Source organism: Schistocerca nitens, chromosome 2 (assembly GCF_023898315.1).
Source record: "Schistocerca nitens isolate TAMUIC-IGC-003100 chromosome 2, iqSchNite1.1, whole genome shotgun sequence".
Classification (NCBI taxonomy): Eukaryota; Metazoa; Arthropoda; class Insecta; order Orthoptera; family Acrididae; genus Schistocerca; species Schistocerca nitens.
The window spans coordinates 286,652,473-286,724,561 of NC_064615.1; positions in this window are offsets into that span (position 1 = coordinate 286,652,473).

The window sequence follows — 72,089 nt, forward strand, 5'->3', positions numbered from 1 at the left end:
CGCTATTAGTCTGCGCCCACATCAAATGTCAAATGTGTGTGAAATCTTATGGGACTTGACTGCTAAGGTCATCAGTCCCTAAGCTTACACACTACTTAACCTAAATTATCCTAAAGACAAACACACACAACCATGCCCGAGGGAGGACTCGAACCTCCGCCGGGACCAGCCGCACAGTCCATGACTGCAGCGCCTGAGACCGCTCAGCTAATCCCGCGCGGCTGCGCCACATCATGGCCAATGATGGCAATCATGTCGAACATGTCATAACCTAAATCTGAATATCTGTAGAGACGTTTACATGACGAATAAAATGTGTACACGCCGTAGTTCGTAACTAATTTAGATTTCTTTCCTGATGTAGTTCAATAATTGTCACACTTTACATGACAAGCACATTTCTACGTCTACGTATACACTCGTTTTCGCTTGTTTCGGGCAACAACGTTCGTCTTCAGAAGGTACCATAGTTTTTACTACATTATCAAATGACTTCAACAAGAGGTCCTGTGCTCCTGTAATGTGCTCCGGTGATCTACATTTCATTCCTCCTTTGAACGTATGAAATTTTGAGAGAAACGCAAAATACCTAAAGTCAACTATCGTACTCGCTGTCTCTATTCGAATATAATGAACCAACACCTAATAGTATTTCTCTCATCAGTTACAGTGTCAGACATGTACTTCACAAACAATATTTGCGTTGACTTATTTATTTCGTGTACAAGGTGGATACATAACTAGTGACAGAACTCTTCCATAGAGTCTTATAAATGCTCGAACGTGTTCCATTCTTCTTTAACGCCGGACAGGGATTTAGGTCTGCCGGCCGAAGTGGCCGTGCGGTTAAAGGCGCTGCAGTCTGGAACCGCAAGACCGCTACGGTCGCAGGTTCGAATCCTGCCTCGGGCATGGATGTTTGTGATGTCCTTAGGTTAGTTAGGTTTAACTAGTTCTAAGTTCTAGGGGACTAATGACCTCAGCAGTTGAGTCCCATAGTGCTCAGAGCCATTTGAACCATTTTTTTTTTTTTTTGGATTTAGGTCTCAGTAGAGCGAAAATATTTTGTCTTTGAACGTGACTTAAATGTACATCTTCTACGACGTGGTGCAGGACTATGACACATCTGACACCTGTTAATGGTTCCCTTCTACGAAACTGTTCTTTCAGACAACTGCTACTTACGGGGAAGCAGTTTAGGTCATGAAAACCAGCTAAAATGTTCTACTATTTGTTTTTATTCTTTTCCGTTTGTACTTCTTTGCTCTATCTTCTTTTTTTGCAAGTAAGGTATTCATTGAGCCACCAAGTCACAAACAAATTATTAAAAAGAAGAGGCGATAGAGCCATCATAACAAATAACAGAAAAGAAGTCAAGGTAACTCTAGAGACCACACGAAATCTCAGCCAAAAGAGGACTATAAATCTTGTACGAAAAAAACCAATACATAGACACAAAATCCACAGACAGACATCCACTGGCAACAAAGTGTGGTAAGATAACACGGTAGTTTCCAGTACCTGGGGGAGATTATACCGAAACCAGGAGTGAATGCAACGTCCAATGAAGAAAGGATCACGAAACTACAAAAAGCATATAAACTTACATGGAACCGTTACAATAAAAGAAGTATTTCCGTCAATGCCAAATTAAGACACTACAGTACAGCAGTCTTTTCAGAGGCCTTGTATGCCTCAGAAACAACGGTAATCAAGGGAAGAACGACAGCTAAGAAGAAGGAAAAACAAGAGAGAAATATGCTGAGAAAGATCTATGGACCAGTTCGGAAAGAAGGGGTCTCGATAAAGAGACCAGCGAGCAGACAGACACGATGACAAACAACATCAGGAAAGGAAGGGCAAAGTTCTACAGACACATACATAGGATGAAGAAAAATAGATTGACCAAGAAGATTTTCAACATAGTACCAACTAATACAGTGAAAACCAGCTGGGTAAAGAAAACTATGGAAGCCCTCAATAAACTGAACATCTCTACAGAAGACGTAATACAGGGAAAAATATAGAGGAGAAAATGAGAAACAGAAATTTCAGCAAACGTCCAAAGACAAGAAAACAGGAAAGAAGTGGACAGAAGAGAGGAAGAAGAAACACAGTAAATATATGAGAGGTTTTTGGGAAGAAAAAAGAGACAGAAAATGCCATGAAAACGGACTGTGTGTTAGCGCTCTCCTTAACGGGGAATTGACATTAATGATAATAATACAGAGATGACGAAAGACGTCTATAGAAGACCCTTACCATATAAAGTCGAGGAAGTTATCTTGGCCCTGCAAGGGCCGGTAGAGGGAAAATAGAAGAGGCACACCAAAACTAGAGCATACAAAACACATTATATAGGATGCAGAGGTTTAGCAGCAACACAGAGTGACTAGAGACTACTTGCTTCTGGAGATCCAAACAGTCGGGCCGTTCGATCTCCTCGCTTCTGCTGGGTTGTCCGACTCATCGCTACAAGTACTGATAGAGGGGAATATTGGACACTTTCTCTCCGCGGTTGCCACTCTCTTTAGCGACTCTGATGAGCAGTCAGGCAACTGTCGTCCTTAACGTGGCATTAGCAGTTAGCTCCGCTGCTGAGAGAAAGCCGTGCAACTTACTTCAGCACTGAGGCACAGTTGGAGCATCCACGTACGTACATGTTGTTTGCTTCCAGCGATGCCACGAGCCAGTCGAGCTCTATGAAACCGAAATCGCTGCGCGACAGTTGTCGGAATATTTCAGTGGCAGCAGTCGTGTATCTATGATCAATGCAGTAGGCGTCTCCTATTCGCGAGGTCAGTGGGGGCAAAACTGTAGCACTTGAAGCCAGTTTCGAAAAATGAGCAAGTATTTGCAACTGGTGTGATGGTTCATTTCATTTCCGAAAGCGAGAGCGCTGAGATTCCGGGAAAGGTTTAGGACACCAAACGAATTCTAGTGCTGCTGTCAAGTTACCTTCCATTAGGAATGTGGAATGCACTCAGTGACTGTGATACGACTTTCAAAATAATGGAGAACAGCAATCAGTCGTCCTTTCCATTCAGGCTTTATTAAAGCAAATCTGGATTTCGCCTAGTAACTAGCCATTATCAATGCACTATTTCACAGCTTCAGTACATGTTCTAGTACGTCAGTCTCCTGCTATTTAGGCTTCCGTCACAGTTCATTGAAGTGCTGCTGTGTAAAGAGTGTAGTATGTTCCACAAAACGAGATAGTCCAGAAAACGACCGCTATTTTTCTGTGCGGTCGACGATGGAACGTCTTTCATTTTTGTGTCTAATGATGGCATCTGCACTGAACAGGCATATTTATAAGTAATTGGATTGGATTGGATTCGACTGATTTGGGGGAAGAGACTAAACAGCGAGGTCATCGGTCTCACTGGATTAGGGAAGGATGGGGAAGGAATTCGGCCGTGCCCTGTCAAAGGAACCATCCCGGTATTTGCCTGAAGCGATTTAGGGAAATCACGGAAAACCTAAATCAGGATGACCGGACGCGGGATTGAACCGTCGTCCTCCCGAATGCGTATAAGTAATTCACCAGTGTTGTATATAGAACACTGAAAAATAAATGGTATAGTGATGCACAGATAAGGTTGAAATTTCAGTCGAGTAAAAAAATAGCCATTCATTGGATTTATTATGCTTTAGCAGTAGTCGTGGTTTCAGAACAAATTACATGGCATGTATGCAGATCGTTACGTTATTTTTCTGAGACAAAGATGTTTCGGCACATTTATCCCATCACCAATGGGTTCTCGTTTCATTTAAATCACAGGAATGATCTTGGATGTAAAAGATGATTAATACTGTAGCAGATTCATACTACTGGAATGCTAACACTTGCTAAAAGGAAACGTTGCAGGTTTTCCCCTGTGCCCAGTCACGCATCTTGTGCTCGAAGACTTTCCTCTGTGCATCCATAACCCCCACAAAGCACATATAGGTAATTACGTGCGCAATTATCTGTGTAGCTGTAACATCAATGCAGTATATGACTAAGTAGCTCAGATTTTTTGACATACGTTCCTTATTATGCTAGTTTAGTATGTTGATGTTGTCATCAGTCCGAAGACTGGTTTGATGCAGCTCTCGATGCTGGTCTATCCTGCACAAATCTGCCTACACACACCTGAAACTGCTTACGGTAGTCAAGCCGTCCTCTTCCTCTACAGTTTCTGGGATGTGTCATTGAGCGATGTCTTCTTTTAATCCTATTGTGCAATTAAAGCTCTTTCTCCCATCTAATCTTCAGCTCTCTTCTGTAGTACCACATTTCAAAAACCTTTACTGTCATCTTTTCCGTACTGTATATCGTGGACGTCTTAGTCTCTTATAAGAGTACAGTCCATACATATTTTCAGAAAGGACTTCGTAAAACTTGAATTTCCTGCTGTTGCCAGTCTGCATATTACATTTTTCTACTTATGCCTTCGTTAGCTTCTTTCCTGTCCAACTCGTCTACAAATTTTGGAGACTCATTTCCTACTCTACCTCCCTCAGCATCGTCTCACGTACCTGGACTAAATTCCATTAGATATGTTTTAGTTTTATTAACATTCGTTTTATAATCTCTCTTCAAGGCACTGGCTATTCCGCTCAATTCACTTTCCTAATCCGTTGCTGTCTCTGACAAAATTACAATGTTATCAGCATACTTTAGTTTTTTTTTTTTTCTCTGAACTTCTGAATTTAATCTTGATTCCCTCTAGAATTTTAACCCTTCCCACATTTCCCTCCATTATAAAATTGGCTATTCCATGATGCCTCGGCATTTCTCTTATCAAGCTAATCCATCTTTTCCTTGCTTAATGTTACAACGCAATTTTGGATAGAGAGCCTCATCCACATAATCTTCAGCAGTTTTGTGTGGCACTCCTTTTGTACAGCTTGGCCGGCCATTGTGGCCGAGCGGTTCTAGGCACTTCAGTTCGGAACCGCGCTGCTGTTACGGTCGCAGGTTCGAATCCTGCCTCGGGCATGGATGTGTGTGATGTCCTTAGGTTAGTTAGGTTTAAGTAGTTCTAAGTCTAGGGGATTGATGACCTCAGATGTTAAGTCCCAAGAGCCATTTGAACCATTTTTCAACGGCTTTTATTCTCTTCCCGCTTGAACTGTTTCTCTTCTATACAAGGCCACACGACAAGGCAAGACTTCCATAACTGACTTCCTACATTACAAGTCTATATTTTCTATGTTCTTTAATTCTGACGTCGTCAGTTGCTTTTCTGCCAAAATACCAAAAAGTACTAGAATATATTTAAAACATACATGCTTCACTACCTCGGGAGCTGAAAAACCTATGATCGTAGAGTGAACTATCGTAAAGTAAAAAAGTCGCCCCTCTCCATACCATTGTCTCTCGAAAATCTAGTTTCAATAGGCAGTGCAGTACCTAGTTAGAACAGAAATTTCAGTGAGAAAAAAAAATGGCTCTGAGCACTATGGGACTTAACTGCTGTGGTCATCATTCCCCTAGAACTTAGAACTACTTAAACCTAACTAACCTAACGACATCACACACACCCATGCCCGAGGCAGGATTCGAACCTGCAACCGTAGCAGCAGCGCGGCTCCGGACTGGAGCGCCTAGAACCGCACGGCCACCGCGGCCGGCTTTCAGTGAGAGTAGTTAAATATAACGCACTCCTGGAGTGGCAGTTTCGTTAACGAGAAAGGACGCAGTATCAGCATGTGAGTGAGTTGGAACGATGCTAGATATGATTAGCGGAAATGGGTGTGTGGCACTGAAACATTTCGACTCGAAAGGGGCGCGTTGTTGCGACAGTAACGCGTGTGGGGAACCGATGCAGGGAAGATAATCGTACAAAGCGGGCAGCAAGAAGCGGGTAAGACACCAGAGGGTGGTCACGACATCGCACACAGGGCCGTGAAGAGCCGCATAGCTACGTCAACAGCGACGGTTAGACGGGAGTCCCGTCGATGGTCTTACGCGAGCTGCTGCGGGTATGGAGTGGCGGCGTACGTTGCCACTGGGGCGTCTTCCATTGTCCAGAACCCACAAGTGCCTCTCTCTGCACCGGCACATTGGACGCTGTGGCTGGTGTGCTGAGGGTGGCGATCTAGCGTTCTTCAAGACTTGCAGCTTCAGGCTGTCTTACGAGACTGTTAAGGCGGACGCACAACTAACTGTAAGCTCACAAATACGTCTCATTAAGCATTTTCTGCGACCGTCCACCAATCGGCTTCGTCTCCACACGTTCTACGCATTTTAAGCGATATTGGCTGTTAATTGACCGTGACAGTTAAGCAGTTTTATCTGTCACTCCTTTTCAACAGCTTATATTCTCTTTCGGCTTGAACTTCCTATTATGCACGTTTCCCATCTATACAACGCCACACGCCAAGGCAAGACTTTCATAACTGACTTCCTACCACTTCTTCGTTTCTCCGCTCGTGGACTGGGTGTTGTGTTGTCCTCATCATAATTTCATCCTCATCACCCACACGAGAGTCGCCCAGTGTGGCGTCGACTGCAATAAGACTCGCACTCGGCGGCCTAACTTCCCCGGATGGGACCTCCCGGCCAGCAATGACGTACGATCATTTCATTTCATTCGCGCGCTTAAATTATTTAATGAAGCAACATGTTTCAGGTACAAATTTTCAGGCGACAGTGGTAATATAATAAACATTTAACAAATGTACGCATAAGTATTAGCCGGGCAGTGTGGCCGAGCGGTTCTAGGCGCTTCAGTCTGGAACCGCGCGACTGCTACGGTCGCAGGTTCGAATCCTGCCTCGGGCATGGATGTGTGTGATGTCCTTAGCTTAGTCAGGTTTAAGTAATTCTAAGTTCTATGGGACTGATGACCTCAGATGTTAAGTCCCATAGTGCTCAGAGCCATTTGAACCATAAGAAAGCTGTTCTTTTGTTTGGCATGTGCTGTGACCGACCTGCGCAGGAAGAGAAGGATAACCATTATGAAAGAGTATTCACCACCGATTTCGGCCAGATATACGGTACATGCGAGACTTGGCCAGAAATGAATGTGGCAAAAGTGGGAGCTCCAATGGCCAAGCGTTTGGAGGAAATGGCATTTTTGGCGCGGTTAGGGTCAGGCATGAGCCATTTGTGTTAGCGTTGGCGTAACGGGAAACGTACGGAATGGTAATCTGACGGTCGTGCGGTCGAGTCCTTATGGGGAAACTTGTTTTTACTACTTTATCTACACTGCAAATGTACCGAAGGAATACTCTAAATATTGTATTTATTAATATTTCAAAGTCTTAAATATGGTTACGATTCAGCAACTGTAAAAATTTGAAGCGGTTGAAAAAATTAGCCAACCAGTTTGTAATCTTACCCTTCCTCAGATCACCAGTTGATTTTCACTCTTCTAAATAGCTGACTCGTTTCATAAGCTTCGAGAGGAGTAAGACGTCTAAATAACTTTTTTACTTATCTTCATTATGTCTTATTATTCTTATATGTCGCATTATGTCTTCATTATGTCTTATGTCAATTACGAGAAGTACTTCGCTCCAGTTCCTCACGTCTAGGGGTTGCTTCTTGAGGCTGAAATTTTTTACTTTGTAGGCTCCAGATGACATGATAACTATTGAGTAGGCCTGCTGCGTAATTTCTGTTTTTGTACTTTTTTTATATTCTATCACATTTTTCTATATCACATTGTCTTTACAATTTCCACTTCCATGACACCAAAACGTACATTGTTATTGCCAAAATTAAAAACACGTTCGATTCCATCAGAGGCATGCCCACTAGTAACTCATTCTGTGGTATCATCAATATTCCAAAGAGTTTACAAAATAAAACGAGTTTATAAACTTTCCTGACAAAAGAAGAATCTTTACCAAGTTATATCGATATTTTATAAATGATTCCAGAAATAAATTTAATAATCAGTATTAGATGGTGCAAGTGATAATATGAATCTTAAGTATGCCGAATATTTCGTAATCTCAAATGTTTCTAAAAGAAAACTAATTTTAAGTCTACATACAGAGTTAATACATATCGACTGTAATAAAGCAATAAAATAATTTCTTTTTATAAATTTTAGCCTGAAATATAATACATCGTATACAGAATCATATGAAATTCCTTTAGGAAAACAGCTGAGATAATATTAACCTGCACAAGATTCGAAAATATTTTTGGTATCGATTACTTCTGTTGGTTAAAGGTAGTGTTAGAGGAGGGTGTCCCTTTACAAGTTGCAAACTAAACGTTTATTTAGCCCTTGACCTAGGTTTCGATATTTCTAAAAATATCTACTTCAGAAGGAGTGGGCCCTACACAACAAAATATTAATAACAGAAAAATATTTGTGAGGTACTCACTTGCTACATCACATGGTGGTACATTAGATCAAATGAAGCCGAGCGGCTCTTGCCATACATAAAATGGATATAAACACCAGAAACGTCCCATCCCATGGCTTAAGACACCAGCCAGATTACATTCAGCGTAAGTCAGAATAAATGCTCAAATGTATTCACCTAGTGGTAAAGGTTCATGTCTACATAAAATTATAACAGGAGTCCAAAGAATAAAATATCTGTATAACATTAGTACTCACTTTGACAGAGACAAAGGCCATCTGTTCAAAGGAACAGGTTCAAGCGATAAGAAAAAATTGGGATGCAGAGGACGCTACATACACGCGCTTGAGAACTACGCCACGCTTGTGTTAAGTAACAGCATTTTACGTTAAAGTGTGAATGAAAATTTCTTCTGCAAGGTTGCTAATGACGCAACAAATTTACAGGTATGCATTACGCATAAAATCTCTAATACATTTACCGACAGAGTAATACCGTTCGTAAATTCAACGTGCAGAAGCTAGAGTTCTATTTACGAAGGACCACTGTTACAAATGCAAAGTGGAAAAACAGCAAATATGAACTAAAACAACGTCACTAAAAAGGGAAACTTCCGTAGTGTTAAGCGGAAGTTTCGCTTTTTAGTGAACACTTATGTTATGCAGATATTTCATTCTTTGCGCTCCTGTTATAACGTTATGTAGTTATGATCCTTTATCAGTGGACGAATACATTTGTGCATTTCTTCTGGCGTACGCTGTATGTAAACTGGCTGCTGTCTTAAGTCATGGCATGTGATGTTCCTAGTCTTTATGTCAATTTTTTGGGTGACAAGAGCCACTCGGTTTCAGCTAATGTAATTTATCACCATGTGATGCAACAAGTGAGTACCCTTAACTCACAAATATTTTTCTGTTATTCATATTTTGTTGTGTATGTTAGAAATGTTTGTAACCGTTTATTTAAATGTTTAGGGTCCACTCCATCTGAAAAAGATATTTTTAAAAATATCGAAACCTAGGTAAAGTACTAAATAAACCTTTCGTTTGTAACTGGTTCCTCTTCAAATTTATTAATGTTTTTAACAGGCATAAAAAGGAAAGGCTGAGGAAAATTTGGGATTGTAAATAAATTTCCAGGAAGAAATTTAAGGCATACACGAGAACATGGTATATTAAATTAGATACGTTTATTATTCCACAGTTGATGATTTACATATTTTAGTGTGATATTGATTGTAAAAATAGAGAAATTAGTAATTTTCTCGGCATTTTACACGCGCTATTCACGCCACGTTTTTACAATATAATGGTGTTTTAAAGTTTTTATAGAAAAAGAGACTTGGTTTACGTTCATAAAAGGTTCTCTCTCATCACACAGTTTGGCAGAAAACCATCCGTAACGCATCATTTCGCCAAAAATTGGAGAGGATAGCTGTTGATGTACAGAGGAATGTATTTTGAAGCAGTCAGATCGGAATGTGATTTCTTTTTCTTTCTCGTTGAGATAAGAGCAGTTTTCAAGCTTTACATTAAATTCTATACCTGACGATAAACATAGACATCGCAAGCTTGGATTATCTGCCGAAGGCCGCTTGAAAATCAAAATGAAACTAACGGAATACGAAGTCCTGACCGCTTTAATAACAACCACTTCTTGGAAAGTTATTAGCAGAGTCCCTGTGGACGTTGTCAGCAAAATCCATTTTTGGAAATTTATTTGCAATCCCAAATTTTCTTTTGCCTTTCCATTACCACCATTTATGAAAGTATTAATAAACAAAATATCTTGACCATATTTTCTATTTACTTGTAATGTATGTAGCAAAAAAAAACTGAAAAGTAAAATGGTTTCTGCATAGGGACTCAACAGCACGACCCTCGGAGTACTGTTCTGTACTTTTTTCACGGCACAAACTGCAGCCTGGAACTACGCTAACATAAAAGGCTCACGACTGGAAAATGCTGCTTTCTTATTTATTTGGTTATTTATTTAACGACTGGGAATCTGGAGTTTCCACTTCTGTCAGTTTCATTTCAGGTCAAGTCCTGGATACACCACGAATTTGGGCGAAATCGATGATAACAAGTAGACGCAGTGCCATTGTTAGTATGTAAGTCTGCTGTTCACACAGTTATTTGTAAATAAGCACTCACTTTCACCATATGAAATGGCTCTCTTCTTGGGGTGTGTTGAGTTACGTCTACTGATATGGCTCCTTGGTTCTTGTTAATCACTGTCTATAAACTTGCAAAGGACACTTTAAACAAGTCGTCACATTGAACTCTACTGCGCAACAGAAACAAGATGGCGGTCAGGAAAAAGTTTGTGTCGATTTAACTGGTGTTACCTGTCACCTGCAGTGTATTTTTCACACTTTGTTGACAAATCTGTGATACTGGTCGAAGAACAATATTACAGAGACAATTTGATGTTAATAACGACAGTATAAAAATCATTAAAAAATACAAAGATATTGCTATCTGGAATTCCGTTTAGGACATATTTATTTTATTTTATTTGTATTGAGTACATCAGCGAAAATTACTATTTACAATACGTCACATTACACTCTAATAACCAGGACACGAAAATAGTCTATTGATCCCTCCGTTAACGCCAGGGACATTCTTGAACTACAAGGTGAACAGTCTGTTTTACAGTGCCACAGTCGAAACTTGGAGCAAGTATAGGGCTATTACAAATGATTGAAGCGATTTCATAAATTCACTGTAGCTCCATTCATTGACATATGGTCACGACACACTACAGATACGTAGAAAAACTCATAAAGTTTTGTTCGGCTGAAGCCGCACTTCAGGTTTCTGCCGCGAGAGCGCTCTAGAGCGCAGTGAGACAAAATGGCGACAGGAGCCGAGAAAGCGTATGTCGTGCTTGAAATGCACTCACATCAGTCAGTCATAACAGTGCAACGACACTTCAGGACGAAGTTCAACAAAGACACCAACTGCTAACTCCATTCGACGATGGTATGCGCAGTTTAAAGCTTCTGGAAGCCTCTGTAAGGGGAAATCAACGGGTCGGCCTGCAGTGAGCGAAGAAACGGTTGAACGCGTGCGGGCAAGTTTCACGCGTAGCCCGCGGAAGTCGACGAACAAAGCAAGCAGGGAGCTAAACGTACCACAGCCGACGGTTTGGAAAATCTTACGGAAAAGACTAAAGCAGAAGCCTTACCGTTTACAATTGCTACAAGCCCTGACACCCGATGACAAAGTCAAACGCTTTGAATTTTCGGCGCGGTTGTAACGGCTCATGGAAGAGGATGCGTTCAGTGCGAAACTTGTTTTCAGTGATGAAGCAACACTTTTTCTTAATGGTGAACTGAACAGACACAATGTGCGAATCTGGGCGGTAGAGAATCCTCACGCATTCGTGCAGAAAATTCAAAATTCACCAAAAGTTAACGTGTTTTGTGCAATAACACGGTTTAAAGTTTACGGCCCCTTTTTCTTCTGCGAAAAAAACGTTACAGGACACGTGTATATGGACATGCTAGAAAATTGGCTCATGCCACAACTGGAGACCGACAGCGCCGGCTTCATCTTTCAACAGGATGGTGCTCCACCGCACTTCCATCATGATGTTCGGCATTTCTTAAACAGGAGATTGGAAAACCGATGGATCGGTCGTGGTGGAGATCATGGTCAGCAATTCATGTCATGGCCTCCACGCTCTCCCGACTTAACCCCATGCGATTTCTTTTTGTGGGTTTATGTGAAAGATTCAGTGTTTAAACCTCCTCTACCAAGAAACGTGCCAGAACTGCGAGCTCGCATCTACGATGCTTTCGAACTCATTGATGGGGACATGCTGCGCTGAGTGTGGGAGGAACTTGATTATCGGTTTGATGTCTGCCGAATCACTAAAGGGGCACATATCGAACATTTGTGAATGCCTAAAAAAACTTTTTGAGTTTTTGTATGTGTGTGCAAAGCATTGTGAAAATATGTCAAATAATAAAGTTATTGTAGAGCTGTGAAATCGCTTCAATCATTTGTAATAACCCTGTATTTTCTTCCACTTGGGCAAAGAATCGGCACACTTGCCAGTGTTGGCTCTTATTCGGTTAAGAACAGACCAGACTTTGCTCGGCAATTCAAAGAAAGTGGCTTGGTCGATACGCACGGCATCTTAAGTTGCCCGTCGTAGCATTAATCTGCCATGTGTGTTTCTTGCAGTGATTAGTATTAAAAACGTTGCCAAGTTACATCTATGCAGTTTCGAGGGGTGGTTGACGACAGCGAAACCTTCTTTTACTGGTGATTGGAATGTCCAAACAAGGAGGCGAGGATTTTTCTGTGGCTTTTAGTTCTGCCATTTAAGAACAGTTTCCCACTGCAGAGACGAAGTTGGTACGCGGCGAATTATGAGTAGCCAGAAAGTTTGATGTTTGGTTAGTCAGGCGCTCAACTGCGCAGTCATCAAATGGTTCAAATGGCTCTGAGCACTATGGGACTCAACTGCTGTGGTCATCAGTCCCCTAGAACTTAGAACTACTTAAACCTAAGTAACCTAAGGACATCACACACACCCATGCCCGAGGCAGGATTCGAACCTGCGACCGTAGCAGTCGCACGGTTCCGAACTGCGCGCCTAGAACCGCGAGACCACCGCGGCCAGCTGCGCGGTCATCAGCGCCCAATTTTTACACAGTGCAATTTTCACAAAATCCAATCCAGCCACTGTCACGAACCACGATGATGATTAAATTATGAGAACAACATAAACATTCAGACCCCGGGCAGAGAAAATCCCCAACACGGCCGGGAATCGAATCTGGGAACCCGTGATTCAGAGGCAGCAACGCTAGCCACTAGACCACGAGCTGCGGACGAGGTAGCCAGAAAGTAGGTGTAGGGGTGATTGTACCAGTTATAAGGCGCATGGTACGACTGTGCTGTGTGTCGACAAGTGTTGTATGAGCAATTCGGTAAGCCGGTCCTCGAGATCGACTGGTAAATATTATGACACATATCAGACACATGCCAAAACTTTAAATAACAGCTTAGTACCTATGTGTACAGTTGTTCATATTTTTGTATTGCTATTGCAGCCTGAAAATGAGGTTTTGTACCATGAAACTAGTTGCTTCTTAAATAATTCAAGCAAGTCAACAGGAATTTGTGCCTGGTCGCGCTCACCATTACCTTTTCCAATTTTATAGGGGCTGGACAAAAATATGGGAACCCCGCGGGAAACCCATGTTTGAACGTAAGTGCAGATGCTAGCTAAGCCTGCAGGTTGCGCGTTTGTACACTCCTGGAAATTGAAATAAGAACACCGTGAATTCATTGTCCCAGGAAGGGGAAACTTTATTGACACATTCCTGGGGTCAGATACATCACATGATCACACTGACAGAACCACAGGCACATAGACACAGGCAACAGAGCATGCACAATGTCGGCACTAGTACAGTGTATATCCACCTTTCGCAGCAATGCAGGCTGCTATTCTCCCATGGAGACGATCGTAGAGATGCTGGATGTAGTCCTGTGGAACGGCTTGCCATGCCATTTCCACCTGGCGCCTCAGTTGGACCAGCGTTCGTGCTGGACGTGCTGAGACGACGCTTCATCCAGTCCCAAACATGCTCAATGGGGGACAGATCCGGAGATCTTGCTGGCCAGGGTAGTTGACTTACACCTTCTAGAGCACGTTGGGTGGCACGGGATACATGCGGACGTGCATTGTCCTGTTGGAACAGCAAGTTCCCTTGCCGGTCTAGGAATGGTAGAACGATGGGTTCGATGACGGTTTGGATGTACCGTGCACTATTCAGTGTCCCCTTGACGATCACCAGTGGTGTACGGCCAGTGTAGGAGATCGCTCCCCACACCATGATGCCGGGTGTTGGCCCTGTGTGCCTCGGTCGTATGCAGTCCTGATTATGGCGCTCACCTGCACGGCGCCAAACACGCATACGACCATCATTGGCACCAAGGCAGAAGCGACTCTCATCGCTGAAGACGACACGTCTCCATTCGTCCCTCCATTCACGCCTGTCGCGACACCACTGGAGGCGGGCTGCACGATGTTGGGGCGTGAGCGGAAGACGGCCTAACGGTGTGCGGGACCGTAGCCCAGCTTCATGGAGACGGTTGCGAATGGTCCTCGCCGATACCCCAGGAGCAACAGTGTCCCTAATTTGCTGGGAAGTGGCGGTGCGGTCCCCTACGGCACTGCGTAGGATCCTACGGTCTTGGCGTGCATCCGTGCGTCGCTGCGGTCCGGTCCCAGGTCGACGGGCACGTGCACCTTCCACCGACCACTGGCGACAACATCGATGTACTGTGGAGACCTCACGCCCCACGTGTTGAGCAATTCGGCGGTACGTCCACCCGGCCTCCCGCATGCCCACTATACGCCCTCGCTCAAAGTCCGTCAACTGCACATACGGTTCACGTCCACGCTGTCGCGGCATGCTACCAGTGTTAAAGACTGCGATGGAGCTCCGTATGCCACGGCAAACTGGCTGACACTGACGGCGGCGGTGCACAAATGCTGCGCAGCTAGCGCCATTCGACGGCCAACACCGCGGTTCCTGGTGTGTCCGCTGTGCCGTGCGTGTGATCATTGCTTGTACAGCCCTCTCGCAGTGTCCGGAGCAAGTATGGTGGGTCTGACACAACGGTGTCAATGTGTTCTTTTTTCCATTTCCAGGAGTGTATTTTACCATTAACGGCATCTGCACAGCGTCCTAAACACGTTGCGAGTATCAGTCGGAACACCGTTTGTTCAAAATGGTTCAAATGGGTCTGAGCACTATGGGACTTAAATTCTGAGGTCATCAGTCCCCTAGAACTTAGAACTACTTAAACCTAACTAACCTAAGGACATCACAAACATCCATGCCCGAGGCAGGATTCGAACCTGCGACCGTAGCTGTCGTGCGGTTCCAGACTGAAGCGCGTAGAACCGCTCGGCCACTCCAGTCGGCGGTGCTCGTAACCAAGATAGCGAAAGTGATGTTTCAAGAGGCATCGTCATGAAGCATACATTTCGTCAGAACGCGGACGAAAGTGTGTGTCGAGTAATCATGACGGACGGTCACTAAAGAGGACTGAGACGAAAATGTAAGAGGACGACAGGTGCAAAAGCCACTGCAGAACAGAATGTCGCGAACCCTGTAACCACCAAAACAACACGAAGTTGATGCTCGCAACCGTGGTGATGAATCCCTAAAATCTGGACTATGAAGCAAATGGAAGAAAGTCATTTGACTACAAGAATATTTTTTCACACTGTTTCCAGCTTCTGAACGAGTTTACTTCCGAAGAGTGAACATGAAGGGCAGTCGTATCGCGGCATTCAACGGGGGCCATCGTCACTCTGCAATGTCGCATTACTGCCACGGATTATGTGACCAGTTTGGCTGATAAGGTTTACTCCAGTGCTGATGCTGCGTACCAAGGGCACCTTTTGACACAGGACGCATCAGCCAGGACTGAGTTTGTGAGCATGAGGATCAGCTTTCACTTTTCACCTGGCGACCAAAGTCACCAGATTTCAGTATTGTTACTGGCCATTAAAATTGCTACACCAAGAAGAAATGCAGATGATAAACGGGTATTCATTGGACAAATATATTATACTAGAATTGACATGTGATTACATTTTCACGCAATTTGAGTGGATAGATCCTGAGAAATCAGTATCCTCTTGGCCCGCATCTCGTGGTCGTGCGGTAGCGTTCTCGCTTCCCACGCCCGGGTTCCCGGGTTCGATTCCCGGCTGGGTCAGGGATTTTCTCTGCCTCGTGATGGCTGGGTGTTGTGTGCTGTCCTTAGGTTAGTTAGATTTAAGTAGTTCTAAGTTCTAGGGGACTTATGACCACAGCAGTTGAGTCCCATAGTGCTCCGAGCCATTTTTGAAGTACCCTCTTGCCGTAATATCGGCTTCGATACGCCTGGGCATTGAGTCAAACAGAGCTTGGATGGCGTGTACAGGTACAGCTGCCCATGCAGCTTCAACACGATGCCACAGTTCATCAAGGGTAGTGACTGGCCTAGTGGAGAATGTGCTGGCCAGGGCAGCAGTCGAACATTTTCTGTATCCAGAAAGGTACGCACAGGACCTGCAACATGCGATCGTGCATTATCCTGCTGAAATGTAGCGTTTCGCAGGGATCGAATGAAGGGTAGAGCCACGGGTCGTAAGACATCTGAAATGTAACGTCCAATGTTCAAGGTGCCGTCAATGCGAACAAGATGTGAACGAGACGTGTAACCAATGGCACCCCATACCCTCACGCCGGGTGATACGCCAGTATGGCGATGACTAATACACGCTTCCAATGTGCGTTCACCGCAATGTCGCCAAACACGGATGCGACCATCATGATGCTGTAAACAGAAACTGGATTCATCCGAAGAAATGACGTTTTGCGATTCGTGCACCATCGCAGGCGCTCCTGTCTGTGATGCAGCGTCAAGGGTAACCGCAGCCATGGTCTCCGAGCTGACAGTCCATGCTGCCGCAAACGTAGTCGAACTGTTCGTGCAGATGGTTTTTGTCTTGCAAACGTCCTCATCTGCTGACTCAGGGATCGTGACGTGGCTGCACGATCCGTTACAGCCATGCGGATAAGATGCCTGTCATCTCGATTGCTAGTGATACGAGGCCGTTGGGTTCCTGCACGGCGTTCCGTATTATCCTCCTGAAACCACCGATTCCATATTCTGCTAACAGTCATTGGATCTCGACCAACGCGAACAGCAATGTCGCGATACGATAAACCGCAATCGCGATAAGCTACAATCCGACCTTTACCAAAGTCGGAAACGTGATGGTATTCATTTCTCCTCCTTACACGAGGCTTCACAACAACGTTTCACCGGGCAACGCCGGTCAACTGCTGTTTGTGTATGAGAAATCGGTTGGAAACTTTCCTCATGTCAGCACGTTGTAGGTGTCGCCACCGGCGCCAACCTTGTGTGAATGCTCTGAAAAGCTAATCATTTGCATATGACAGCATCTTCTTCCAGTCGGTTAAATTTCACATCTGTAGCACATCATCTTCGTGGTGTAGCAATTTTAATGGCCAGTAGTGTACTTTCAAGAAATGGATCGGTGATCGCTATCCACCTCCATCATATTTACCTGAACTTGCCACTACTTTGCAGGAAGAAGGGTATAAGATTCCATTGAAAATCGTGCAGGACCTGCTCCTATCAATTCCGAGTCGACTGGAAACTTTTAAGCTGTTTTGAATGGCAGGGGGTTTCCTGCACCTGATTAGGCATAATGTGTTGTAACTTATTTCAGGCTGAAAGTCATCGTAGAGGTAGACGACCATGACAAATATAATAAAGATGACTCTAAAAATCCTTGCTGGTTGCTGAAAAAATATCGTAGCTGTTTTTGGAGACTTTTTTTATTTCCACACTCACAATATGCTTCGGGGCCATCAAAAATGGTTCAAATGGTTCTGAGCACTATGGGACTTAACATCTACGGTCATCAGTCCCCTAGAACTTAGAACTACTTAAACCTAACTAACCTAAGGACATCACACAACACCCAGTCCTCACGAGGCAGAGAAAATCTCTGACCCCGCCGGGAATTCGGGACCATCCTCTGGTGATCTGTCAGAAATTCAGATTTGGGAATACAAACTTCTGCCATGACACAAATGTAAGCCAGCTCAATTGCAAGGAACACAAACGTACGCCGGCCACTGTGGCCGAGCTGTTCTAGGTGCTTCAGTCTGGAACCACGCTGCTGCTACGGTCGCAGGTTCGAATCCTGCCTCGTGCATGGATGTGTGTGATGTCCTTAGGTTAGTTAGGTTTAAGTAGTTCTAAGTCTAGGGGAGTGATGACCTCAGATGTTAAGTCCCATACTGCTTAGAGCCATTTGAACAATTTGATTTGAAGACAAACGTACAAAAATAGTAAAAAATCGAAGCTTTCAGAATAGGCGAAAATGTACACACCATATCCAGTTACAGAAGTTCAAGACGCAGTTGTAAATGCCGTACATCAAGATATGCAAATTGTGCAATAACTTTCCGCTCGGACAGACAGAAACCAAATGTACCGGAGCCAGAGGCAGCGGTTAACGCGCTCTCTGGCCGATAGAGGGCACCTTGGGCTAACGCAATGCCAGGTGGCGGAGCCGCCCGTATCACCAGGAAATTTAATATAAGCTGTATATCCAGATTACTAACAGTGACAAAACCAAAGCTGAAAGCATACGTCCATGTACGAAAATTTCTAGGTCTTCCAAGATATTCATATAAACACGTTTGTTCTCATAACCAAAAATCTGTAAATTGTTTTCGATGTCACGAAGCTGACGACTGCACTGACATAAACGAGCACCTGAGGCACTACCACAGCTACGAGGTGCATTCAAGTTCTAAGGCCTCCAATTTTTTTTCTCCGGACTGGAAAGAGATAGAAACATGCGCATTGTTTTAAAATGAGGCCGCGTTCATTGTCAATACGTCCCAGAGATGGCAGCACCGTACGGCAGATGGAATTTTACCGCCAGCGGCGAGAATGAGAACTGTTTCAAATACTTAAAATGGCGACGTTTTCCTTACTTGAACAGCGAGCAATCATTCGTTTTCTGAATTTGCGTGGTGTGAAACCAATTGAAATTCATCGACAGTTGAAGGAGACATGTGGTGATGGAGTGATGGATGTGTCGAAAGTTCATTCGTGGGTGCGACAGTTTAATGAAGGCAGAACATTGTGTGACAACAAACCAAAACAACCTCGGGCTCGCACAAGCCGGTCTAGAAAGCCGATCGAGAAAGTGGAGAGAATTGTTTTGGGGGATCGCCGAATGACTGTTGAACAGATCGCCTCCAGAGTTGACATTTCTGTGGGTTCTGTGCACACAATCCTGCATGACGACCTGAAAATGCGAAAAGTGTCATCCAGGTGAGTGCCACGAATGCTGACGCACGACCACATGGCTGCCCATGTGGCATGTTGCCAAGCAATGTTGACGCGCAACGACAGCATGAATGGGACTTTCTTTTCGTCGGTTGTGACAATGGATGAGACGTGGATGCCATTTTTCAATCCAGAAACAAAGCGCCAGTCAGCTCAATGGAAGCACACAGATTCACCGCCACCAAAAAAATTTCGGGTAACCGCCAGTGCTGAAAAAATGATGGTGTCCATGTTCTGGGGCAGCGAGGGCGTAATCCTTACCCATTGCGTTCCAAAGGGCACTACGGTAACAGGTGCATCCTACGAAAATGTTTTGAAGAACAAATTCCTTCCTGCACTGCAACAAAAACGTCCGGGATGGGCTGCACGTGTGCTGTTTCACCAAGACAACGCACCTGCACATCGAGCTAACGTTACGCAACAGTTTCTTCGTGATAACAACTTTGAAGTGATTCCTCATGCTCCCTACTCACCTGACCTGGCTCGTAGTGACTTTTGGCTTTTTCCAACAATGAAAGACACTCTCCGTGGCCGCACATTCACCAGCCATGCTGCTATTGCCTCAGCGATTTTCCAGTGGTCAAAACAGACACCTAAAGAAGCCTTCGCCGCTGCCATGGAATCATGGCGTCAGCGTCTGAAAAATGTGTACGTCTGCAGGGCGATCACGTCGAGAAGTAACGCTAGTTTCATCGATTTCGGGTGAGTAGTTAATTAGAAAAACAATCCGAGGCCTTAGAACTTGAATGCACCTCGTAAATGGTTCAAATGGCTCTGAGCACTATGGGACTTAACATCTGAGGTCATCATTCCCCTAGATCTCAGAACTACTTAAACCTAACTAACCTAAGGACATCACACACATCCATGCCCGAGGCAGGATTCGAACCTGCGACCGTAGCGGTACCGCGGTTTCAGACTGAAGTGCCTAGAACCGCTCGGCCACACTGGCCGGCTTACCAAAGCTAAGATAACTGTTCCCTGTGGAGCAGAAAGTTATTGCGCCTGATGTACCATATGTATATCTTGATGTACGGCATTTACAACTGCCTCTTTAGCTTCTATAATTGCTTATGGTATGTACATTTTCGACTATTTTCATATCAATTTTTTAATTATTTTTTTACGTTTGTGAACCTTGAAATTGTGTATACTTGCATTTGTATTATGGGAAGAGCGCCTCCCTTGCTTCCTTGCGGTACAAGATTCTACAGTGGCGATGCGGATACTAGACATTTTTATTGTATGTGTTTGTAGTGTTTGCATAGTTCTGTGTATTCTCTGTAAACACGCTTGAATAAGAACCCGTTTGTGCCTCGAATGTGTAGAGGTCACTATTTCAAAGTTGACTAAACTGGCGTTCTGGAAAAAAAAAAAAAATTAGGAACATGTAGACTGGGCTGCTTTTGGCACAGGTGAGAGGGCCGGACGATACCTACCCCAGGACCCCTCCTGACTGTTCACGGACCTGTCCGCTATATGCAAGTACCGTAAACAAGTGACATACGGTAGGTTTGACTGTGGGTGCGATGTGGCAGGCAACAGACGCGCGCGCTCGGCCGTCGCACCGGAGGCGCCGGCTTCCAGAGGCGGCGCGAGGCGAGAGGTCTGTGCAGACACGGCCTGCGGGCCTGCAGCGGGTTCCGTGCAGCTGTGCAGCCGCCGCGGTCGTCCGGGAGCGTTCACCCGGCAGCCGTCGCGAAAAGGTCAGCCCGCCGCATCTGCCGCCGCTGCAACGTGGCCGCTACTCTCCGAGTCCCCTCTCTGTCACCACCACGACTCACACCCAAATAAACTCTCTGTGCGACCGTCCAGTCTCCGTGTTCTCCTTGTGGCGTCCGGTAAGAGTCCGCGCAGGATTCGGTGGTCGGTGCGCAGGGGCGAATTTTCGTCCGAAGCGCTAAGCGAGTTCAGTCGTTTGTAGGGAAGCACACGCCGACCGACATTGTTTACCCATTTGCGGCCGCTCAGCGGCGCGTTGTGCTGACAGAATCGAGTAACACGCCCTGAAATCTTTCTCAGAACGATTTTACAGAAACTATTCGCTAAATAAAAATCATTTTTGCGTTACTTATAGCTTTATATGGCAGCTTCATGATCACGTATCCGTCACTTCATTAGTGGTCGTAGCCGTCTTTGAACTTTCACGTTGTGTTCCGCTAATCCTATCTGATAAGGATCCTAGATCGCGCAGCAGTACTCCAAAAGAGGACGGACAAGTGTAATGTATGCAATCTCTTTAGTATAGTAGCATTTTCTAACTGTTCTGCAAATAAAACGCAGTATTTGGTTCACCTTCTATGTGTTCCTTCCAATTTAAATTGTTCCTAATTGTAATTCCTAGGTGTTTAGTGAATTTACGGCCTTTAGAAGAGACTGATTTATCGTGAAACTGAAGTTTAATGGATTTCTTTTAGCACTCATATGAATGACCTTACACTTTTCTTTATTTAGGGTCGACTGCCAATTTTCGCACCATATAGATACTTTTTCTAAATCGTTTTGCAATTTGTTTCGATCTTTTGATGACTTCACTGGACGGTAAACGACAGCATCATTCGCAAACAACCTAAGACAACTGCTTATATTGTCTGCTAAATCTTTTATGATATGTAGACAAGGAACAGCAGAGAGACTATAATACTACCTTCGGGAACGCCAGAAATCACTTCTGTTTTACTCGATGACATTCCGTCAGTTACCACGAACTGTGACCTCTCTGAGAGGAAATCACGAATCCAGTCACATAACTGAAACGAGATTCCATAAGCACGCAATTTCACTGCAAGCCATTTCTGTGGTTCTGTGTCAAAGGCCTTTTGGAAATCTGGAAGTACGGAATCAATTTGAAATCCCTTATGAATAGCACTCAAAACTTCATGTGTGTAAAGAGCTAGCTGTAAGGAATTGTGCGTAATTGGAAAAAGTTTGAAATGGAAAATAAGGGTCACTATGATTTTATGGTTCAAATGGCTCTGAGCACTATGGGACTCAACTGCGGAGGTCGTAAGTCCCCTAGAACTTAGAACTACTTAAACCTAACTAACCTAAGGACATCACACACATCCATGCCCGAGGCAGGACTCGAACCTGCGACCGTAGCAGTCGCGCGGCTCCGGACTGAGCGCCTAGAACCGCTAGACCACCGCGGCCGGCACTATGATTTTATGTTTGGTGCATATTACACAACATGTCGCTGCATATGATATTTTGCTAACATATTGAATTTTTCTTTAAGCTTGGTTGGAGGTTTCTATCTATCACCAGTCTCGAGAAAATTGATCTTATGTAGCACACTCATTTACTTTTGCGGCCGCCAGCGATTTAATCAGAATGAAATATCCAAACCATTCCTCATATCTCTTAACTGTTTGAAATATCGAAACGAGATTTTATCTAATGATAGCTCGCAAAGAATAGCCATACGGTTAACATGAAGGACTTCATTCTTTGCCATGTTATTCCACTAACTATAGACTTTTTCGTTGAAAGAATGTAATTTTTAAGAAGTGAAGACATTACACGCGTGTAAGGTGGCTATAATTTCGCACCTTGCAAGCACTCATCTACATACTTTGCTGTTATTTACAACCGGAATTAGGTATCATTTGATAGGTTGTACATCGTATATATGAATATTTAAAAAAGACTGACATTGTGAAGTACACCTTGTAAATACTTGTTAACGCTTATTGCATGAAAGGTGACGGAGGGTGTTTATTATTATAACGGCGTAATGAATGATTGCCTATAGTAGTATAGGTTGAAACGCCAGTGGAAGTGAAACGGCAGCACTGGGTGGAAAAGCCCGCACAGGTGTGTTGGTCCTGCTTAACACAGGAAGTAGACAAGACGGAGGATGGTCGGGGCACCTGAGCGCTGAAGCACAATACAGCGGCGGTCGGCCGACTTGTATCGGGGCCGGAAGGATAAACGGATAATACTTCGGAAACTCTGAACATCTTGGACGACACAGAGAGGGACAAGGAAGCGTTGCCTAGGAAATCACGCAGGCTGGGTTATTTCTGAGGATTTTTACTCTGAGAAGCGTACCATTGTATGAATTCCTAATTAACGGGGATAGGTATTTCCTCACAAACTTTCCGCGCTGGACGCCAAAAGACTAAAGTATGGTTGGTCGGCGTTCGGAAGAATCTGTAGAGAGCGAGAATATTCCGTGGTTTCGAGAATATGATTCGGCTTCTTCAGGGAGGGGAGCCAAGCTTTGCTGGGAAGTCAGCGGTGGAGAGAAACAGGTCTTCCGTTTTGAGTGCCTGTAGTTGACGGTCGCTTTGTGTCAACTTTTGTTGGTACAGACGAACTTGCTGTCTTCGCTCTCAGGAGATTTTATAGTTAAAACGGTTTGGTACTGTACTGTACTGTTGCGAACTTGTACGATTCTGGACTTCGCCTCTGGGTAAGGAGTCGTCATTGAGTACTCAGCATTCAGCAATTGAGAGCACTTCTTCTGTCTATACTCACGTAGAGACGTTATCCGAATTCCATTCCTGTGGCTGGGAGTTCGCATTTCTTGTCTGCAGAACACAGAAAAGAGACGACAGTATTAGATTATACTAGTCAGAGGGTCGTCTTCTGCCGTCCTAGTGTTTGAAAGAGTTTATTATGTCGCTGTACATCACAGACGTGTATGAGGACCATCACTCCGATGCACCGGACGCAGTACATACGGTGATATTGCTAACTGCTTCGGCTTATTAGGGCTATAAGGCTAAACAGCTGCGATCACGTAAGTTTTATTTCCACTGAGGTTGCACACCACTGTAGATCATCTTTGAAAGTAGTGTCTTCTAGTGTTTGATACATAGATGATGTTAGTCATCTTGCGTTATTTATATTAGATCGCACAGCCATTAAAGGGGAAGATTTGGGCAATTGATCAGTAATATTAGTTGTTGTTGTTGTTGTGGTCTTCAGTCCTGAGACTGGTTTGATGCAGCTCTCCATGCTACTCTATCCTCTGCAAGCTTCTTCATCTCCCAGTACCTACTGCAACCTATATCCTTCTGAATCTGTTTAGTGTATTCATCTCTTGGTCTCCCCCTACGATTTTTACCCTCCACGCTGCCCTCCAATACTAAATTAGTTAGGAAATATAAACATTTGTAATATAAAGGGGTTTTTGATCTATAATAAATGTATAAGCAGAAACAATATTTATCATTTAGTAGTTACTAGTTCCCTTAATCATTCATGTACGTTTAAGTTGTAATTTATATGTTAAAGAGCAAGAAGGAGGAAATAATATCACAATTAAGAGATCCTAAGATCTGCTTCAGTGGGTAGTCAGACAGGGCCAAATCTTGATTTTTGCATTCAGTATTTTCCGTATCGCACATACATTTTACACCCGCCTGGAGTAGCCACTTGGACACATTTATTTTGTACCGAGGATGTGCTTTCTCATAAGATACTGACCTTATTTTTCCTCAGTTCCTCATTCAATAAACCACTGTTTCAGAAGTCTCTCGCAGTTGCGTCTGCACAATACGTTAGTATGGTGACACTGCATAAACTTCACTGTGTTTTGGCAAAACAAGCAAATTTTAACGTGGCAACAAGAGAACGTAGGTTTTACTCAAAATTCGCCACTTATGACGCTTCTCTGAAAGTTACAAAAATGGTTAACAAGTCGGGAGAAAATAAATCACTGCTTTTGTTGCATTTTCAGACGATTTTCATTTCTTTTAGACACTAACCGAAGCAGAGGTAAAAGCAGATTTTTTTAATGGACACCAAGTAGGTGTGAGGGTGAAGAGGCTCCACTTAATATTTACAAAAGACAAGAGCGCAGACATGAGTGTAGAACGGCACTTCCCCTGCAGCGCTCGGCATTTCCCCTCAGCGCGCTGAGCGCCCGCTTGCAACTTCCACCACTATCAAATGGTTCAAATGGTTCTGAGCACTATGGAACTTAACATCTGTGGTCATAAGTCCCCTAGAACTTAGAACTACTTAAACCTAACTAACCTAAGGACATCACACACATCCATGCCCGAGGCAGGATTCGAACCTGCGACCGTAGCAGTCGCGCGGTTCCGGACTGCGCGCCTAGAACCGCTAGACCACCGCGGCCGGCCCCACCACTATCACTCTCCATAAGCTCACTCTGCTGACTGCGCCATGTACCAACCACGTTATTCTACACGCACTCTGCAATAGTTTTCGCAATCACCTTGTCTGTCTCTACCAAGCAGGACCATTTTCTAACTCTTTCCGGCAGAGGCAATTTCGAATATGCAGCCGAATAAATTCCACTTCTTCTTCTAATATTTCGCCCGGATACCTTTTGGTTATCTTCAGAGTGAGCCAAAATACTGACGCTCCAGCATTCGGTCCGACCTTTTAAACTCGCGGACTGAGTACGCAGCCACAGATACACAAGCGTCAGAGGCGTTGATCAGCGGCAAAGAAGCACACTTATGCGTGAATTAGATCTGTGGCTACGCGGTCGATCGGCACTGGGAACTCGATGTATCACTGAGAACAGTAGTATGGCGAAGTTTTTGCAAGTTTATTAAAGAAAGCATCGGCTTCCATGACTTATCCGAGCTGAAACCTTTATCTCTTTTAATTAAATACGTCATCAAACGAAGTTCAACTGTTACTTCCACTACCGAGTCCCCAAAAGATGAAGTCGACGCTAGAATTTCGAAGTTCCGTAAAGCATTGAGTGACCAGTTTCCACACAGTGCTCTGAAACAGCCGATTACTTTGGCTGTAAGAGCCAGATGTACTTATGGTGTTCCGTGCATCTTTCGTGACCCATGAGTTGTCTGTCCAGTGTATGAAAGGTCACACTCACAAGATATTTTGTAAACGCCAGCCTTCTGGAGCACCAAAGTATCTTTAACGAAACCCAAGAGTGCAGTTATCTTCGGTGGAGGGCGAAAAATCATTTTTAAGCTCTGCTAACAAAACCTTTGTCAACCCTAGAAAAATCATTACGATCATCTTTTAATGCTGTGTAATTTCGCCCTTGGACTCGACAATCACCTGGAGGTAAGTCGCGTCCCGGTTACGCCACTCGCTGAGGATTTGATCAGGTAATTCGACCAAATTGCGGAGATGTTGACGTCGGCGTTTTACCCACTGTTCCTACATGACCCATAGATTTACTGTGGGGTACAAGTCAGGTGATTCTGCAAGCCAGTCGAGATGTAATAGGATAGGAGATCGTTCAGAAACCCAGTCACAACTTCTTGCAGCCTGATGAACTTCACCTCTGTCGGTCGTCTTTACATGCTTGTGTGAGCAATGGCCTCTGGCGAGGTGACCGACTTCAAATGTTCACTGCTTGCAGTTCCCTCCCCAATGTTCTCTCGCCAACAGTTTGGTATGGACCTTCAGTCACTGCCTGCAGCATTGCCTCTCGGTAAAAGTGATTATGACAATGCCCGCGAAGCCTACGCTTACAATTCCTGTTGGGTTTGGAAGCGATTCTTATTCATAGGCCATGAAACAGGTCTCCGTTCCCTCTGAGTCAAGGAGTTTCACCGACCACAATTCCTGTTTCATGGCTGCCTGTGTCACATTACTGCTTGTAAACACGTTCAATAATCCTCCTTGAAACATGAACAAATCCACCAACTTCATACACCCTGTGGCCATGGGCACGGTCAAACACGATTCCCCCTTTCTGCTGGTCTGCCACGTCATTATACACTAAAGCGCCAAAGAAACTGGTACAGGCATGCGCATTCAAATGCAGAGATATGTAAACAGGCACAATACGATGCTGCGGTCGGCAACGCCTATATAAGACAACAAGTGTCTGGCGCAGTTGTTAGATCGGTTACTGCTGCTACAATGGCAGATTATCAAGATTTAAGTGAATATGAACGTCCTGTTATAGTCGGAGCACGAGCGATGGGACACATCATCTCCGAGGTAACGATGAAGTTGGGATTTTCTCCGTACTACCGTTTCACGAGTGTACCGTGAATATCAGGAATCCGGTAAAACATCAAATCTGCGACATCGCTGCGGCCGGAAAAAGATTCTGCAAGAACGGGACCAACGACGACTGAAGATATCGTTCAACGTGACAAAAGTGCAACCCTTCAGCAAATTGCTGCAGATTTCAATGCTGGGCCATCAACAAGTATCAGCGTGCGAACCATTCAACGAAACATCATCGATATGGGCTTTCGCAGCCGAAGGTCCACTCGTGTACCTTTGATGACTACATGACACAAAGCTTTAAGCCTCGACTGGGCCCGTCAACACCGACACTGTACTGTTGATGACCGGAAACATGTTGCCTGGTCGGACGAGTCTGGTTCCAAATTTATCGAGCGGATGGACGCGTACGGGTAAGGTGACAACGTTACGAATGCATGGACCCTGCACGTCAGCAGGGGACTGTTCAAGCTGGTGGTGGCCCTGTAATAGTATTGGGCGTGTGCGGTTGGAGTGATATGGGACCCCTGACACGTCTCGATGCGTCGTGAACGTTATTGAGCATATCTGGGTTGCCTTGCAACGTGCTGTTCAGAAGAGATCTCCACCCCCTCGTACTCTTCCGGATTCATGGACAGCTGTGCAGGATTCATGGTGTCAGTTCCCTCCAGCACTGTTTCAGTGCCATGCGGCACTTCTGCGTGCTCTCGGGGCCCTTGCATTATGTTAGGCAGTGTATTTATCCATGTTTACGTACAATGTCCGCTTGAAACATGAATGTCTCACTGATCGCCACTGCCTTCTGCTCAATTGGAAATAGTATGTGGACGGTTGAGCACGTGACTCTATCGCCGCCTTACCTGTGTGAAGGCTTAACTATTCATCTGTGCGTGTGATCTGGGGTAGTTAATTCTTTGTCCGGTGAGCTGACTTTGTGTTTGCTGAGAATCCGTTCTAATTTCGACTATACGCTTCCTACATGTGGCAAGGAAGCAATGGATTTAAACTTTCTGTGTTTACCATGACGAATAAAACCGCTTCAGCTGTATGATAAAGCTTTAATTTTAATCCAACTAGTTTCGCAGAGTTAGAACCACATTTTTAGGGATACATATTGACTTCGTAATTTATTCCAAATGATAACCAGTAAACGACCCAACAATTTTTGTCCAATTGTGACAATTAACCGTCAAGAGGTCGCTAGCGCAATTTAAAATGGAACAGAATGCAGAGAAAATAGGAGCCGACGACTTTGTCTTTTTCCGTTTATCTGTTTGTTATTTTTGCTCATGATTAGAAGCGCATATTACTAGGTGTTAGTCCGCAGTGTATCTTATACCCTTACTGAATACAAATTGCGTTTAATAAGCAGTTAGTATTAGTTGAACGAGTAACTTCTGCGTTTTTGTGTAAACGGAGATATTACTTTTGATGCATGTATGTTTTACATGCACAAACATAAAAGACATATACTCATCGTCATTTTGTTCTCAATAAAACATTCTTCATCATGATCAAAGACAAGAGTTCCCTGCCATTATTGATAAACGTGAAAGCTGTTTATGAATAACAGAAACCAGTTTTATGTAAGTTTGTGACGTAAATCTCACTTAGTTTATCTTTGTGTAGATGAAACTGCTATATTAAAAATCTCTATTGTTTATTTTTGCCCGCATCTCGTGGTCGTGCGGTAGCGTTCTCGCTTCCCACGCCCGGGTTCCCGGGTTCGATTCCCGGCGGGGTCAGGGATTTTCTCTGCCTCGTGATGGCTGGGTGTTGTGTGCTGTCCTTAGGTTAGTTAGGTTTAAGTAGTTCTAAGTTCTAGGGGACTTATGACCACAGCAGTTGAGTCCCATAGTGCTCAGAGCCATTTGAACCATTTTTTTTACTTTATTTTTAGTACAACATACCTATATTTCACGTTACAAATCAACAATTTTCGAATAAAATACGAATTACACATTGACAACATCAGACTTTCCATAAACAATTCATTCTTTAGTAACACACTGGAGGATAACCATGTAGAACAAAAATGTTCCGTATGATACCCGGCCCTTTATACATCCAAGCTCAGTTTCTAGCCGGTTCACCGATTCCTGTTTTTAGGGGAATCTAGTAAGGCACTGACCGCAACCGCAAAGAAAGCGATCGTTATGAGGTAACGCCCGACAGGTATGCAACACATCTAATGTACAGGTCACGCGGATACGACATCACTGACGCAAGCTACTAGGAAAACTATCGCAGGCTGCACTTGTACTAGTCTGTGGAAGTCTACGGTACTTTTACAACTCTTGTCACGATCTTAACGTGTACTTGTCTCAAAAACGGTATGTGGGTGGGCTGCGGGCTGTTGGGCCAAAATATCTTAAAGTCTGCCGTTTTAGGTTTACACAAGCTACCTGCCAAATATGAGCCCAATCGGACCGAGACTCGAACTCGGGACCTTTGCCTTTCGCGGGCAAGTGCTCTACAAACTGAGCTACCCAAGCACGACTCACGCCCCGTCACCACAGCTTTACTTCTGCCAGTACCTCGTCTCCTACCTTCCAAACTTTACAGAAGCTCCCCGGCGAACCTTGCAGAACTAGCACTCCTGAAAGAAAGGATATTGCGGAGACATGGCTTTGCCACAGCCTGGGGGATGTTTACAGGATGATATTTTCACTCTGCATCGGAGTGTGCGCTGATATGAAACTTCCTGGCAGATTAAAACTGAGTGCCCGACCGAGACTCGAGTCTCGGTCCGGCACACAGTTTTCATCTGCCAGGAAGTTTCATATCAGCGCACACTCCGATGCAGAGTGAAAATATCATTCTATGAGCCCAATCGTTTGGCCTTCCTCTTGTCACAAAGGCTCATTTCGACTGTCTCGGCTCTACGGTGCGAAAAATACTAGCAGTTTATCGGAGAACCACGCGGAGTGAGTGATGGGAGGGGAGCCGCCGAGAGCCGGGTAAACACAGCTGCGGTACTGTACGTTGACCCAGCTGTGGATAACGGCCCGTAATGAGGCGGACGCGGCTCCGGCGGTCCTGGGAGGCGGCGGCGTCTGGAACTCCTCCCGCTGCCGCCTCGTCATCTCCAGCAGCTTCCAGCCCAGGGCCGGCTCTGTTTGGGACATAAGCCTCGCCATCTGGTCCTGTCTTCCCACCACCTTCCTGCATTCACTCTGATCCAGTGCTCGCCTCCTTTTAAACACACACCTCAGTACCTTATAGCCATCTGTCCCTTGATCTTCCTCTTCCTCCTTCGCATCTCCATTTAGAATATCTTGCTGGGAATCCTCTTGTTTTGCATTCTCTTTATGTGCCTGCACCATCTTAACCTTGATGTTCCTGTCCTGTCCTACAAGGATTCCTCTTATTCTCTATCACTACTTCCCTAGTTCCGTTACCCTTTCATTCCTCATCTTATCTCTCCTTCTTACTCCTATCCTAGACAGCTGATCTCTCTGCTTTTTTCGTCAGTACTCGTTCTATATCTATTCCACTGCTTCAGATGGAAGGCTCTTTGTACATCATAACCTATGCTGCCTAACAAAAAAAAGTGAGGCATCCGGAAGAGGAGGAGGAGGAAACAAAGTGAGATTTCACGGACTGAGAGAGTCTGTGATGTTAGTGATTAAAATAATGCTCAAATTTACAGAGAACTTGGCGGTATGAGCCCATTTATCACTATGACGTTGCAGCCACTCTGGCCTGGAAGCATGCACTGACTAGGTTGGGTAGAGTGTCATAAAAAGTCGTTGCATCCTCTCCTCAGGCAAGCTGACTCATATCTCACCTGGGGTATTACATAGCAAACCGCTTCAGCTATATTTGGTCCTATATTATCACTACCGGTTTAGTGGCACTAAAAGCCACATTTTCAGGTGAAAATCTGTATAACAATAAATCCAGAAGGGATAACAACCTGAGACATACACTAGTATGGTAAATTATTTTAAGATTTACAAAAATTAAAACTATTAAAAACTTTTACATGAGCATATCACAATTTAGTACTTACTTAACTAAAACATTACGATAGAGCTGAAAAGCTCAGGACTTTGTACCCAACATTTGTTATCCGTCAGAACGAGACACGCGGCCTTGTTCCCTCTTCGTGGCTGCGTATAGACCGGAGAAACGGTAAGTGCGGTTATCAGGTTATGCTTTTTCGTCAATAGCTATTTACTCGACGCGTTTGCTCCAGGCAGAACATGCCTCCATTTTGTGACAACAACTTCTTGGTTTTTCATTCCAGCCCAAAATAGGTCTTATAGTTTTTCATTTATTTTCACCTTACCAGTGGATCACTACGGCATGATTTGTTTAGAACCCATTTACTATATTGCAATTCGGCTGTTTTATTCTATGACATACTGCCATTTAGCGGTGTTTTGTTCTGACGGAGAACGAATGTTGGATACAAAGTTCCGAGCTTTTCAGCTTTAATGTTTTAGCTGTGTAAGTACTAACATTTTAATATTCTCATGTGACAGTTTTTAATAGTTTTAAAGCGTTTTTTTAAATCTTAAAATAATTTACCGTACCAGTGTATATCTCAGGGTTGTTATTCCTTCTGGATTTATTCTCATACAGTTGTTCGCCTGAAGACGTAGCTTTCACTGCCACGAAACCGGTACCGATCCAGTAATAAAGGATTAAATACAGTTGAAGCGGTTTACTAATACCCAAGATGACTACTCATAGCCGTGGTACGCGAACCCACTTAGCGCGAGCAGTCGCCTTACCGTTAGGGTACCGAGCACGCACCACTGCTAGACTCAAACTTCCATACTCCTACACTGATCATGTGTACATAAGGTCAGTGAAAAAACAGTATAGATCGCGATGGTCATTTTATTAAAATGACCAATTTCGGCCTAGTCTTAGGCCATCTTCAGATAAGCAACACCAGCTGAAGTTGACGATATCTAGAACAGTCAGTCGACCTCAGTGTTATTCTGAAGATGGTCTAAGACTAGGCCGAAACCGGTCATTTTAGTAAATTAACCATCGCGTTCTAGACTGTATTTTCACTTATTTTACGTAGCTTAGAAGATCGCTATTTCCCAAAAATTTTGGATTATGTGTATACCCGTACAGGGGAGACATTTTAATTGAAAGACGCTTGTCAGGTGTCTATGAATAAATACGATGTTGCAGTGCCCGTCTTGTTTAGAATTACGATGGAGGAACATTGCATGCATGTCTGAAGCAACATTCCACCGTAATCCTGAACAACGCAGGCACTCCAGTACCACAGTATTACGTGGGTCCTACGATACACGGACCAAGGAATGAAAGTAAACTTTTGATTTATAGTGGACCTGAAGATGTCGTGAGTGTTGCGCCGAAAATAATCGCTCGGAATAAATTTCTTAGATGATACGGCTGTGGTGGTTCATTTCCTTTATTTATATTCTCTCATCAGCCGCTGTCCCAAGTCCACGAGAACGATGCACGTCCACAAACTTGGTCCTTGACATCCTGTATAATGGCAGTGGTACAGAGCTGAAGTCCGAGATGGTCCCACGCATGTTCTGTAGAGGACAGATTCTGTGATCTTCCCGGCCGCGAGAGTACTTCACCATCATGCGGACACGTGCCATGTGTGGACGACCATTGTCTTGCTGAAAAATGGTACCACTACATTGTCGCATTGAAAACGTCCGCTAGATCTTATCTGATTCGTTTCATATTTCCATAGAAATAACTGATGTTTGCTGGTATACAGCACTTAATTTGAAGTAGCAATACTTACAGCAATCAGTGAACAGATATCAAAATTCCCACTTTGCAATGGACGTAGGGGCACACGAGATCTTTGGTTTCAGTGTGAGGAGAAAGATATCACTGACCAGATGCATCACGCGGCTTTTCTTCTGACGGGCAGGCAGGGTTGGCAGCGGCCACAGGTCTTGCGGTGAGCGTTGAGAAACTGGCGCGCTAAATGTGGTGGTGCAGGCGGGAGAGAGGAGCAACAGGCATTCTCTCTTTCCCTTCAGGTTTGGTTGAGGCGGGACCGAGCGGGTAAAAAAGAAGAATGGGACATTAGGCCTTAACGTCCCGTCGACATCGAGTCCATTAGAGATGGAGCACAAACTTGGATGGGGAAGGAAATCGGCCGTGCCCTTTCAGAGGAACCATAACGGTCAAACCCATGGAACGATTTTAAAAAAATTCATTTTGCTTTATTGGCTTAAAAGATGCTTTCAACCTTCTAAAATTTGAGGCAAAAAGTCTAATCTCTGAAGAAAAGAATTGTTCTATGGAATTTCGAGCTCTTCCTCTAGCGCGTCGGATGACCCGAAATGAGCTACCTGCGCCAGCTCCATACCCCCCCCCCCCCCCCCCCCCCTGTAGTGTCTGGGTATAGCGGAACATGTCAAAAAAATAATACGTCAGCTTGGCATCAGCAAGCGTCAGTACGTGTACGAGAAAGACAATTCTTTCGCTTCGAATATTGAATTTTGTGTGCAGTATTGACTTTTGATAGTTTGCGACCTTATACAGTTCTGTCTCTCAAATAAAAATAAGTGGTAAGAAAGTTTATCGTATCCAACGGCGTCGAAACTGTATGGCATCAAAGCGTTCAAATAATAGATATGAGGCTGAGAGCAGTTCAAAAGGAGTCACTGCCTCTGCTAAGAAACAGCATTTTGATGTCAATTACGGATTCAGCTATTTTTTTTTCTTGCTGTTTTCTCCGTTATTTCTCAATTCGTAAAATATAAAACGTGTAATGCAGACACCACTACACACCACAATGCAAGAGCGAAGTCCTCGGGGCTTAGGCTTCACAATAACAGTTGCTTGTCCAAACTGCCCAAATGTTGGTATACCAAGTAGTAACTCAATGCGGAAAGCATATGAAATCAACCGTCGAATCGTCCTAACAATGCGCCTGCTTAGACTAGGTCTAAACGGAGCTGTAAAGTTATGTGCGTTCCTGGGATCGCCACGACCGAAATTTCAATCGTTGTATGATATCCACTAGCTTATGATTTTGATCGCAGCGGCAACGGTACGACAGGCCAGTTCTGGGGTATTAGGTTAGTGGTAAGAGTTTTTTAAGTAGAATTTTTTCATTATTTCACGTCTACAACACATTCCAAAACTTCAAACGCGTTTCTCTTGAAGTACGTTTTATTCAAAACGGACGCAACATAACTCCAACAAGTTTCAATATTTTTATTTGAAAATTTAACCACAATGTTAAAATAACAGTTCAAAGTAAACCACGAACGGGATTTTCGATTAATTAATTTAAAAGGTATTTATCAACAAATGACTGTCCCTCTTTGGTGAAAGTAACTAGACTCGTGAAGATACATAGATTTTTTTCTCTTTTTTCCAGATTCACATGGGAACCAGTTGTAGCGCCTGAAATTCAACATGCCTCACGAGAATTGCTGCAGTGTCGCCATTTTGTAATATTTTTCGACAAAAAGTTTTTGTAATATATTTAAATATACGTTCAATAACTACCAAAAGTATTCTTCCTCTCTTTCCTTCCACCCAGAAAAAATTGTCAAGAAAAACGCTTTCTTTAGGCCGTTACAGTGATGTTACCCCTTAAGCGATTTAGGGAAATCATGGAATATCTGAATCTTGGTATCCCGAATGCGAGTTCAGTGTGCCGACAACTGTTCTACCTCGTGTATTAAACAATGTATAATAGATTTTATAAATAGCACTTGTGAGCTTTACCATGAAACTACATGTTACTTTTGCAGTAGAGAAATAGATACACATTTACTGTCGCCAATGTGTACTACAACAGCAGAACAAAGAGACGTCTCTGCCCTAACACAAAATATTAGACACAACTTAGCTGTTCTCCTTGGTTTACTTACATTTTGTAAAGCATATGGAACGTGTTACTTGTGGCTAAACGTGTGAACTGCAGTCAAATTAAGGTCGCTGGATTACATTCATTATGTTTTCCAGAACACTGTGTTTATTTTATTTATTTCTTTATTTATGCATTTATTTTACCTGGCAAGATTAGGGCCTTCAGGCCCTCTCTTACACCTAACCAGGCATACTCAGATTCAACAAATTTTAGTTTCTACAGAACATTAAGGACATATAACATGTTATACAGTATTAAAGTTGAAGAAAAAAAATAGAGATTATAAAAGTAGTACAATGATAATTATAACAATCAAAAAATAATTATAACAATCAAGAATAATAATAATAATAATAATAATAATAATAATAATGACTATGTATATGAAAGTAAACATATTTTTCTTTTATGAATATCAATCCTATTGCTAGTTGGGAATTTTCTCGTTATATATTCTTGCAGCTTGTGAGTTATTCTCATCAAGCAGAGACATAAGACGATAGAATGGGGTGAAAGAGATATAGAAGAGGTAGTAGGTTAGAGGAAGAGAAATAGAATGGTAAAATTCGAAGCTATGATGGAGAGGAGAAAGAAAGAGATGAGAAGGGCACAACAATGGTGGCTATACCGTCCCTAATATGTAAGTCTTGAGTTCCCTCTTGAATGTTGAGTGGTTCTGGATAAGACACAGATCACATGGGAGCGCGTTCCATAGTCGTATGGCTGAGATGGAGAACGACACGGAGAAAGATTTTGTGTTATGTAAAGGTACAGCCAAGATGCTAGACGTATCCGATCTGGTATTGCGGTTGTGGAATGATGATAGGTGTTTAATGTGAGAAGATAAGTATTGGGGGCACCAGTGGCTAAGAAATCGATGAAGTAAGCACATCGTGTGGAGATCGCGTGCCTTATGTGGGCGTATCCAACCTAGCTGGGAGTATGAAGGACTGATATGATCATACAACCGTATATTGCACACGTATCTAACGCAAGCATTCATCACTAGCTCGAGGCGTCTCGAATTTTCACTATTGGTGCCGTGTTGAACTACATCACAGTAGTAAAGATTAGGCAAGACTAGTGTTTGGACTAATTTTTGTTTAACATGGGTTGGAAATATTTTTCTAAATTTTTGAATTGCATGTAGGGAGGAGAGCGATTTCCGGCAAGCTGTGACTGTTTGTTCTTCCCAGTTTAGGTGTTCATCCAAGATTATTCCAAGGTCTTTTACTGTTTTTTGGTATGGTAGTTGGGTACCATTGAGGAGTATTTGAGGGACTGTTTCGCGAAAGTACCGACTGATTAACTTGGGATGAGATATAAGTATGACCTGGGATTTCTTGGGGTTTAGTTTCAGACCTAGGTTCTGTGCCCATCGAGAAACAGAGCAAAGATCTGCGTTCATACTCGCTACTGCGTCAGCAATGTTCTTGGGGCTTGCACTTATGTACAGTTGGATGTCGTCGGCATATAGAATGGCAGTTGCAGGAGTGAATCACTGAAGAAATATCATTCATGTACAGTGAGAAGAGTAATGGACCAAGGACGGAGCCTTGGGGAACTCCAGAGCGCACGTTTTTCCATGATGACTTTTCCGACCCACAAATGACTTGTTGACTTCTGTTTTTGAGGTAGCTGTCGAACCAGTTATCAACAACCAACCAACGGATGCCAGTAACAATAAGTAATGCAACGAAATCGATTCCAATATGTGAATAATTCTCGCTACACTCAGTGCTTACACGTTTCGATTATACGTCTTGCCACAGCTACGAGACTGCTGCAAGCAATCAACAAGAATGTACCATCTGATGATGAATCGCTAGGCGGTTCGAAACCAGTGAAGGGACAATTAAACTGAAGAACAAAACAAAAGGCGACTGGTTGCAGCAATTTCAAGTAACCCTTATCTCATTGGTGCTTTCTAACAACAAAGCGCAAGAATCAATACTGGGAGGCAAAAAAAAAGTGATATCATAAATCAGTTGTTTAGTGTGGTCCTGAATTAGCCAAATACGCATAATAATAGTAATTATTTTAACAACAGACAGCAAATGGTTCCATTACTGCAGTTACATTATTCATTATGGAACTTTCTTCCAGAAGGAAAATTGAGCACCTTATTGTCAGCACCACACCAAAGTTGTTATGTCACATAAATGAAACTTTTATTTGGTTCTGTCTGACTGCTTTGTAAATCGTTCATTACTCGTCCGTTTTACTGGAAAACCTGTTTTCTCTCTACTGTAGCCCGTAGAGGTGATTATAAGCGGGGTCAGGGATTTTCTCTGCCTCGTGATGGCTGGGTATTGTGTGCTGTCCTTAGGTTAGTTAGGTTTAAGTAGTTCTAAGTTCTAGGGGACTGATAACCATAGATGTTAAATCCCATAGTGCTCAGAGCCATTTGAACCATTTTTTTGATTATAAGCAAATTTGTTTTGAAATATTTGTTTCGTTCTGTCTGACTGCTTTGTAAATCTTTCATTACTCATCCGTTTTACTGGAAAACCCGTTTTCTCTCTACTGTAGCCCGTAGAGGTGATTATAAGCAAATTTGTTTTGAAATTTTTGTTTAGTTCTGTCTGACTGCTTTGTAAATCTTTCATTACTCATCCGTTTTAGTGGAAAACCTGTTTTCTCTCTACCGTAGCCCGTAGAGATGATTATAAGCAAATTTGTTTTGAAATTTTTGTTTAGTTCTGTCTGACTGCTTTGTAAATCTTTCATTACTCATCCGTTTTAGTGGAAAACCTGTTTTCTCTCTACCGTAGCCCGTAGAGATGATTATAAGCAAATTTGTTTTGAAATTTTGATTTGGTTCTGTCTGACTGCTTTGTAAATCTTTCATTACTCATCCGTTTTACTGGAAAATCTGTTTTCTCTCTACTGTAGCCCGTAGAGGTGATTATAATCAAATTTGTTTTGCCAGTCTGGTCGCTGTATACATCTTTTGTCTTTGTTGCTCTTTTTCACGTATCGAATCATGCGCTAAGCAACTGTTCATCCAATTTAATGGTTCAGTGTCTAACAGATATCACGTAGATCTAGAAACTGTACAACTCTGCTGTGGTGTCTTGAAATTATACAGAGTAGGGTATGTTTTGAACAAATATATATGCTAAATTATAAAATACAGTGCTCTTTTGTAATGATTTTGAGACTAAACTGTGTATGTAAGATAATTTCTTTGGTTCCTCATCAGTCAAAGAACGAGCCGTTATATTTTTGTCACAATCGAAAATGACGCTTATGGAATGAATTAGTTTAAAATGTAGAGATCGTTGCGCAGTCTTATTGAAAACTGATTTGCCCCTGATTGATTCAGAACATTGTAAGACGGTAGTTGAAAACTACCCGTAACATTTTCAGAGTGAAAGGAAATCAATGTTAAGATTCGCTGATGACATCGCTACCATCAGTAAAAGAGAGAACAAAATTCCATGGCCTGTAAATGGGATGAACAGCCTAAAGAACACGCGCTATGGATTAAGCGTAAAACAAAGGAATGTAGAAGAGTAGCAGAAAAGAAATTAGAGGTAAATTTAACACCAGAGTGTGGGGGACCAGGAAGGAGACGAAGTTAGGGACTTTTGCTCCCTTGGAAACAAAATAACACATGGCAGTTGAACCAAGGAGGACATGAAAAGCTGACTATCACAAGCTAAGAGTGCGTTTCTGGTCAAAAGGGGTAGAGTGGCGTTGCCCTTAATTTGAGGAAGAAATTTCTGAGAAACTACGTCTGGGGCACAGCATGTATGAACTTAGATCATGGTCTGGGGAAAATCATGAAAACAAAGAGAACTGAAGCGTTTGAGATGTGTTGCTACAGGAGAATGTTGAAAATTAGGTGGCCTGACAATAAATGAGGAGGTTTCCCCAGAATCGGTGAGGAGAGAAACGTGTGGTAAACAATAACAAGGAGAGACGACAGGATGATAATAGATCAAGGAAAAACCTACTTGGTATTTGAGGGAGCTGTAGAGGGTGAAAACCGTAGAGGAGGACAGAGATTGGACTACATCCAGCAGATCATTGAGGATGCTGTGCGATAGTGCTACTCTGAGATGAAGAGGTTGATGCAGCAGAGGAATTCGTAGCTCGCATCAAACATCAGAAGACTGATGGCTCAAAAAAAAAAAATCATTTTACTGAAGCAGTTGTGCTCAGAAGAACAACTCCAAGCCAATACGGAAATAACGCAATCTGGCCGATACCATAGTAGCCAATGTCCTTCGCAAGACAGTAGAGAACCAGGACACGGATGTAGCAGGCGGCCCGGGAAGGCGTGTGGCTGCCCGCAATGGTCCGCAGATGTTACTCGACTTGTCAGGAATCGGTGCGTTGTGTACAGATGGGAGCTTATCGGCCCGATATCTACCGATTAGACTGGCTGTCCGCAGCCGCACCCACGGCAGCGTGCGGGGACTTCTGCAAGTCTAATAAAACTGACGTCATCGGTACTGTTTCTGCGTCCCTAGTAAACGTGCAGCATCAGGCCGCACCCTTCCGGCTTCGTTCGCGGATGTTATACGGAAGGAATGATTATCAGTAGCTCTTCTGTATTACGCCCAACGTTAATTTTTTCGTCATTATACGAGGGTTGCCCAGAAAGTAATGCGCCGCATTTTCTTTTATTCAACAATTCTTTATTGAACATAATAAGAATTAAAAGGGTTCAAATGGCTCTGAGCACTATGGGACGCAACATCTGAGGTCATCAGTCCCCTAGAACTTAGAACTAGTTAAACGTAACTAACCTAAGGACATCACACACATCCATGCCCGAGGCAGGATTCGAACCTGCGACCATAGCAATAATAATTACACACAAGAAAGAATGGTGTTTTATCTACACACCCTATTTTTCCACGCAATCTCTATCCGATTCTATGACCTTCCTCCGGCGTGAACGAAGGGCCTTCTTGCCCTGTCGGTACCAATTCTTGTCCTGGTGGAGGAGCCAGTGCTTTACTATGTGAGTCACTTTCTCATCGTCTTCAAAATGCCTTCCACGAATAGCATCCTGTAATGGTCCAAATAAGTGGAAGTCCCAGGGGGATAGGTCGGGGGTGTAGGGTGGATGGGGTAACACTGTCCAACCCTGTTTTGCGATGTGTTCAGCAGTCCTTAGACTTGTGAGGGGGCCGTGCATTATCGTGTTGCAGCAAAACGTCTCCTGGATTGCTGTGCGCTGAAGTCGCCGGAAGCGCGTCTTGAGTTTTGTTAATGTGTTAACATATGCTTCTGAATTAATAGTACCGACTCTTGTGATCACGTCAATGAGACTCACACCTCACAGTCGCAGAACACGGTGATCATCACCTTACCGGCGGAAGAAGACGCTTTGAATTTTTTTCTGTGGGGAGTGGGAATGGCGCCATTCCATCGACTGTCGGTTTGCTTCAGGCTCAAAATGGTGAACCCAGGTTTAATCACCTGTCACCATCCAGGACACGGAGGCCAGTGACAGATGTGTCTGTTAGAGATATAACAGTATGTTCATAATTGCTGTGAAGGTGAGTTTGCGACTTGGGATAGGTATTAAGAGAAAAGTTTTTTCTGTGCGATTTCCAATTCACTGTTAGACACCGCGGGACCCATCTTGCACACACTTTTGAATATCCAAGAGTGCTCATAATTGCATCCACAGTTCCTTTGCTGATTGACAGATGAAGCGCCATCTGCCGAGTAGTAATGCGTCTGTCTTCGCGATTGACATCATCAGCTCGCTGCAACATGTCAGGTGTGACAGCCGTGGATGGTCTCCCCGACCGCTGCAAATCGTGGAGCTCCGCCGAACGTCCTTATGATGACCTCACCGTCCGTGCCCAGCGACTAACTGTAATTCTGTCGACAGCAGGTGCTCCATAGACTTTGCACAAGCGTTTGTGAATACCCCACAGTTTCTTTCTCGGCAGTGAGAAATTCAATAACGGCACACATTGCTTGTAACGTACATAACCTACAGACGCCACTTTGAAACTGTCCTGCAGCCCCGCTATCTGCCGGAAGAGACGGAAACTTGGTGCGCTCACTGAGGAGACTTCAAATAATACACATATAACGTTTCGCATTCGTAGCGTTGTTTTCGGCTGAGAAAAAAAAATGCGGTGCATTACCTTCTGGGGAACCCTCGTTCGTATGTGATATGTAGCATGTTCCTTTTGACTATTCATGAAACGCCTGCTCCTAGAATGTTACCACTAAATCTTTACGTAAAGCACAGCTTGTTGCAAGTCGCTTCGTCCACACGGATGATTCTGCACCCATGGCTCCACACCGCACCCAATGAATATACTGCGCATTTATCTCCTCGCGTTTCTCTTTCTCCCGTCTCTTAATCCAGCGTGGTGCGTGTCCCGGTATGTTGAACAACGCTGCAGTACCGCCTGAACGATAGTTCTGTAGACAACTTCCCCCGCGAATGAAGATCACTTCATCCAGTCTAGTTCTTATAGACAGCGAACTGGCTGATGGAGAACTTACTAGATTTAAAATTGTGAAACTGAGCTCATATACTGACTGTTATGTAAAGTATGTGTACGATATTTTGTTGAAAACATAGCGAGACAGTGGCTGTGACAAGGAGCAGGTTAATTCTTACAAAAACTTAAAAAAAGCCATAACCACAATTAATAATGCAGTTTAATAATAGAAATAGCGTCGTTACCGGTTTCGAATCGACAGGTTCTTCATCGGTTGGAAGTTTGCAATTACTGATGACTAACTGACAACCTCAGCTGCCGACAGGTGTGGACAGCTGAAAATGTGTGCCCCGACCGGGATTCGAACCCGGGATCTCCTGCTTACATGGCAGACGCTCTATCCATCTGAGCCCCCGAGGACACAGATGAATAGCGCGACTGCAGGGAGTTTGGGCAACCTGTGCGCATTCGCACAGACGAAGGTCAATGGCTGGGTAGCCTTTAACATTATATACAGTTACAGTTACTGTTGATGACCGTGCGAAATCGCACAGGTTGCCCAAACTCTTACGGGAATCGCCAAAGCGTGCCCGAGTAATGAGTGGGTGGGCAAATGTCTATAAGGTACAATACATATGTAGAAATGTGGACAGTTGGGAATGTGAGTCTCACGGGAAGCGTGCAAGGGTAAGTCCCTGCAGTCGCGCTATTCATCTGTGTCCTCGCTGGCTCAGATGGATAGAGCGTCTGCCATGTAAGCAGGAGATCCCGGGTTCGAGTCCCGGTCGGGGCACACGTTTTCAGCTGTCCACATCGAGGTATAACAACCACACCTGTCGGCAGCTGAGGTTGTCAGTTAGTCATAATTTATTCCACGGAAAAGCTGCACGGTCATCAACAGTAACTGTTCTTTCGAGAACAAGTTACTGTCTTCGTATATAATTTGCAATTACTGTTTCATTTTAAATACGCAAGTCACAAGGCGTTGGTTGTTGCAGGTTGTGGCGAAAGTTTCGTACTGTCGTGACGCGCTAGTGCAAGGTTCAGTATTAGGGAAAAACTTTTTTCGTTTAATCTGGTGAGTTAAAGCAACGTAAACAACTTTCTAATGTAAAAACTGTATTGGTTAGGTACCACCGTATTGCTTTGTGGCGCAGTGGACAGTTTTACGCGTAGTAATAAGTAAAATTTGACTCTTTCTTGAACTCTGGTGACACACGCAGTATAGTGCAAACAAGCACACACACACATCCTAAGTCAGCGATCTGTATGTTTGTGTACAAAAGACGGCGACTTACAAAGACAAAACAGTGACAGAAGTGTCTGTTGGAGAGATGACAGTATGTTCATAATTGTTGTGAAGGAAAGTTGGCGACTTAGGATCGGTATTAATTATAGCTCACCGTAGGTCGAAAACACTTCATAAAGAAAACAGTATTATGGAAATAGATATCTCCACTTTACATGGCCGCCGCGATTATGTTTTGGCTGCTCTAGAGGCGTGCTGCGGTACTATGGCACCAGTGTTTCGATGCGTACTAAACCAGCACCAGACAGGTACCTGAAAATCGAACAAAAATTTAAATAAGTAATTTAATTTATTCGAGGTCACTGGAAGTAAGAGAGGAAACTCACACTAAATGCAGCACTGTTGTTGTTGTTGTTGTGGTCTACAGTCCTGAGACTGGTTTGATGCAGCTCTCCATGCTACTCTATCCTGTGCAAGCTTCTTCATCTCCCAGTATCTACTGCAGCCTACATCCTTCTGAATCTCCTTAGTGTATTCATCTCTTGGTCTCCCTCTACGATTTTTACCCTCCACGCTGCCCTCCAGTACTAAATTGGTGATCCCTTGATGCCTCAGACCATGTCCTACCAACCGATCCCTTCTTCTAGTCAAGTTGTGCCACAAACTCCTCTTCTCCCCAATTCTATTCAGTACCTCCTCATTAGTTATGTGATCTACCCATCTAATCTTCAGCATTCTTCTGTACCACCACGTTTCGAAAGCTTCTATTCTCTTCTTGTCTAAACTATTTATCGTCCATGTTTCACTTCCATACATGGCTACACCCCATACAAATACTTTCAGAAACGACTTCCTGACACTTAAATCAATACTCGATGTTAACAAATTTCTCTTCTTCAGAAACACTTTCCTTGCCATTGCCAGTCTACATTTTATATCCTCTCTACTTCGACCATCATCAGTTATTTTGCTCCCCAAATAGCAAAACTCCTTTACTACTTTAAGTGTCTCATTTCCTAATCTAATACCGGCTTCATCACCCGACTTATTTCGACTACATTCCATTATCCTGGTTTTGCTTTTGTTGATGTTCATCTTATACCCTCCTTTCAAGACACTGTCCATTCCGTTCAACTGCTCTTCCATGTCCTTTGCTCTCTCTGACAGAATTACAATGTCATCGGCGAACCTCAAAGTTTTTATTTCTTCTCCATGGATTTTAATACCTGCTCCGAACTTTTCTTTCGTTTCCTTTACTGCTTGCTCAATATACAGATTGAATAGTATCGGGGAGAGGCTACAGCCCTGTCACTCCCTTCCCAACCACTTCTTCCCTTTCATGTCCCTCGACTGTTACGTTGGTGAAAAGACAACATGTGTTCACTGATGCTGTACATTTGTTGCGTTTAGTTCGTCAAACTGTTTTGTTTATTTTGTTTTATATACTGATCTCCTATAAACTTTTGCGTGTGAATGTACTGTAATGAAAACAGTCTGTCTTCTTAACAACGCAAGTGATGTGGTTACGTAAACGCATTCTGATGAATAGAGTCGCCATATCCATCTGAAACAGTGTAACTTTATTCCAATTAACTTTTCTAAAAACATTAGAAAACTTAAACCAGTATACTAAAGAAGCTATCCTGTGAAATACTGTATTGTGCAGTACAATGAACTCTTGCAATACTAACACACAGAAGCAACAGGGTAAAAAATCTGCATAAAATCACAAACTGAACTTTGAAAGAATAAACGTCCAAAATGCTTCTGTTAAAATGGCCTGAAAATTTACACACAAAAACTGATCAACTGTAATTCCGGACATTGAATGACACACGCCTGAAGATGTAACACTGTACTGTAAGAATAACAATGTCTGACAAAAGAATTGATATCTGAACTAAACATCAGCTGAACTGACCCTGACGATCACCTTGAAATGCAATGCTTGACTGTAAATATTCTTATTGTGTCCTAAGAGTGATGTTAACCCGGTCCTAACAAATTTTCATAACTTACATTGTGGCAACGGAAATTCGGTGCCGGCCACGGTGGCCGAGCAGTTCTAGGCGCTTCAGTCCGCGCTGCTGCTACGGTCGCAGGTTCGAATCCTGCCTCGGGCATGGACGTGTGTGATGTCCTTAGGTTACTTAGGTTTAAGTAGTTCTAAGTCAAGGGGACTGATGACCTCAGAAGTTAAGTCCCATAATGCTCAGAGCGATTTTAACCATTTTTGAAATTCGGTACTGCTCGGAAGTGGTGAACGTTAGAATGAGGTTCAGCAGCAAACCAGCTAAAACAACCTCGCCCAAGTGCAATGCAAGAAAAAGCAACTATGGTAAACACATTACACTGAATGATAATTTATTGAAACCCTCAGCTGGCGACAGGTGTTGTTGATATAGCTCGATGGGTTTGATATACCTCGAGGGTTTCAATTAATTATCATTTATTCTAGAGAAGCTGCACACAACATTACACTGAGGTGACAAAAGTCATGGGATAGCGATATGCACATACAGAGTGCCAGTAGTATCATGTAGACAATGTATAAAAGGGCAGTGCACTGGTCAAGCTGCCATTTCTGCTCAGGTGATTCACGTGAAAAGGTTTCAGTCGCGACTATGGCCGCACAACGGGAATTGTAGTTGGAGCTAGACGCATAGAACAGCCCATTTCGGAAATTGTTATGGAATTCAAAACTCCGTGAGTCACAGTTTCAAGACAGTGCCAAGAATACCAAGTTCCAGACATTACTTCTCACCACGGGCCACGCAGAGAGCGACAACTTTCACTTAACGACCGACAGCAGCGGCGTTTGCATAAGAGTCGTCAGTGATAACAGACAAGCAACACTGCGTGAAGTAACCGCAAAAATCAATGTGGGACGCACGACGAACGTATGCGCCAGGGCAGTGTGGCGAAATTTGGCGTTACTGGGCTACGGCAGCAGAGGACCGTTGCGACTGCCTCTGCTAACAGCACGACATCGCCTGCAGCGCCGCTCCTGGGCTCGTGACCATATCGGTTGGATCCGAGACGATTGGAAAGCCGTGGCGTAGTCTGATGAGTCACGATTTCAGCTGGTAAGAGCTGATGCTATGGTTCCAATGTAGCGTAGACCCCAGGAAGCCATGGACCCAAGTTGTCAACAAGGCCCTGTGCAAGCTGGTGGTGGCTCCATAATGGTGTGGCCTGCGTATACATGGAATGGACTAGGTCCTCTGGTCCAAATGAACCGTTCATTGACTGGAAATGGTTATGTCCCGATACTTGGAGGCCATTTGCCACCGTTCATGGATTTCATGTTCCCAGAAAACGGTGGAATTTTTATGGATGTAATGCGCCACATCACTGAGCCACAGTTGTTCGAGATTGATTTGAAGAAAATTCTGGATAATGCAATGATTTGGCCACCCAGATCGCCCGTCATGAATCCCATCAAACATTTATGTGACACAATCGTGGGGTCAGTTCGTGCAGGCCGGCCGGAGTGGCCGAGCGGTTCTAGGCGCTACAGTCTGGAACCGCGAGACTGCTACGGTCGCAGGTTCGAATCCTGCCTCGGTCATGGATGTGTGTTATGTCCTTAGGTTAGTTAGGTTTAAGTAGTTCTAAGCTTTAGGGGACTGATGACCTCAGCAGTTAAGTCCCATAGTGCTCAGAGGCATTTGAACCATTTGAACCATTCAGTTCGTGCACCAAATCCTGCACCGGCAACACTTTCGCAGTGATGGACGGCTGTAGAGGCAGCACGACTCAATATTTCTGCAGGGGACTTCCAGCGACTTGTTGAGTCCACGCCACATCGAGTCGTTGCACTACGCGGGGCAAAAGGAGGTCCTACACGACATTAGGACGCATCCCATGACTTTTGTCACCTCAGTGTATACGCGAAAGTTTAAGTAACTGTATTCTGCTAAGTGCAGATTACAAAATAAAAGTTTTGTATGAGGGGCGGTGAAAGAAACAACCTACTGAATGTTATAAAAGACACTAGCATATAAAAACTGTATTGTAAAACTCACTTTTGTCTATTACAACAGCCTTGATAAAATTCACCTCTTATGAAAGTAATATAAACCTGCGATGTAATTCGACAATGATATTGTAAAGGAGTGGTGAATCTATGACTCTGAGTCCAAGCCATGTGAGCACATCTCTACATCTACATCTCAGTGATTACTCTGCAATTCATAATTAAGTACCTGGCAGAGATTCTTCGAACCACCTTCAAGCTATTTATCTACCTTTCCAGTCTCTAACGGTGCGCGGGAAAAAAAGACCACTTAAACCTTCCTGTGCGAGCTCTGATTTCTCTTAATTTATGATTATGTTCATCTCTCCCTATGTAGGTGTGCGCCAACAGAATATTTTCGCAATCGGAGGAGAAAGATGTTGATTGAAATTTCAAGAGAAGATCTTATCGCAACGAAAAAAGTCTTTGTTTTAATGACTACCACCCCAGTTCACGTAGCGTGTCCGTATTACTCATAATTTTAATCTCGTCTCTAGTAGCAGAAACTCATCTTGTGCGAGCAAGCAATGCAGGGACAGCATTAGCTGAATACCCTCACAATTCTAAAAATCAATATTTACAAAACCATATTTCCAAAGATCAACACCCTCTGCATTTGCATCTCTGCGTCTTGCTAGTTATTCCTAGATCGCTCAGCAGTGTGACCAACACCAAACTCTCTAACTTAGTAGTCTCGAATGTTAAACAGGCAACGACAATGTACTACTGACCACCAAAAATCACTTCTGTAATAGAATGGATTTTAGAAAAGGTGAGTAGTCACAAACAAACAGGTACTAGTTGTTTTTCGGTGCATTTATTCCAAATGACATGTTTCTGGCTCTGTCCATCATCACATTTCCTGGTGTAAACAATATAAAAGAAATTAGTTACACATTTTTTATAAAACACCAAACGTTCATAAGTGATCACATAATCGAACTAAAAGTGTCAGAACCAATACATACTATTTCATTGCAAACATAACTTGGACAGCTTGTTCGCTACTCATACATCACCAAAAGGTGTTACATATAATTTAAACTTGGAGAATGGTAATGTTGGTCGTGAGAAGGACTACGAAAAACTGCTACTTCAGTACCCTCACACTTTGCTAGGTAAACCACGCAGTGCAAGAGGGCACCACCTTACAGCAAAGCGGCTGTGCAAATGCCGATATGTTTACTAAAAACTAAACTAGTAACCAAAAAAAACCAAACGTACATGCTGTGTGCCTGCAAGTAGACACAATAAAACACACATTACAGTACCACAAAATAGAAGAAGGTACATAACAAAATTGTAGAAAATATATTTTGTCGTGGAAAGACATGACTCCTAAAAGATTTCGAAAGGATTTGTTTAGATTTGTAAATACATTCCCTGACTATTCGTCAAACATAAAATCTTAGGACATTTGTCTCATCCTGTGGTTTATTATTGTGGCTATCCATGTGCTAAAATGTTTACTGCCCGTCAAAACAGCGAAATACAACAGCAAAAATACATGTAGGGTACCTGCGCGTAAGAACAAATCACAAGCACATATTGTTTACAGCTGGAAATCTGATAATGGGCAGAGCCCGAAGCATGTCATTTGGAATAAATACATCAAAAAACAACCAGTACTTGTTTGTTTGCAACTACTCAGCTTTTCTAAAATACAGTCAATTATATTAACAATAATGGTTGCATACACCTACCGGCAGTTTCAGGCCGACGTAGGTAAAAATCACTTCGCTTGTACTCAGAACCTCTGTCACCTAGCGTATCGACTATTAAAAAACTATCCAGTGTTCAAGTATGAAATACGACTCATCGAATAAAAAGAGACTGAGGTCTCATATCACTCTCATCGAATACCAAAAATAACATACAAAACCTTACATTCGCTCTGAAATACACGTAGATCACAATAAACTTATGTTCCAGACGTGGACTGTATTTACTCGTAAAATTTTCCACTGTCTCCGTTTTCTAAGTGAAACCACTACGGATTGAAGGAAAGGAGTCTATCTTCTGCAAACACAAAAATGGCGTTTCTTACTTTTTCCCCTGCGATACCCACGCGCAGTGAAAGTTTCAGTCACGGTCCGAAGTACGCAGTATTTTTAAACACATACTCGTGCTCCGCTTTAACGCGCAAGGTACCTCGGTAATAGGCGTCATTATGCACACGGGGAGTGGTTTAAAAGTGGGATGACAGGTGGTTTAATGAGGTGCCTCTCCTGCTCTCTCATACGTAATGCATGGCAGCGGGCGCAGCCGGCGTAACGTGTGGTTTGCGGGTGGCGCGGTGACACTGACCCACATGTGGGCGCCGTGTGACGTCTGCTGCCTGCGACCTTGGGCCGATTACGCCGACACCGGCTTATAGCGTGTGTCTGGGAGGCCCTCTGCCGTGTTCTACGCCGCAGCGAGCGCTTCCGTCGAGTCACTCTCACAGGGGTAGAGAAGTAGCATACCCGCCGCGGACCAAGTTCTTTGGAAGAAGAACATTGCAGGTCTTCCTACCGGTTGGTTATAATTAAAGTGCAGGTACTGTAAAATGTCCAGTGTGGGCTGTAATTAACGCATGGCAGCGAAACTTGGTCGATACGTTAGTGGGTTGATGTGGAACCGATTTACGCTGGGAAAAAAATTAGTTCAAATTTTGGCCACCAGGTGCAAATCTGGCTCTGTGAACAGAAATGTTTCTACATGTAATGAATTAGGAACAGGACGTGTGCAGAAAAGGTCAAACAAGTAACAAAAGCGTACGTTGATTTTACTTTTAACCGCCGCTTAAACAATTAGTTCAGTATGAGCAACTGGGGTGACGAAGAAATGCGGTACAGCGCCAGATTTTCACCTGATGGCCAAAACTGGTATTTGCTGAACTCAAAGCGCGTGTGCATTGATTTTTCTAGTGGTTTATGACATTCCAAAACTTTCATTGCCTTGGGTTTACTTCCGATAACAAATTTACATTACAAAGTTGTATTTCGCATCTTCCATTAGCTCCTTCAGTTTGTGTGCAACGTTTTGTGTAAAGCAAACTGCACGCAACTTCAATGTGAGATTTAAAGAACACATCAGTCCATTGCAAAACAATGCTCCTGTACCGATGGAACAGCAATAGCGACACTTATCAAAGACTCAGGAAATAAATTTGAAAATGCAAACACTCGTGAAGAAGCACTGAGTCGAATCGAGCAGAAAATGCATCTATGACACAATTGACTAAAAGGAAAGGCTGATAGGAAGCACTCTGAAGCATTAAGGAGTAGTTGATTTCATAATGTAAGGAAGAGGGTGTGTCGGGGGGTGCGGGTGTAAAAATTATAGAGTGCTTGACTACAGCAGTAAACAGGTACGAATAGATGTCGTTTGCAGTAGTTATACAGAGATGAAGAGACATGCAAGTGTAGGCCGGGGATTGAGAGCTGCGTCACGCCAGTCTGAGGACTAAAGACAACGACAACATGAATATATACTGCATAAATTAAAGAAAAGCTATACCATGTATCTACTCGAAGATAAAATTGGACAAAAAATACTAAATGAAAAAACTGAATGAAACTCGACAAACTTCTTTAAAAGTTTTTCAGATATATCATTGCGTTCCACGAGAAAACTAGTAGCAGACGTTCTTTCCAAATTGCGAACTCTTTATAACGATGGTTCATTAACAAAAAATGTACGCGTGTTTTTGCACCAAGGACAACAGAACAATGCAGCACCTCGTAGATCAAAAACGACACAGCGCACGAAAAACGCATTTGAAAATGAGAATAATTTCCCGAAACACGTCGTGCAAAATATAAAATGAAAAGAAAACCGTGACTGGTTGTAGAAGCAGTTATGTTATAAACAAACCCACCGTATTACTATTGTCTGATAAAACTGAGATTTCTGCATACCTATTGCATCCGTCATTCATGGTAATCACTTACATACATTATGCTGATCCTCAGCTGTTGCAGATTACGCTTTCAGTGATCCTCTCAGTATAAAGTTAGGTATCCCTGAATTCTTCCTCAGGCGCTCCACTAACCTCCCACTTCTAGTTAGAGCTTCACACAAGCCTCTTCTCTCGCCAACCGTTTCTAGTTCCTGTCTACTTCGCGCGTTAGCCACCCACTTAATGCGGAACTTCTGTAGCGCCGTGTTTCCAACCCTTCCGGTGTTGAGACAGTACTTTCTCAATTCCCTCTCCGCTTAGTTTGCGCGAGGGAGACATCGGACTGATTCGACCACGGAGTAGTATTCTAATCCCTTACCGGACATCCATATTCAGATTTTCCGCGCTTAAGGGGAAAGCCACTATGATCCCTTTGAAATTGCACGGTCACTATAATTCCTCTGTCCTCAATGACATCATCGTCGACACGGGACGTTAAACCACAATATTCCTTCCTTTTCGTTTATTTTAATAAAAAATGCATTATTATTTTTTGCTTCAAGTGTCGCCGATAGGGTAAGGCTAACATGGAATCTAGATCGTTCTAGGAACCTATCGACTTTCAGTTTTTAATATTATTTCCCATTTCGTCTGGAAGCGAAATCTATTTGTTAAGCCTAGCATTATCAGGAAAAGTGACAGAGGGCTTCACTTGCTTTATCAAAATTTTAAAAAATATTTAAAAAATAGTTTTGTTGCCTACATTAGACAATTCAGACATGATGACGAATTTCGATTGTGTACAGAAACCATCTTCAGATCGTTCAAATCCTAAATGCAGGTGAATATGCACCGGACACTATCAATAGTGGACATCAAACAAAAACATGCATTCATATTGAGAAAACAAACGGGCTAAGACAATACTAATGTTAAAAGCATCATCAAGGACAAGCCTGGCCGTAACCTATAACGTTACGAGACACAGGTAAAAAAGAGAGGGAGTGGATAGCTAGTAAAACAGATAGCTTATAAACCTTTATGCAGAATGCAAGGATTAAAAACGTGTTTCACACCGTGGCTGACATACATGAGAGCGATCCATCATAACATGTAAAATAGCCATCCTTACATTACAAGTACTTGTGGTTGACAGATTGAACATGTGTGAAATCAACATGGGCAAGCCAGTGTAACACGGTTTGAAGTAATTTTTTGCGCCCAAAACCACGTCCAGCGTACCTGATACTAAAAAATGTTGTGTCCAGTGCAAATAAACATTAAATGAAGCTTACGGTTCTTGGTGATTATCAAAAGCTTGCTTCCTGAATGGCCAACACAAATTTATCTTCGACGTGTCGATTTAGTACGTGACGAATTTCCATGAACTCATCTTCTTAGACAACATAAAAGAAAATACTACGTGCCATACTAGGGTTAAATAATATCGTGAATGATCTTTAATTGCGTTCATAAACGACAAATAGATAACCGCACTATCTCTCTCTCTCTCTCTCTCTCTCTCTCTCTCTCTATCTCTGTCGATTTCCGTCAGAGCGTGCTCTTCGCAGCCAGTATTGATGGCCTACTAAAATAGCTCGTATTGTTGTCAGCGGTTAACGGATTTCGCTGGTTCTTGCTGTTCTGTAATAGGCTACAGGGTGATTCAGAGAAACGGCAGATCTTGAAATTTGTGTTGGTAGTACTGGGCGACTGTCAACACTGAGTGACATAAAATCCAACTCACACCATCTTGCCATTTAGGTTACATAGATACTTGGAATGGTGCGCTATGTACTTTTGCCATCAAAATTTTTTGCATAAACGACGCCGCAGGTAGAGAATTTCGCCAGCACTTCTATTTAAGACGCCACGATCACGTTCCATCAGCACGCGTAGTTAACACGTGGATACGTAATTTTGAGGAAACAGGTTCAGCAATGGAGAACTCCAGACCGTATCCGAACTGCTCGTACAGCGGATAATATCGAAGCTGTTCGAGCTGCTATAATCGGAAGCCCACATTGTTCAGTCCGTCGTCATGCACCGTCTCCCCAATTACGAAAAAAATGGTTCAAATAGCTCAGAGCACTATGGGAAGCTGAGGTCATCAGTCCCCTAGAACTTAGAACTACTTAAACCTAACTAACCTAAGGACATCGCACACATCCATTCCCGAGGCAGGATTCGAACCTGCGACCGTAGCGGTCACGCGATTCCAGACCGAAACGCCTAGGACCGATGGGCCACTTCGGCCGGATCCAATTACGTAGTTCAAGTTTTCGAAGAATATTGGTACTGGACTTACCATCCACACAAGTTGCAAATCGAACAGGAACGGAATCTTAACGATGGCTTATTGCGTCGACACTTTTGTGAGCGAATGCTTGAAATGATAAACAACGACAAAGAGTTTGTTGAGAATCTGTGGCAGTCGGATGAAGCCCATTTCCGTCTTAATGGATTTGTTAATAAACAAAATTTTCGTTATTGGGTACAATAAAATCTCATTCAGCTAACTGTAAATGCAAACGTTTTTCGTTAGGCTTCACCGTGACTGTTCATAATGTTCAAATGTGTGTGAAATCTTATGGGACTTAACTGCTAAGGTCATCAGTCCCTAAGCGTACATACTACTTAACCTAAATTATCCTAAGGACAAACACACACACCCATGCCCGAGGGAGGACGCGAACCTCCGCCGGGACCAACCGCACAGTCCATGACTGCAGCGCCTCAGACCGCTCGGCTAATCACGCGCGGCACCGTAACTGTTATTGACATTAAATGAAACAACAAGTTTACTGTTACCAGTCACTCTCTATGTACCTCCACGAAGCGTTTCAAAGGTTTCAACCACCATCATCAGGTGGATTTCTATTTGTTAGTATGACATGTGTCTGTGTGTTCTGATACGATTTTTTGGAGGAACTTGTGGCACTGTCTAGTGGGAGAAACAAAACGCTATTTCTGAATTTTACTTATTTTATTTTTACCGTTAGATATAAGTTTAGTTTTTTGTCAAATGAAACCGAAAACCATGTTCTGAAATAGTTTTTTGTTTCTTCCACTAGACACTCATAACACAACACACAGACTCATAACATAGTAACAAATGTAAATCAACCTGTTGACGGAGGTTTAAACCTTTGAAACGCGTCGTGGAGATAAATAAACAGTGACTGGTAACACTGAACTTGTTGTTTCATTTAACTACTCAGCTAAACAACGTCCATTGCGCTGCAACAAAGATACCGTGTGGGTGCTGTGTCATCATATTATAAAACAGACCGCTATTTTTCTGAAGAAAAGAATTGCCTTACAATTACAGTCACGTTGATAGGTACGACGCCTTCCTCGAAGCCTTCGTTGCACAGAAACTACCCACATTTCCACAAATTACTGGCAACAGTATAATTTCGAGAAACAGTGGCGTCCCATGGTCTCCCAGATCACCTGCTCTGTCAGCGTGTGATTTCTTCTTGTGAGGTCGTCTTAAAAGCAAATTGTACCTGCTACAATAACTGAATTTAAAACTAAGATCGGAGAGGCGGCAATCGAAATTCTTGTTTAAATGTTACTTCGCACTGCACACGATTTATTCATCTAAGAGATTGGAGGAATGTTTGCGCAAAAAAAAAGAGCTTTACTCCTAGACGCCATCTTCAAGAAATAAAGTAACTATAGCCTATGTACAATTTAATGGCCCAAATAAATTTATTTACAAACATTTTTTCATAAGAATATTTAATTTTTTCAGTTTGATGTTTCTCTGAACCAGCATGTACTAGGAGTATGTGAGTGCACCATTAATAGGCGTACAGTAGTAAATCAATAATCAAAGCAATACATAAATGCTATTGTGAGCATGGTATGGTCACGCCAGGCATCTGTACCTACATATTATTCCACAAGTGAGTACAATTTGTATGGTAGAGGGAAGTACGTACCATTGCTAGTCATTGCCTTTCCTGTTACATCCGCAACTGGAGGAAGAGCAGCGCTGTGCTCTTGTAATATTAACAAGTATCACAGCAGCCAGATTAATTCGGCTGTCGACCATAGAGGTACCTCAGCTGGGTATGGCATTCAGTTGTGTCGCTATTGTGACGGTTCCTGTATCGATAGGAAAGTCATTCACGGCGTTGTCTATAAACATTTACACACTGTTACCATGAGCGCTACTTACGGGCAGACAGCCGCACTACATTCATGCTCATAAATTAAGGATAATGCCGATACACGGTGAAACAACGCTCTGGTGTGCGGTTTGCGGGTTTAAATCACCTCGGGGTATGACCATGCGGTGCATTTGATTTGCGGCCGTCGCACGGTGGCGCTGGCAGCAGTCCACATATGCAGAGATGTGTTGGTGCATGTCAGAGTACGGTGCGGCGAGTAAGTGTGCAGACGTTTTCAGACGTGCTAATGCTGACTGTGTGTTGAAGATGGCTCAAAGATACTGATGACGCTATGAGGGGTGGAATACTAGGGCGACTGGAGGCTGGTCAACACGGCAGGTCGTAGCACGGGCCTTCCGTGTGATCTCAAGATTATGGTAACGATTCCAACAGGCAGGAAACGTGTCCAGGCGCGTCCACAGTGTACAACACCACAAGAAGACCAATATCTCACCATCAGTGCCCGCAGACGGCCACGGAGTACTGCAGGTAGCCTTGCTCGGGACCTTACCGCATCCGCTGGAACAGTTGTCTCCAGACACACAGTCTACAGACGACTGAAAAGACATGGTTTATTCGCCCGGAGATCTGCAAAGTGCATTCCATTGACCCATGGTCACAGGAGAGCCCGTAAAGCCTGGTGTCAAGAACACAGTACAATGTCATTGGAACGGTGATCCCAGGTTATGTTCACGGACGGGTCCAGGTATAGTCTGAACAGTGATCCTCGCCGGGTTTTCATCTGGAGTGAACCAGGAACAGATACCAACCCCTTAATGTCCTTGAAAGGGACCTGTATTGAGGTCATGGTTTGATGCTGTGGGGTGGGATTATGATTGGTGCACGTACACCTCTGCATGTCTTTGACAGAGGAACTGTAACAGGTCAGGTGTATCGGGACGTCATTTTGCACCAGCATGTCCGCCGTTTCAGGGGTGCAGGGGGTCCCACCTTCTTCCTGATGGATGATAACGCACGGCCCCACCTAGCTTCCATCGTGGAGGAGTACCTCGAAAGAGAAGATATCAGGCGAATGGAGTGGCCTGCCTGTTCTCCAGACCTAAACCCCATCGAGCACGTATGGGATGCTCTTGGTCGACGTATCACTGCCCGTCTTCAAACCCCTACGACACTTCAGGAGCTCCGACAGGCACTGGTGCAAGAATGGGAGGCTACACCCCAGCAGCTGCTCAACCACCTGATACAGAGTATGCCAACCTGTTGCGCGGCCTGTGTACGTGTGCATGGTGATCATATCCCATATTGATGTCGGAGTACATGCGTAGGAAATGTGTAGGAAACAGTGGCGTTTTGTAGCACATGTGTTTCGGGACGGTTTTCTCAACTTATCACCAATACCGTGGACTTACAGATCTGTGTCGTGTTTGTTCCCTATGTGCCTTTGCTATTAGCGCCAGTTTTGTGTAGTGCCACGTTGTGTGGCACCACATTCTGCAATTATCCTTTCATTTATGAGCATGAGTGTAGAATGATTGCAGAATTTCAGCTGAAAGTGAAGCTCCAGTAGGACCGCATTAGAGAAGTCTGTGGCACAGTAGGCTGGACATCCATTAAGATATAATGGACAATCGTGACCAATGATCGGGTCCATACGATCACGTTACGTGCACCGGAGTCAAAGTGATGTGGTTCGGACGTGGTACCGGCTCCAAATGACAGGTAGTGTTGAGGACTTAGACCACACAGGCCGTCTGCGACCGACAGGATGATGGATATCTACGACTTTCGGCTGTGTACTCCACAACTGAATTCGGCATTCGAAGACACTATAGGCTGCTACGTATCGCATCAAACTGTTATGAGACGACTGCTCGATGCGAATCTCCAATCCCAATAGCCACGAAGAGCACCATGCCTTACACCACCAACACCATGGACTCTGTAACAGATGGACAAGAAATCGTGCAGAATGGACGCCCCATGGTTGGCGTCGGATGTGTTGTTTACGTACGAATCTCGGGTCTGTTTGTACTTTGATAATAGCGGATAACGCGTTTCGAGGCAACCCGGTAATATATTGAACACCTTCAACACTGTGTTCCACATGCATAACAAGGCGGTGGTGGAGTGATGTTCTGGGATGACATTACATGGGGACCCCGTCCACCTCTCGTGGTTGTTGAGGACAGCCTTACTGCCCTTCAGTACAGAGAAGCCTTTATTCGGCTTCTCCATCATCACAAAATTCTCAGAAATCATATAACTTAAGACATTTGCCTTGGAGAACTTGGATAAAACAAGCTTTATTAAACAAAAAAACATAAACATCACTTATACTAACTCTGAGCACATTGCAGACACGATTCGGAAAAAGAAACTAAGGAAATGTGCACCTTAGAAAAGGATACATGAACTCACTCATTTTGAAACCAACCGCAGAATGGCTTATCGGAACATGACAGCCAATAGCACAGCGTGACATCGCAGGGAGTTTTTGACAATTGCAGTTCGCATTGCTCTAACGATTGTTTTTCTTACTTTCTAGAAACTTTAAATGAAACATGCTTTGAAACAAGAAAATAATGACTTCAGACAGAAAGTCTGTAATCTTCAGTGAATAGATAATTACTTGCTTTAACTCATAAGTTCAGTTTATAATAGGAGCCCTTTATACGCAAAGTATTAAGTGCAAATTACTTCGCACAGCAGTCTTGGTATGCATTTATACATGCGTAGTCAGTTTTCCTAGTCTGAATCAAGTACAGTTAGTCCGCCTCCATAGCTGAGTGGTGCCGACACGGTAGCTCAGCGTGTTCCGTCAGTGGTTTACATGACCTCAGTATTTAAAAAAAAAAAAAAAAAAACTACTGAGTGAATGGATCAACGATGAAGTTGAATTGGTGTCATGGGGCGTTCGCACGAAACAAATGAAACGAACAATAACGCACAAATGACATTAACAAATAATGTGGTCAGCGCGGTGGAATCCCATGCGAGGACCCAGGTTCGATTCGCGGCTGGATCGGAGACTCACTTCGGTGACAAGGTGTTGTGTTGTCTTCATAATCATTTCATCCTCATCGACACGCAAGTCGCCAAAGTGGTGCCAACTAAAAAAACTTGCACCAGGCGACCGGTCTACTCGACGGAAGGCTCTCTACGCACATTTCATATCAGCTACAGGTACTTCAATATTTTAAATAGTAACTTGAGATAATAGCGTAAATAAAGTAAAATGCGCAAAGTGTAAATTAATGTGATACCGAATCTTTGAAATCGAAATTTAGAGGCATAGTGATGTGGCAAAAGTGTGATTTTCCACGCAGAAGCCCCCCCCCCCCCCTCCCTTTTGAGATCCCGGTTGCGGTGACAGGCTGATCTGTAGCATAGCCTAATGTTTACGTTCGCCCATTATTTAACCACACTTCGCCTTATTTAACACACTTTTCATCATAAAAACTAAAACTGCAAGATGAATTCTGAAACGGCATATTAGCTAATCGGCAAGTCTGCAATGCTTTCATGAATGCCGGCCGGAGTGGCCGAGCGGTTAAAGGCGCTACAGTCTGGAACCGCACGACCGCTACGGTCGCAGGTTCGAATCCTGCCTCGGGCATGGATGTGTGTGATGTCCTTAGGTTAGTTAGGTTTAAGTAGTTCTAAGTTCTAGGGGACTTATGACCACAGCAGTTGAGTCCCATAGTGCTCAGAGCCATTTGAACTTTCATGAATCTTATGTACATCTGAAGGTGGAAGGGGTAAAATACAGGGAGCGAAAGACTATTTACAATTTGTACAGAAACCAGATGGCAGTTATAAGGGTCGAGGGACATGAAAGGGAAGCAGTGGTTGGGAAGGGAGTGAGACAGGGTTGTAGCCTCTCTCCAATGTTATTAAATCTGTATATTGAGCAAGCAATGAAGGAAACAAAAGAAAAATTCGGAGTAGGTATTAAAATCCATGGAAAAGAAATAAAAACTTTGAGGTTCACCGATGATATTGTAATTCTGTCAGAGACAGCAAAGGACTTGGAAGAGCAGTTGAACGCAATGCACAGTGTCTTGAAAGGAGGATATAAGATGAACATCAACAAAAGCAAAACGAGAACAATGGAATGTAGGCGAATTAAATCGGGTGATGCTGAGGGAATTAGACTAGAAAATAAGACGCTTAACGTAGCAAATGAGTATTGCTGTTTGAGGAGCCAAATGACTGATGACGGTCGAAGTAGAGAGAATATAAAATGTAGACTGGCAATGGCAAGGAAAGCGTTTCTGAAGAAGAGAAATTTGTTAACAATGAGTATAGATTTAAGTGTCAGGAAGTCGTTTCTGAAAATATTTGTATGGAGTGTAGCCATGTATGGAAGTGAAACATGGACGATAAATAGTTTAGGCAAGAAGAGAATAGAATCTTTCGAAATGTGGTGCTACAGAAGAATGCTGAAGCTTAGATGGGTAGATCACATAACTAATGAGGAGGTACTGAATAGGATTGGGGTGAAGAGAAGTCTGTGTCACAACTTGACTAGAAGAAGGAATCGGTTGGTTGGACATGTTATGAGGCATCAAGGGATCACCAATTTAGTATTGGAAGGTAGCGTGGAGGGTAAAAATCGTAGAGGGAGACCAAGAGATGAATACACTAAGCAGATTCAGAAGGATGTAGATTGCAGTAGGTATTGGGAGATGAAGAAGCTTGCACAGAATAGAGCACCATGGAGAGCTGCATCAAACCAATCTCAGGACTGAAGACCACAACAACTACAACATGTACATGTATCGTAAATGAAGTACTAAAAACGCAAGGGGCGATTCATTACGAAGCTTTTCAAAATTTAGCTCTATAATTATGAAAGCTGAGTAATGTGATTGATGAGAAAGATGAGGTACCGTACTGACTATTATTTTAATAAAGTTTCGGTCAACCAGAAACTTCACTGCACATTCGACTGCCTGGGCGGCTTGGATCGTAGTATAACTGGTGCAAGGGATACTATTTCCTTGCTCAGTAAAACGTGAAAGGTGAATATAAGATAAACATCAACGAAAGCAAAACGAGTATAATGGAATGTAGTCGAATTCAGTCGGGTGATGCTGAGGGAATTAGATTAGGAAATGAGACACTTAAAGTAGTAAAGGAGTTTTGCTAGTTGGGGAGCAAAATAACTGATGATGGTCGAAGTAGAGAGGATATAAAATGTAGACTGGCAATGGCAAGGAAAACGTTTCTGAAGAAGCGAAATTTGATAACATCGAGTATAGATTTAAGTGTCAGGAAGTCGTTTCTGAAAGTATTTGGTTCAAATGGTTCAAATGGCTCTGAGCCCTATGGGACTTAACATCTATGGTCATCAGTCCCCTAGAACTTAGAACTACTTAAACGTAACTAACCTAAGGACATCACACAACACCCAGCCATCACGAGGCAGAGAAAATCCCTGACCCCGCCGGGAATCGAACCCGGGAACCCGGGCGTGGGAAGCGAGAACGCTACCGCACGACCACGAGATGCGGGCGAAAGTATTTGTCTGGAGTGTAGCCATGTATGGAAGTGAAACGTGGAAGGTAAATAGTTTAGACAAGAAGAGAATAGAAGCTTTCGAAACGTGATGCTACAGAAGAATGCTGAAGATGTATGTTGCAGTAGGTACTGGGAGATGAAGAAGCTTGCACAAGATAGAGTGGCATGGAGAGCTGCATCAAACCAGTCTCTGGACTGAAGAATGCAACAACAACAACATCTTTTACTAGTAAATTCACTGCTACTGACCGTCTAGGGTTACAGTATTTACTGACACTGTTAAGAAACGACGTATATAGGGTGTTAGTGCGTTGTATTCAGAGGTGATATTGGTTCTGGCTATAACTGCTCCAGGCTAGCAGTTGCAATTTCGTAATTTCCTTGGGCACTGTCACGTACCACGGCCCTTTCTATCGACTTCCTAAAACATGGCCGAGTGCGGTTCGGTTTGCTTCGTTCTGGTCGCCGCGTTGCCTCTGTGTGGTATCTTATTGTGCGACCCTGCTTGTTGTTGACAGGCGCCTGCATCAGCCCCGCGCCACCCCGCTGCGTCTGCTGTGTTCGCCAGCTGTCAGACGGCCTACACCGATCTGCTCAGCGCTGCTCTACTCCAGTTGCCATCTGTTCCGGCCGCGTCCCAGCTGCTACAAAGGAGGCTTTCCCCTCGGTCCGGGACAAGTTGTGGACTGAGTACGTTGTTGTCTGTTGTTATTATGGCTGGCCTTAGACTGCAGCCTTGGTTGATGCATCTCTCCGGGTTACTCTGCGCTTTGCAAGCCTACAACTCTCGTCCATTTGAACCTGCTACTCTAGTCAAGCCTTCCTCTCCGTCTACAAATTTATACCCTCTCACACACTCCCATCCATTACGAAATTAACTGTTCCTTGGTTGCGCAGAGTGTATATTAGCAGCGTATGGCTTGCTTCATTGACGTTGTTTCATACACTACTGGCCATTAAAATTGCTACACCACGAAGATGACGTGCTACAGACGCGAAATTTAACAGACAGGAGGAAGATGCTATGATATGCTAATGATTAGCTTTTCAGAGCATTCACACAAGGTTGGCGCCGGTGGCGACACCTGCAACGTGCTGACATGAGGAAAGTTTCCAACCGATTTCTCATATACAAATAGCAGTTGACCGGCGTTTCCTGGTGAAACGTTGTTGCGATGCCTCGTGTAAGGAGCAGAAATGCGTACCATCACGTTTCCGACTTTGATAAAGGTCGAATAGTACCCTATCGCGATTGCGGTTTATCGTATCACGACATTGCGGCTCGCTTTGGTCGAGATCCAGTGACTGTTAGCAGAATATGGAATCGGTGGGTTCAGGAGGGTAATACGGAACGCCGTGCTGGATCCCAACGGCCTCGTACCACTAGCAGTCGAGATGACAGGCATCTTATCCGCGTGGCTGTAACGGATTGTGCAACCACGTCTCGATCCCTGAGTCAACAGATGGGGACGTTTGCAAGACAACAACCATCTGCACGAACAGTTCGACGACGTTTGCAGCAGCATGGACTACCAGCTCGGAGACCGTGGCTGCGGTTACCCTTGACGCTGCATCACAGACAGGAGCGCCTGCAATGGTGTACTCAACGATGAACCTGGTTGAACGAATGGCAAAACGTCATTTTTTCGAATGAATCCAGGTTCTGTTTACAGCATCATGATGGTCACATCCGTGTTTGGCGACATCGCGGTGAACGCACATTGGAAGCGTGTATTCGTTGTCATCATACTGGCGTATCACCCGGCGTGATGGTATGGGTTGCCATTGGTTACACGTCTCGGTCACCTCTTGTTCGCATTGAAGGCACATTGAACAGTGGACATTAAATTTCAGATGTGTCACGACCCGTGGCTCTACCCTTCATTCGATCCGTGCAAAACCCTACATTTCAGCAGGATAATGGAGGACCGCGTCTTGCAGGTCCTGTACGGGCCTTTCTGGATACAGAAAATGTTCGACTGCTGCCCTGGCCAGCATAATCTCCAGATCTCTCACTGCTTGAAAATAACTGCTCAATGGTGGCCGAGAAACTGGCCCGTAACAATACGCCAGTCACTACTCTTGATGAACTGCGGTATCGTGCTGAAGCTGCATGGGCAGCTTTACCTGTACACGCCATCGAAGCTCTGTTTGACTCAATGCTCAGGCGTATCAAGGCCGTTATTACGGCCAGAGGTGGTTGTTCTGGGTACTGATTTCTCAGGATCTATGCACCCAAGTTGCGTGAAAATGTAATCACATGTCAGTTCTAATATAATATATTTGTCCAATGAATACCCGCTTATCATCTGCATTTCTTCTTGGTGTAGCAATTTTAATGGCCAGTAGTGTAAATTTCTCTTCTCGCCAATTCGATGCAGCACCACATCGTTAGTTCTGTATTTCGGCCTGGAATCTCATTGTCTGGAGTAGAATTATCTTCAGTCATGAGTCCCCCATCAGACTCTACCCCGATGACCAGCGAAGACGTATCTGGAGAGGCTCTGGCCAGTGGTGAGATACCAACATGACTGTTATCCACCATACGGCCCGACAACCAGGAGTGATGGCCCGGGGTTCCGTTTTTTTTCATAGCAGGAACCGTTTGGTTGTCATCGACGGCACCTTTACAGCACAGCGATACGTCGACAGCATTCTACATTCTACCCCTCATGGCAAGCCATCCTTATATTTCAGCAAGATAATGCCCACCGCACACGGCGAGAGTCTCTCTTGATTGTCTTCGTGCTTGCTAAACCCTTACCTTGGGCAGCAAGGTCGCCAGATCTCTTCCCAACTGAGAACATTTGGAGCATTATGGATAGGGTCCTCTAACCAACTCGGGCTTTTGACGGTCTAACAAGCCGATTGCACAGAATATGGCACGATAATCCTCAGGAGGGCGTCCAAAACTTTGACAATCAATGCTAAGCGGAATAACTACCTGCATAAGGGCCACAGGTGAACCAACGCGTTATTGACTAGCTCAATTTGTGAAGCGCCTTCTCTTGAATAAATTACTGAATTTTTCTAAAACTGTAATCATTTGTTCGTCTGTACATGTACAACACATCTAGCGATTTCAGTTTAGTTTGGAAATTCCTTCGTTATGCACTTTTTTGTCCAAAAATGATTCAAATAGCTCTAAGAGCTTTGGGACTTAACATCTGAGGTCATCAGTCCCCTAGACTTAGAAACTACTTAAACCTAACTAACCTAAGGACATCACACACATCCAAGCCCGAGGCAGGATTCGAACCTTCGACCGTAGTAGCAGCGCGGTTCTGGACTGAAGGGCCTAGAACCACTCGGCCACACCGGCCGGCACACTTTTTTGTGTATATTTCTCCATTTCAGGAGAGCTTGTCTTGTTACTGCCAACTAACATTCTATATCCTCTTCATATCTGGTGTCAGTTACTTTTACATCTACATCTACGGCGGGCCTGTGTGGCCGTGCGGTTCTAGGCGCTGCAGTCTGGAACCGCGAGACCGCTAGGGTCGCAGGTTCCAATCCTGCCTCGGGCATGGATCTGTGTCATGTCCTTAGGTTAGTTAGGTTTAACTAGTACTAAGTTCTAGGGGACTAATGACCTCAGAAGTTGAGTCCCATAGTGCTCAGAGCCATTTGAACCATCTACATCTACGTGAATACTCTGCAAGTCACACTTCAGTGCTTGGCAGAGGATTTTTCGAACCACCTTCACACTATTTCTCTACCAATCTACTCTCCCACAGGTCATGGGGAAGAATGAATACTTAAATTTTTCCGAATGATTTTATTACAATGATCATTCCTTCCCGTGTAGGTTGGCGACAGTAAAATATTTTCCCATTCAGAGAAGATAGTTGCTGATTGAAATTTTGTGAAAAGATGCGGCTACAGCGAGGAACGCCTTTGTTTTAGTGATTGCCTCCCCAACTCACGTATCATATCCGTGACACTCCCTCCCCTATTTCGCTATAATGCAAAACGAGCTGTCCTTCTTTGCACTCCTCCGTCAGTCCTATCCTGTATGGATCCCATACAGCGCAGCAGGGCACAAAAAGACGGACGAGCGTGGTGTAGGCGGTCTCGTTAGTAGACCAGTTGCATCTTTTATGTTTTCGGCCAGTAAAACGCTGTCTTTAGTTCGCCTTCCCCACAATGTTATCTATGTCATCGTTCCAGTTTAAGTTGTTCCTAAGTGTAATTCCTAGGTATTTAGTTGAACGATGAGCGTTTAAGAGTTGTATGATTTAACGTGTAACCGAAATTTAGCGTATTTCTTTTAGTACTCAAGTAGATTACCTGAAATTTTTCCTTATTTAGAGACAACTGCCACTTTTCGCATTATACGGATATCTTATCTAACTCTTTTTGCAGTTGTTTTTGATCTTCTGATAACTTCACTAGACGGTAAATGACAGCATCATCTGCAATCTAAGAGGGCTGCTCGACTGTCTGCATTTTTTTTACATGGATTAGGAAGAGCAGAGGGCCTATAACACTTCTTTGCGGAAGGCCAGGTATCACTTCAGTTTTACTCGTTGATTTCCCTTCAATTACTACATACTGTGACATTTCTGACAGAAAATCATGAACCCAGTTGCATAACTGAAACGATACACTATACGTTCGAAGTTTGATTAGAAGTCTCATCTGAGGAACGGTGCCAAAAGTCGAAATCTAGAAATATGGTATCAAATTGAGATCCCTTCTCGGTAACATGCATTACTTCCAACAGAGAATGAGGTAGTTTGACAAGAATATTTTCTAAATCCGTGCTGACTGTTTTTTGTCAGTAGATGTTCGGATCCAGCATATTTTCCAGAATCCTACTGCAAATAGATATCAGTGATACGTGTCTGTAAATCAACAGATTACCCCTTTTTCCTTATTTGAGTATCGGTGTGACGTGTGCAACTTTCCAGTCTTTAGATATGGATCCTGAGTGAGCGGTTAAATATGATTGTTAATTACGGAGGTATTATATTGCATACTCTGAAAGTAACCTAACCGGTATACAATCCGGACCGGAGGCCTTGCCTTTATTAAGTGATTTAAGCTGCTTCGCTACATCGAGAGTATCTACTTAGGATATACTCATGTTGGCAGCTGTTCTTGATTCGAATTCTGAAATAGTTACTTCGTATCTTTCGGTGAAGGGATTACGGGAAATTGTCTCGTAACTCCGCTTTAGTGGCACTGTAATCGGTAACATTACCGCCACTATTGCGAAGAGAAGGTACTGATTGTGCCTTTCCGCTGGTCTACTTTACATACGACCAGAAATCTCTTTGGCCGGCCGGTGTGGCCAAGCGGATCTAGGCGCTACAGTCTGGAACCGCTCGACCGCTCCGGTCGCAGGTTCGGATCCTGCCTCGGGCATGGATGTGTGTGACGTCCTTAGGTTAGTTAGGTTTAAGTAAAGTTCTAGGGGACTGATGACCACAGCAGTTAAGTCCCATAGTGCTCAGAGCCATTTGAACCAAGAAATCTCTTTGGATTCTCTACCAGCTTTTGAGACAAGAGTTCCGCTGTGGAAATAATTATTAAAAGCATCTCGCTAAAATTGCGAAAAAAGAAAGATTAGAGTTTAACGTACTGTCGACAGCGGGGTCATTAGTGACTCGGAGGATTGCGGAAGTCTGGGGTAAGAACCGCCCACTCATACTAAACCTCCAGAAATGTCTCAGTTTAGCCAGTGAGTCCGTAGATGGTGGTGTAAGAGGCGTAAAGTACACCTGGCCACCCGAATTCTGCGGTAATTAAGCCAGTCCGTCCTTGAACTGACTTAGTGAGCCACCGCGTAGGAATTCCTCCTACCTGTTACGCGGAGATGCTTTCGTAGTTTTATGTCCCCTTGCAGAGCCGTAGCAGAGCCGTCGGATTCTGAGAGTACAATACTACTGTCTACGTTTCACGCAATGAAACAGGAATAAGTTTCTTTTTTGCATATAATTTTTACAGGAATGCCGTTATGGTGTGTTTATTTAAGGAACACCGTAAAATGAACTTGTTCACACTGATTGTAAGCTAACTATTAACGATGCGAGAGCATGGTTCGGTTATGCCAAAGTTATTCATTTATTTATTAGTGTCAACGTTTCCTTGTATTGTAAAATTACTGAAAGGTAGTATTTATGCCGCGCGGGATTAGCCGAGGGGTCTCAGGCGCTGCAGTCATGGACTGGGCGGCTAGTCCCGGCGGAGGTTCGAGTCCTCCCTCGGGCATGGGTGTGTGTGTGTGTGTGTGTGTGTGTGTGTGTTTGTCCTTAGGATAATTTAGGTTAAGTAGTGTGTAAGCTTAGGGACTAATGACCTTAGCAGTTAAGTCCCATAAGATTTAACACGCATTTGAACACATAGTATTTATAACCTGCAGACTCCTCCTAATATCTGAGTGGCAAAATTCAACTTTTGTTAGTAAATAATTAATAATAACAATTACTTGATTCGCACCAGAATAAATGTACTTTCCATGCCTATCTCTTTGTGACGCCACGAACGATTTATGCATCGGCACCTCATCCCACTGGCTCTGAAAGCGCCAGATGGACAACCGCCTCTGCTGGCCAGCGTGGGAACCTGCCGCTCGCTCCTTACTCCTTACATCCTGCAGCGCTGATAACATTCATTAAAATAGCAAAACTGGAAATAAAATAAAGTGCGTTCTTGTCTGAAAATAAGGGGTACCTTACTATTGGCTGTGCCCTTTTCAAAGGAGGCATCCCGGCACTTGCCTTAAAAGATGTATGGAAGCCAAAATTGCAAAACTCAGTTATTACTTTCCACGTCTAATTTCCTAACCTGACTCTCCTAGCGTTACCTGATTTAACTCTTGAACACCTTCGGGGTTCGAACATAACAAATTTTCTTGAGACAGAACAGCTTCTGTCCACAAATACACTACTGACCATTAAAATTGCTACACCAAGAAGAAATGCAGATGATAAAAAGGTATTCATTGGACAAATATATTACACTAGAACTGACATGTGATTACATTTTAACGCAATTTGGGTGCATAGATCCTGAGAAATCAGAACCCCGGAACAACCACCTCTGGCCGTAGTAACGGCGTTGATACGCCTGGGCATTGAGTCAAAACAGAGCTTCGATGGCGTGTGCAGCTACAGCTCCATGCAGCTTCAAAACGATACCACAGTTCATCAAGAGTAGTGACTGGCGTATTGTGACGAGCCAGTTACTCGGCCACCATTGACCAGACGTTTTCAATTGGTGAAAGATCTGGAGAATGTGCTGGCCAGGGCAGCAGTCGAACATTTTCTTCATCCAGAAAGGCCCGTACAGGACCTGTGGCATGCGGTCGTGCATTATCCTGCTGAAATGTAGGGTTTTGCACGGATCGAATGAAGGGTAGAGCCACGGGTCGTGACACATCTGAAATGTAACGTCCACTGTTTGAAGTGCCGTCAATGTGAACAAGAGGTGACCGAGACGTGTAACCAATGGCACCCCATACCATCACGCCGGGTGATACGCCAATATGGCGATGACAAATACACGCTTTAAACGTTCGTTCACCGCGATGTCTCCAAACACGGATGCGACCATCATGATGCTGTAAACAGAACCTGGATTCATCCGAAAAAATGACGTTTTGTCATTCGTGCACCCAGGTTCGTAGTTGAGTACACCATTGCAGGCGCACCTGTCTGTGATGCAGCGTCAAGGGTAACCGCAGCCATGGTCTCCGAGCTGATAGTCCATGCTGCTGCAAACGTCGTCGAACTGTTCGTACAAATGGTTGTTGTCTTGCAAACGACCCCATCTGTTGACTCAGGGATCGAGACGTGGCTGCACGATCCGTTACAGCCACGCGGATAAGATGCCTGTCATCTCGACTGCTAGTGATACGAGGCCGTTGGGATCCAGCACGGCGTTCCGTATTACCCTCTTGGACCCACCGATTCCATATTCTGCTAGCAGTCATTGGATCTCGACCAATGCGAGCAGCAATGTCGCGATACGCTAAACCGCAATCGCGATAGGCTACAATCCGACCTTTATCAAAGTCGGAAACGTGATGGTACGCATTTCTGCTCCTTACACGAGGCATCACGACAACGTTTCACCAGGCAACGCCGGTCAACTGCTGTTTGTGTATGAGAAAGCGGTGCCACCGGCGACAACCTTGTGTGAATGCTCTGAAAAGCTAATCATTTGCATATCACAACATCTCCTTCCTGCTGGTTAAATTTCGCGTCTGTAGAACGTCATCTTCATGGTGTAGCAATTATAATGGCCGGTAGTGTAAACACGGATTTAGAAAACATCACTTGTCCGAAATTCGGTTTGCCCTCTTCTCAAATGATAATTTACAAAGCATTTATGGGGGGGGGGGGGGGGGGGCAACAGGCAGATTGCATATTCCTAGATTTCTGAAAAGGATTTGACATGATGGCCCACGGTAGACTGCTGACGAAGGTCCCTATGGAGTAGGTTCCCAGAAAATTGAGTGACTCGAAGAGTTTCTCAAATAATAGAACGCAATAAGTGGTCCTTGATGGCGAGTTTTCATCAGAGACAAGGGTATCGCCAGGAGTGGAAAATGTCACAGGGCCGGTTTTTGTTATCTATATACCTAAACGACCTGATCGACATGGCGAGCAACAATTTATGGCTGTCTGAATGCTGGGATGCATGGCGAGGTGTCATTGTTGAGTGGCGTAGGAATATATAACATGACTTAGACAATATTTCTAGTTGGTGTGATGAATAGTAGCTTGCTCTAAATGCAGAAAAATGCGAGTTAATGCGGATGGGTAGAGAAACAGCCTGCAACTTCGGATACAGTATTAGTTGAGTGCACCTGGACACAGTCATACTGATTAAATACCTAGGCGTAACGTTGCGAAGCGATATGACAGAATGAGCACATCAGGTTGGTAGTAGGGAAGGCTGATGCACGATTTCGTTTTATTGGGAGAATTCTGGAAAAGTGTAGCTCATCCATGAAGGAGCCAGCATACACGGTGCTAGTGTGACTCATTCTTGAGTACTGTTTGAGTGTTTGGGATCCCCACCAGGTCAGATAAAAGGAAGACATTAAAGCAGTTCAGTGTCGTGCAGCTAGATTTGTTACTAGTAGGTTCTATCAGCACGCTAATGTTACGTAGAAGCTTCGTGAACTCAAATGGAAATCCCTGGAGGGAAGACGTTGTTCTTACTGCAAGGTACTATTGCTAAGATTTAGAGTACTGGCATCTGAGGCTGACTGCAGAACGATTCTACCTTCGCCAACGTATTGAGGGTGACCTGGTGAAGATAGCTTCAGCAACGACACATACTGAAGTTGGGCTTGTATATATTTTGAGGTACCATGACCGGCCTCACTTACACTCTTTTGTTAGGAGAGTTAATTTAGAGATGGAATGGCTGCTTGGATCAGGTGTGGGGCCTCATATCAGTGTGGTTCTTGTTGAATCTATCAGTAGATGGGATTATACTAGGGATGGCCTTCACCTCAATAGGAAAGGAAAGGGAAAACTGTTTGACTTAATAGGAAGTAACTTAAGGGGTGGGGGCACTATCACATGTGGTCAAGTACCGTGGTTACAAGTGACAGAACATCAGTTTTTTGGGGTAGGGAAGGCAGAAACAAAAGATGTTTAGTGACAGGTTGGAAATGACATTCACATTGATAAAAGAGGCAGCCAGAAAGGAAATTTTAATACACATAAATCATGCAAAAAGCCTCTGACTGAAACTGAAGGTTTTAAAAATTGACAGGAAAATTAGGTTCATCCAGTTGTAATTCAGCCAGTGCACAAAATCAGTTATCTTTATTGCATCAGAATAACCGAAGACTAAGGGGTAAGCTTAATGAGTTGCTTATTTCTGTTGAAGAATTAGAGTGGAGGATACCAATTGATATAATCTCCCCTCTGAACATCATGTGACCACTGGCACAGATATGTTAAATGCTACAGGATTCAAGTTGGGTTCTTACATCTGTAGAGGAAACATGGAGACAAGAGGAGTTGCCACATTTGTGAGAAACTGTTTTAATTTCAAGAATACTGATATTAATAAATTTTGCTCAGAGCAGCACCTAGGAGCTTGTGCAACAGAAGTCCTTTATAATAATAAGTATATACAGAGCACCATCAGGAAACTTTAACCTCTTCATAAAAAACTTGGAAACTCTGCTGTCCCATCTCACAGTAAAAACTAAGGATATTGTGGTTGTTGGTGATTTTAGTGTGGATTTATTGAAAAGCTCTGTCAGTGAACAATTATTGCAACCACTAAAATTGTCATTCAATTTAATTTCTACTGTGAGCTTTGCAACCAGGGTATGTAAATCCTCTGAGACTGATATTGATGATCTCTTCGGAGACAAATCTAGGGAAAAGTCATATCACAAAACAAATAGTAAATAGGCTATCTGATCATGACATGCAGCATCTTATGTTAAATATTGAAACTTGTCAGGATATATAAAATCTATTAAATCTGGGTACAGGTGGATAATAAATCAGTGAAAAATTGAGAATTTGAGGAGCTTGCTCAAAGACTAACTGGATAGATGTTTACAATACTTCAGACTCAAATGGAAAATATAAAGCATTCATTACTAAAGTTGCTTCCTCTTCTGAAAATTGTTTCCCCCTAAAGGTAACTCATATCACACAGAAATCTAAAAATAAACCGTCAATTAAACAAGAAATTAAGATATCATGTGGGACAAAAAGGAAACTGTGCTTACTGTCTAGGAACAGCTCAGATGTTAGCGCTATAATGCATTACAAACAATACTGCGAGATATTGACGCAAATAGTCCAGAGATTTAAGTTCCTTTATTTTGAGAAAAAATTAGAGGTTACTGGCATTTTCAGTGACCAGTCAAAAGTATTCGATTGTGTGAATCACAGCATTCTCTTAAGTAATTTAGAATATTATGGTGTCACTGGCAGTGCTGCAAAATGGGTCGAATCTTACCTAACTAACAGGAAACGAAGGGTGTCGTTTCAAAATACCTGTGGAATAAGCAACCAATCTTCATCTGATTGGGAATTAATTACATGTGGTGTTCCTCAAGGTTCCATCTTGGATCTGTTGCTTCTTCTTGTGTACATTAATGACCTGTCGTCTGTCACATTGCCAGATGCTAAGTTTTCTTTGTTTGCAATAAGCGGCAAGTCAAGTACAGGTTCTTAAATGGGAGCTAATCAAATTTCCACTCACATTAATAAATGGTTTAAATTCACTGTCATTAAACTTTGGAAACACCCACTATATGCACTTCAGATCCTATAAAAGATTTCCTTCTAGCATATGTACAACATATGAAGACATGCAGATCTAAGAGGTTGACAGTGTTAAATTTCTAGGATTACAACTCGATAATAAATTCAGCTGGGAAGGGCATACAGCAGAATTGCTGAAGCGGCTAAACAGGTCTGTATTTGCAATGCGAATGATGTCAGGTGTAGGAGATTTAAATATAAAAAACTTGCATATTTTGCTTACTTTCATTCTATTATGTCATATGGGATCATATTCTGGGGTAATTCGTCGAACCGAGCAAAAGTTTCTGGAGTGCAAAAGCGTGTAATAAGACTCATTTGCGGTGTAAATTCAACAACATCATGTAGAAACCTGTTGAAGGATTCTAAGCACTAACTCTCAGTGTATTTACTCCTTAATGAAATTTGTTGCAAGTAATATGTCTCTGTTTCTAACCAATAGCCCAATATATAGTATCAGTACTAGGAATAAGAACAATCTACATCAAAATCTGGCACAACAAACATTTTCAGTAAATTGCCATCAAGCATTAAAACTTTGTTTCATATGAAGCACAGTTTAAAGAGAGTTTGAA